General features: G+C 44.9%; 1 protein-coding gene across 1 annotated transcript; it reads left to right on the top strand.

The window, feature by feature from the left end:
* Positions 1 to 37,349: 37,349 nt before the first annotated feature.
* LOC311129843 (myotrophin) lies at positions 37,350 to 62,542 on the top strand. The gene is made up of 4 exons (XM_084162338.1): positions 37,350 to 37,723; positions 44,819 to 44,932; positions 46,944 to 47,027; positions 61,907 to 62,542. The coding sequence occupies exons 1-4, from the start codon at positions 37,655 to 37,657 to the stop codon at positions 61,991 to 61,993; spliced, it is 354 nt and encodes a 117-aa protein (XP_084018464.1). The 5' UTR covers positions 37,350 to 37,654; the 3' UTR covers positions 61,994 to 62,542.
* The last annotated feature ends 9,547 nt before the right edge of the window (positions 62,543 to 72,089 follow it).

The raw sequence follows: 72,089 nt of genomic DNA, 5'->3' as shown, positions 1-72,089 counted from the left end.
CTGGAGTGTGTCAGCAGTTCCTGCAAGAGGAAGGCATTGATGCTATAGACTGGCCCGCCTGTTCCCCAGACCTGAATCCAATTGAGCACATCTGGGACATCATGTCTCGCTCCATCCACCAACGCCACGTTGCACCACAGACTGTCCAGGAGTTGGCGGATGCTTTAGTCTAGGTCTGGGAGGAGATCCCTCAGGAGACCATCCGCCACCTCATCAGGAGCATGCCAAGGCGTTGTAGGGAGGTCATACAGGCACGTGGAGGCCACACACACTACTGAGCCTCATTTTGACTTGTTTTAAGGACATTACATCAAAGTTGGATCAGCCTGTAGTGTGGTTATCCACTTTAATTTTGAGGGTGACTCCAAATCCAGACCTCCATGGGTTGATAAATTTGATTTCCATTGATAATTTTTGTGTGATTTTGTTGTCAGCACATTCAACTATTTAAAGAAGAAAGTATATAATAAGATTATTTCATTCATTCAGATCTAGGATGTGTTGTTTAAGTGTTCCCTTTATTTTTTTGAGCAGTGTATATATATATATATATATATATATATATATATATATATATATATATATATATATATATATACATATACATACATACACATACATATACACATACATACTGTAGAAATACATATACATACAGTTGAAGTCGGAAGTTTACATACACCTTAGCCAAATACATTTAAACTCAGTTTTTCACAATTCCTGACATTTAATCCGAGTAAAAATTCCCTGTTTTAGGTCAGTTAGGATGACCACTTTATTTTAAGAATGTGAAATGTCATAATAATAGTAGAGAGAATGACTTATTTCAGCTTTTATTTCTTTCATCACATTCCCAGTGGGTCAGAAGTTTACATACACTCAATTATTATTTGGTAGCATTGCCTTTAAATTGTTTAACTTGGGTCAAACGTTTCGGGTTGCCTTCCACAAGCTTCCCACAATAAGTTGGGTGAATTTTGGCCCATTCCTCCTGACAGAGCTGGTGTAACTGAGTCAGGTTTGTAGGCCTCCTTGCTCGCACACGCTTTTTCAGTTCTGCCCACAAATGTTCTATAGGATGAGGTCAGGGCTTTGTGATGGCCACTCCAATACCTTGACTTTGTTGTCCTTAAGCCATTTTGCCACATCTTTGGAAGTATGCTTGGGGTCATTGTCCATTTGGAAGACCCATTTGCGACCAAGCTTTAACTTCCTGACTGATGTCTTGAGATGTTGCTTCAATATATCCACATAATTTTCCTTCCTCATGATGCCATCTATTTTGTGAAGTGCACCAGCCCCTCCTGCAGCAAAACACCCCCACAGCATGATGCTGCCACCCCCGTGCTTCATGTTTGGGATGGTTATCTTTGGCTTGCAAGCATCCCCCTTTTTCCTCCAAACATAACGATGGTCATTATGGCCAAACAGTTCTATTTTTGTTTCATCAAACCAGAGGACATTTCTCAAAAAAGTACGATCTTTGTCCCCATGTGCAGTTGCAAACCGTAGCCTGGTTTTTATGGCGGTTTTGGAGCAGTGGCTTCTTCCTTGCTGAGTGGCCTTTCAGGTTATGTCTATATAGGACTTGTTTTACTGTGGATATAGATACTTTTGTACCTGTTTCTTCCAGCATCTTCACAAGGTCCTTTGCTGTTGCTCTGGGATTGATTTGCACTTTTCGCACCAAAGTACGTCCATCTCTAGGAGACAGAACGCGTCTCCTTCCTGAGCAGTATGATGGCTGCGTGGTCCCATGGTGTTTATACTTGCGTGCTATTGTTTGTACAGATGAACGTGGTACCTTAACGTGTTTTGAAATTGCTCCCAAGGATGAACCAGACTTGTGGAGGTCTACAATTCTTTTTCTGAGGTCTTGCCTGATTGCTTTTGATTTTCCCATGATGTCAAGCAAAGAGGTACTGAGTTTGAAGGTAGGCCTTGAAATACATCCACAGATACACCTCCAATTGACTCAAATGATGTAAAGTAGCCTATCAGAAGCCATGACATCATTTTCTGGAATTTTCCAAGCTGTTTAAAGGCAAAGTCAATTTAGTGTATGTAAACATCTGACCCACTGGAATTGTGATACAGTAAATTATAAGTGAAATAATCTGTCTGTAAACAATTGTTGGAAAAATTACTTGTGTCATGCACAAAGTAGATGTCCTAACCGACTTGCCAAAACTATAGTTTGTTAACAAGAAATTAGTGGAGTGGTTGAAAAACAAGTTTTAATGACTCCAACCTAAGTGTATGTAAACTTCCGACTTTAACTGTACATATATATACATATCCTTTAAAAAAATATATATTTCCCTTTATTACTTTCCAACCCCACTACCCCTTCCCTAATTGGAGTAAACTAGTGAACAACAACGCTTAGGCCTCTACTTCCATCTTAAACGTACTATATACATTTTATGGAAACAGTCAATTTTAAAATAATTATATTTTGTTTGTTTTTACTCCTGAACTTCCTCTACCCTCAACCTCTCAGATCATTTTCATGATGTCCTTCCGGTTTGCTTCTATATTCCATATCTTTCTAACTGTGCTCTTTCACAAAAGCTCTCAACTTATAACTAATGCTAATGCTTTACATTAGTAGTTGTTATTAATCCTTCAGCTACATTCAACACCTCCCATCTATCTCTTAACACCATCCATATTGGATTTCTATTTGCCATATATTTTTCAACTGTACTGTGATGTTTCACAAAAGTTCTTAACCCTTTTATTCTCATTGTTTCTACAGATAGTAAATTGAAAATAAACATTTTTGCTAAAAGTATTATTATATTATTGATCAATTGACTATGACTTTTCAGATCACCCAGTAGTGCTATCTGCAGGGTTAGCTCCAGGTAAATATTGCAATCCTTCAGCCATTCCTGGGACCAAAAACATGCTACAAATGGACAGTACCAAAACAAATGATCTAATGATTCTGTCTCTTCGCAGCAAAATCTGCAGAGCTGGGAGGATTGTATCCCCCATATAAATAACATTCGATTGGTAGCAAGAATTTTGTATAATAATTTAAATTGAAAAATTCTAAGTTTTGAATCCGGCGTCGTTTTGCGTATCAGTTCATAAACACTATGCCATGGAATCGGTACGTCAAAAATCTCTTCCCAACTATTTTGCAATCTATATGGGATGGCTGTCAATCCTTTGGTCCTTAAATGAAACTGGTATACTTTTTTATTTATCACAATTTTCTTTAACCAATTATGTTCTTTAATGCAAGGCCGACAGACAAGTTCCTTACTTTTTCCACCTTCCACTTTCCTCTTCCATTTTTGTGGTAATGCTGCAATTATTTGGTTGTAATTTTGGGTAGAGCAGACATTTCCATATGTTTTTGTTAGCTGCATGTGCGACATAACTCCACCAGTCCTACCTATGATATCATTTACGAAGATTATACCTTTTTTAAACATTTTTTCAAAAAATAACATTTTTTTTATCAATTAGTATCTTTGAGTTTAACCACAATATTTTTTGCATTATTTGTTCTGTTGTTTCTGGAGGATTACATTGAAATTGCAACCAACTTTCTATGGCTTGTTTTAGAAATAGTGATATTTGGGAGATTGTTTCCTTTTCAAATAACTGAAAGTGAGAGGTTGTAATCTGAATAAAGGGGAAATGGCCATTCTTGAACATGGGGTGAGACAATCTTACTAATTTGCTAGAGAACCAGTTCGGATTTAAGTATAACTTTTGTATGACTGAAGCTTATAGAGATAGGTCTAATGCTTTAATATTTAATCATTTCTGTCCTCCGAATTCATATTCATTACATAAATAGGCCCGTTTAATTTTGTCTGGCTTGCCGTTACAAATAAAATGGAATCTTTTTTTCTCGTATAATTTAAAAAACTGTTTGCTAGGTGTAGGCAAGACCATAAGCAAATAGGTAAACTGGGATAATACTAAAGGGTTAATCAGGGTGATTTTTCCACAAGTAGACAGGTATTTACCTTTCCATGGTAGCAAGATCTTCTCTATTTATGCTAACTTTCTATTAAAATGTATTGGAGTGAGATCATTTATTTCATTTGGGATATGTATTCCGAGTATATCCACATCACCATCAGAGCATCTTATTGGTAAACTACATGGTCATGTAAAAATATATATTTTTTGTGTTCCAATACGTAATATATTACATTTATCATAATTAGGTTGTAATCCAGAGAGGTTAGAAGCCCAGGTTCTCTTAGCTACAGGATAGGATGGGTCTCGGGTTACATTGAACTCTGTTCTATCCTCCTGGGATGCCAGGCTCACAGTCATTAGCTAGCTATTGTTGAGACGTCCACTCCACTCACCTTGGGTTGAGTGTGTCTCGCTGATTTCCTCAGAGCCTTTTCACTTCCTCCTGAAAACCAAGTGTCTGTCACGGTTCAGACAGACGACCAGAGGACCACAATTGCGTCACACCAGAAAGTTTATTAAACTTAAGGGAAAAGGGAAGTAGGGAGTGAATGAAGGCTCCAGGGGTAACAGGGATCCCGTCCAATGTGCTGGGTCTGTGCCCCCCCCAGTGGCAGCGATGCGTCCTATGAAGCCGGTGGTGGGTGGTCCAGAAGTCCTGGGGGGGGGGAGACACAGACACAACAGGGCGGAATGAAACAAGGCAGCAGTACAGTTCAAGGGAAATCCAAAATACGTAGTAGCAAGGCAGAAGGCTGGTCAGAGTTACCGGGATTGAAGAGTAGTCAGGAGTCGTAATGGCAGAAGCAGGTCTGGATCTCCTGAGGCAGAAGAGTATCCAAAAAACAGGCAGGTCCGGGGTCACAAAACCAGGGTGAGCCAGAAGCGCGAGCAAACAGGTTCCGGGTGTGAGCTTTGCAGACGATCTGACACCGGAGAGCTGAAAGACAGGGCCTTAAATACTGGGAGAGGTAGTGGGAAATGCAGCGCAGCTGGCAGAGTAATTAGAGCAGAGCAGAGCAGGGACAGGTGGAGCTAGTTAGGCTGAGTAGAGAGAGTGGTGAGCAGAGTGGAAGAAAATTAAGGTGGTAACCCGGTGGAGTGAGAGGCCCATGACAGAACCCCCCCCCCAAGGGACGGCCCCAGAAGTCCCAAGAGCAACACCACGCCGGGCGGGAGGAGGGGAGCCGGAGGAGGGCTAGAACTCCTCCGAACGGTCCGAGTGAACGTCCTCATCCTCGGAGGAAGCCGGAGGGCCGTGGTCGGGAGATGGGACAGGTCCCGAGACAGGATCAGGCACAGGACAGGAAGCCGAGCGGGCAGGACGGTTAGGGACCCCTCTGGGGCGGCCCCTACGGATTGCAGGTTGATCAGGATGCCGTTGGTGGAAAGCGGTGATGAGAGTCCTATCCACAATCCGACTAGCTGGCACCCAGGTCCTTTCCTCAGGTCCATAGCCCTCCCAGTCAATGAGGTACTGGAGACCCCTACCCCTCCGTCTGGACCGAAGCAGGCGGCGGACGGTGTAAACCAGACCACCATCGACGAGCCGTGGAGGAGGAGGACCAGGCGCAGCAGGGACCAGCGGACTCTCATGGATGGGCTTAATCTTAGACACATGGAAAGTGGGGTGCACCCTCAGGGAATTAGGCAGTTGGAGCCGGACAGCAGTTGGGCTAATCACTCTTATGATAGGGAATGGGCCAATGAACCGAGGTGCCAGCTTCTGCGACTCCACCCTGAGTGGCAGGTTCTTCGATGACAACCACACCCTTTGACCAACATGGTAGGTGGGAGCAGGAATTCTCCGACGGTTGGCCCCGGTAGTGTAGCTGGCAACGGATCTGAGGAGTGTGGCTCGGGCTTGTGACCAGGTGCGGCGACATCGACGGGCAAAAGCAAGTGCAGATGGGCAAGTAACCTCCTCTTCCTGGCTGGCAAATAGAGGAGGCTGGTATCCATAAACACATTGGAAAGGGGACATACCGATGGCAGAGCAGGTCAGAGAATTGTGTGCGTACTCCACCCATGTCAATTGCTGTGACCAGGAGTGGGGGTTGCGTGAAGTCATGCATCGCAGTGCCTTCTCGAGCTCCTGATTAGCCCGCTCTGACTGCCCATTGGATTGGGGATGGAATCCGGAAGTCAGACTGACTGTGGCTCCCAGCAGGTGACAGAACTCCTTCCAAAAAGCGGAGGAGAATTGTGGACCACGGTCAGAAACTACATCCTTTGGCAGTCCGTGGATCCGGAAGACGTGTTCCAGGACCACCTGGGCGGTCTCCTTGGCGGTTGGGAGCTTGGGGAGGGGAATGAAGTGTGCCATCTTGCTGAAACGGTCAACGATGGTGAGAATGACGGTCATGCCACTTGAAGGGGGCAGCCCCGTGACAAAGTCAAGGGCGATGTGAGACCAGGGACGTCTGGGCACAGGCAGGGGCTGCAGCAATCCGGCTGGGGGCTGGCAGGACGACTTGTGTTGGTTGCAGATGGGGCAGGCTTGGACGAATTCCCGTACATCCTTCCTCAGAGAGGGCCACCAGAACCTCTGGGCGAGCAGGTTGTAAGTGCGGGTGGAGCCAGGGTGACAAGCTAGGCGGGAGTCATGTCCCCACTGAACGACCTGGGACCTCAGGTCTTCGGGGACAAAAAGGCGGTCAGCTGGGCAAGTGCTGGGACCTGGCTGGTTACGGAGAGCCTCCAGCACCTGTTCCTCAACAGCCCAGGTCAGAGCTGCAACGATGCAGGGACTTGGCAGAATCGACACAGGGTCCTTGGAGGGGGTGTCATCCTTCTGGAATTGACGGGAGAGGGCGTCTGGCTTGGTGTTGCGTGATCCAGGCCGGTATGACAGAGTGAAATTAAACCTGGTGAAGAACAGGGCCCAGCGGGACTGCCTGGAGTTCAACCGTTTGGCCGTGCGGATGTACTCCAAGTTCTTATGATCGGTCCAAACGAGAAATGGAATGGTGGACCCCTCCAGCCAGTGACGCCACTCCTCCAAGGCAAGCTTCACAGCCAGCAGCTCACGGTTCCCTATGTCGTAATTGCACTCAGAGGGGGACAACCGACGTGAGAAAAAGGCACAGGGATGGAGCTTCCTATCCTCCGCAGCCCACTGAGAAATCACAGCACCAACTCCCACATCCGAGGCGTCCACCTCCACAATGAATTGCCGGTCCACATCAGGCATCTGGAGGATGGGAGCGGAGGTGAACCTCACCTTGAGGGTACTGAAGGCTTTGTCGGCTGCTGGGGTCCAGGTGAAGGGTTGCTTGGTGCTGGTTAGAGCAGTGAGAGGGGCAGCAACGGTACTGTAGTTCCGGATAAACTTCCTATAGAAGTTAGCAAACCCCAGAAACTGTTGCAGCTTCTTTCTGTTCTCCGGAACTGGCCATGAAGTGACTGCTGATACTTTGGCAGGATCCATTTGGATACTTCCCTCTGCCACTATGTACCCCAGGAAGGCCACTGTCTTGACGTGAAACTCACATTTCTCTGCCTTGGCGTAGAGGGAATTCTCCAGAAGACGATGAAGGACTTGCTGGACATGGCGGGTGTGTTCAGACAGGTTTCTGGAGTAGATTAAGATGTCATCCAGGTAAACGAAGACAAACTTGTTTAACATGTCCCGCAGTACATCATTCACTAGAGCCTGGAACACAGCAGGAGCATTGGTGAGGCCAAAAGGCATAACCAGATACTCGTAGTGGCCTGTTGGTGTATTGAATGCGGTTTTCCATTCATCTCCCTCCCGGATCCGCACTAGGTGGTAAGCGTTTCTGAGATCCAACTTGGTAAAAACAGTGGCTCCCTGGAGCAACTCAAAAGCAGAGGTGAGCAGAGGCAGAGGGTAACGGTTTTTCACTGTGATGTCGTTGAGTCCCCTGTAGTCGATGCAGGGGCGAAGAGATCCGTCCTTCTTCCCCACAAAGAAGAAGCCAGCACCAGCAGGAGATGAAGATGAACGGATTAATCCTGCGGACAGAGAGCCATTGATGTAGTCCTCCATGGACTTTCTTTCAGGAGCAGACAACGAATAAAGACGACCCTTTGGAGGAGCTGTTCCAGGGAGGAGGTCGATGGCACAGTCGTACGGTCGGTGAGGGGGCAGAGATGTGGCTCTTGCTTTGTTAAACACCTCTCTGAGACCATGGTAGCATTCTGGGACATTGGAGAGGTCAGGAGCGGAGTTAGTAGGTACTGGCCGAGGGGGTAGTGCGGCAGCAAGCAGGCAGGTTCGGTGGCAGTCCTCTCCCCACTCCCTGATCACCCCGGTCACCCAGTCGAGCTGAGGGTTGTGCCGGCGGAGCCATGGGTAACCCAGGATGAGGGGTTGGCCTGGAGAGGGGAGCAGGTGAAACTGGATAGTTTCTTGATGGTTTCCGGACAGACCCATCGAGACCGGGGCCGTGACATGAGTGACCGATCCGAGTAAGTGTCCGTCCAGTGCCCGGGCAGGAATAGGAGGTGTCAAACGGAGGTTCTCCAGTCCCAGTTGGCGTGCCAGCTTGATGTCCATTATGTTGGCTTCGGCGCCAGAATCCACCAGAGCAGCCAGGGTGTGAGTTGAGTCAGAAAGGCGGAGGTGAACTTGCAGCAGGGGTTTGCGGTCGGAGGACTGGATGGTCATTGAACTCAACCGGACTCCCCCTATGCCCGGTGAGCTTCGGCCCTTTAAAGGGCAGGTTACCACACGATGTCCATCACCTCCACAATAGAGGCAGAGGTTTGAGGTGAAGCGGCGCTGGCGCTCTGCAGGAGTGAGAGAGGCTCGCCCAATCTCCATAGGCTCAGACTGATCAAGCTGACCTGGGTGAGTGGCAGTAGATGACAGGAGCCCAGTCGGATCTCTCCGAATGCCGGTAGTAGGTGGACCTTGGCGCCCCCTCTCACGACGACGGGTCTGTATCCTTCTGTCGATCCTGACAGTCAGTGCGATGGCTTCATCAAGAGTGGAAGGCAGTTCATGGGAGACCAACTCGTCCTTGATATAGTCAGCCAAACTATGGAAGAACGCGTCCACCAACGATGGTGTGTTCCAAGAACTTCGTCTAGCCAGGGTTCGGAAGTCGATGGAGTGGTCTGCGACTGTACGTCTGCCTTGTCGAATACTGAACAGTTCACGAGACGCCTCTGCGGTGGGTGAATCCAGGTCAAACACCTTCAGCATCTCCTCAGCAAACAGGTCGAAGGTTGCACATGCGGGGGTTTGACGTTCGAACTCTGCTGTTCCCCAGAGTCGAGCTCGGCCCGTCAGGTGAGTGATGGCATACCCAACTTTAGCCCCCTCCGTGGCGAAGGTCCTTGGCTGCAAGGAGAACTGAAGTCGGCAGCTAGTCAGGAATGGCCGGACCTGGGTTGAATCGCCGTTGAACCGCTCGGGGTTTCCAATCTTGGGTTCCGGAGCAGCGGCTGCAATGACCGGGGCAGGTAACTCGGGGGCAGGGCTGGTGGGCAGACTGGCTGGGGTAAGGTTGGTGAGGAGTTGAATGATCATGGCGAGTTGTTGTTGCTGCTGCTGGAACTGCTGCTCATGCTCATCGGTTTCCATGTCGGGGAAAGTGTGCGCTGAGTCCATAATGGTCAGATCGTACTGTCACGGTTCAGACAGACGACCAGAGGACCACAATTGCGTCACACCAGAAAGTTTATTAAACTTAAGGGAAAAGGGAAGTAGGGAGTGAATGAAGGCTCCAGGGGTAACAGGGATCCCGTCCAATGTGCTGGGTCTGTGCCCCCCCCAGTGGCAGCGATGCGTCCTATGAAGCCGGTGGTGGGTGGTCCAGAAGTCCTGGGGGGGGGGAGACACAGACACAACAGGGCGGAATGAAACAAGGCAGCAGTACAGTTCAAGGGAAATCCAAAATACGTAGTAGCAAGGCAGAAGGCTGGTCAGAGTTACCGGGATTGAAGAGTAGTCAGGAGTCGTAATGGCAGAAGCAGGTCTGGATCTCCTGAGGCAGAAGAGTATCCAAAAAACAGGCAGGTCCGGGGTCACAAAACCAGGGTGAGCCAGAAGCGCGAGCAAACAGGTTCCGGGTGTGAGCTTTGCAGACGATCTGACACCGGAGAGCTGAAAGACAGGGCCTTAAATACTGGGAGAGGTAGTGGGAAATGCAGCGCAGCTGGCAGAGTAATTAGAGCAGAGCAGAGCAGGGACAGGTGGAGCTAGTTAGGCTGAGTAGAGAGAGTGGTGAGCAGAGTGGAAGAAAATTAAGGTGGTAACCCGGTGGAGTGAGAGGCCCATGACAGTGTCCTCCAGTTAAGTTGAGAACAATGGCCTTTTAATTTGTGCCATTTTTCACGTCGCTGATTATCTCGTATTTCAAACCTGTTTGAAGCCCCCTGAAAAAGGAAATGAGTCCCAGGCAAAAATACAGAGGAGTTTATTTATTTAATTTGTCATTAATCATGCTGAACTAAATAATAAGGCTTGTGCGGCAATTAATCAATGACGACAAGTTCAGTTGTTTATTGTGCTGAACATTTGCTCTATTTTTTAAATGTATTATTAGGGATGGGTTGGCTTCGGAGTCAAAACGAAGAGGCTTGGTGCGTGTGCGTGTGTGTGCGTATGTGCTTGCGTGTGTGTGTTTGTGCGTGTGTGGAATATAGGATGAGTGTTTTAATTACGATGCAAAGGCCTGCGTGTCTTCCGTCCACCGTAGTCCTCTCTGATTCATGACGGCAACAGAGAGGAGACACAAGATTATTTTCATCTTGTTTCCTCCGACCAGGGAGGGGGGAGAGTCGGTTCATCTGTTGATTCATTTCCTCTCCTGCATTTCCTGCATGCGGGGAGTGAAGACTGTGTAGGACATGCTCCAGTGGGTCTGTTTTTTAATTAAAAGACTGATAACTATGTCCTGCTATGAAAAATGGAGAGAAGAGAGAGAAAGAGAGCGAGAGAGAGAGAGAGAGAGAGAGAGAGAGAGAGAGAGAGAGAGAGAGGGGGGGGGCATTGAGTTTGGTGGAATCTGCAGAATGAAATAACTTTGATTTCAACTCGTCTTGGTCCGTATTCATTTAGCGTCAGAGGGCTCAATAGATACTCTGTTGTTGTAGCTAATTTAATTGATTTGATTGACAGCTACTGCACTCGCTGTGGTCGCTGTGGTTATTTTCAAATGGAATAGACAGAAGAATGAACATGCATATTACAGTATAGACTATATTTCTTTTTTTACTAGTGTCTTTACACTTTATATATGCAGGGAGAAGTGAGAGCCTTCTCTACTACTCTCAGCTGAGATTACAGGACCAATGGGAGACAGGAATGAGGTTAAATGTATATATATATATGTATATCCCAAACATATATCTACTTTACTTTCTCTACTTCCCTCTCTGAGGAGAACCATCATCTCTACTTAGTTTATTCCTGGGGTAGAGAGACAGCATTATGTGGCCTAGCTGCCATTTGCCTGGTCTTAATCAGTGGGCCTCCGCCTGCAGTGACTGTGAAAAATGGTTGTGCCTCTGCAGGTATAGTGATTGGAAACAGGCAGCCATTTTGTGTCCTGTAGTGCTCCTGGGGAAGGAGGACCTGAGGTCGTAGGTCGCTCCTCTCTCTATGAGGAAATTAATAAAACACATTATTATTATTTCTGACTGACTGTGGATGAACTCAATGTAATTCAAGTGGCAGTACCATGGTATTGGAATGTCTCTGTATTTCTCTGTCAGATATTTCAGCAGTACCACAGCTGCTACACCAGCCATGAAATGTAGTGGTTGATTCAGAAAGTCATTCTGGCCCCTTGGTTTATTTCTTTTTTCATCAATGAATTTCCTCTGCCTCTGTAGATGGAGAGAGTGCCCTTTCACTCATCGGAGGAGTGCAGAGGAGCCTCATCAATTATTCCCCCGGAGACGCGGCCAGCCGAACGCAGCCAGCCGATCGCGGCCCTTAATCCAGCTGCTGGAGTCTGTAACTCGACTCAACTCCCTCCTAACTCTCCCTATGTTTGTTGGTCTATTTTATTCATGTCCCCTTTGCTTATCTACTCCAGTGGCAAAGCCATTTGTTTTATCCAAAGCAATTTTGGGTTTTATTGCAGTGTGATTGTGGCACAGCACCGATAAACATGGCGGACGCCGACAGCCGGTACTCCCACTCACCCATCCGGCCAGTCACCCACCCACAGTCAGGGGAGTCCAGACACCAGCTTACCCCTCCGTTGTGGCCTTCCTGTGTTATATACACAGAGAGATTGAACTGTCACATAAATACACAATGCAAACCCTGTAACAGGAAATGATGGGGAAAATAAAGCTTCAGTCCATTACATTCATTGCAAGTGTCCTGTTACCGTCACAGAGGTGTTCTTGCAGTGTAAACATTTGAGTGTTATATTCTCTTCAGTAGCACAATTCACTCTTTTCCTCTCAAGCTTTTCCTCTTTTCTGAAATACAGGGCTCTTTTCCTCTCATACGGAGGATATTGCAGCCATCAATATTGATTTCCATCAGCCCAACTACAGATTATTACATACATTTCCTTTTTAGATGTACTCTGTCGGCTAATCTAACATTATCACCCACCCCCAGAAAGGTTTTATGGTTGGTTCCTGACAGAGATTTTGAGTAGATCAGTAGAAATATTACTGAAGACGCCTGGGTCTCCTTAAAAAGTTTCAAGCCTCTTAAAACATTGCTGGGCTAATGTCTGTTGAGGGAAGAAAAATTGTACGTTAAATATTAATTGAAATCTTAATTTCGCTGTTGAGATGTTACTGATCAAAGATAGGTCATCGTTACTCATTAATTTGGTTATCATTCCCTTCCTATTACAGTTATTGATCCAAATAAATATTTGTGATGATTATTATTCCCTCTGTTGACGCAGTATTAAAAAGTCCCCCCCCCCCCCGCCCCAGATTCAATATGTATATTATATATATAGATTTTTTTTTACATTGCAGCTGTTCACTCTCATGCAGGTGAAAAATGACTTAATCTACAAGGTAGGGTCTTATCTGCCTCCTTGGTGACCTGCTCTCACCCTCCAACCTCAATACACAGAGCAGCCCCCCACCTCCTCCCTACCAACCCTACCTGCTCAATATCACCTAACTCTCACAGGGAGAGCTAGTAAGTTGAACACTGTCAGTATACACTGGAGTTCAGGAGATCTCTGTATGCTCTTTGAGGTTGTATAGGCTAAGTCCTGTTTTATCATTACTATGGTAATGTGATTGAATACAAACAGAGATTGCTAGTAGGCAGTTAAGGAGTGTACAGTCCTTCTTCCCTTCATGGTGGAGGTTGGCCACCATCTACTAATGATGCCAAACCAATAGTGTGCGCTGAGAGTTAGTTTAAATTCCCCACATCCACCCCTTTTATACACGTCTAGCCCTCAGAGAAAAGCTAAATCGTGTGCTAAGTCTAGAGGACTGTGTAATCATGCAGTAAGCATGTCCAATTGTGATCAATGGAACTATTGATAAAGTGTGTTGTGAGGTTGCAATGCCTTGGGACCCTGTGGTTTGACCTCTGCAGTGAACTTGCTGTTGTTCAGGTCTGAAGACTCCTGTCCTCTGCAGCATGGCCCCGGGGCCTCAGGGCTTACTGCTGGGAGCACCCAGGAGAGAGGCGCTCGAGACCCCAACAGATCCATAAACCGAGAAACCGACACACACAGGCACATGCAACAATCATAGAGTATAGAACGTACACACTGCACTGTCCTCTGGAATATAACGGTATAGAAATCAACGTAACTGGAGCAGTGAGACCTCATATCACTCATGAACAAAACAGAGGATGATAATGCTTTGAAGATTGCAGTTCAGCAGTCATGGATTATTACACATTTGTATGCATGATGAAATGACCCGAGGTACTTTTGCAGATTATAAGAATTAAAGTTGGGCTGGGATTTGCATGATAGTAGCAAGAGATTTTAATTTGTATTGCATGAAGAGAAAAAAGGTGAGTACATATGAATTTAATCTGAATATGAATTTAATCTGAATGTTTCTGCTTTTTCAAACCTATTTATTCTTGTGATGTTATTGTGCAGAGTATGATGCCTAGCGTGTTGACAATGGTGTTTTGTATCCTGACCTAGTGGTCCCTCCTGCTAATCAACATATTCACACAGACCTCATCTCACATGAAACAGCGCCCGGAGAGGAGAGAAGTGGCACCCTTGTTTAGTCCCCGGGAGACAAAGAAAGGAAAGTGACAGATGTGTTTCTAGAATTCTGCCTGAGCAGCAGAGGACAAGGTTGATATCAACGGTAAAACTAGTTTTCAGGGTCCAACTGTTTTTTCTGCGATCTGGTTCGTTGTCCCCCGGGTGCCTGTGGCTGACAGTCTGTTCCAGACATGTTTTTGCTCCGCTCTGCACCTGGACAGGGACATACCGCAGGCCAGAGATGGGGGAGAGGAGCTGAGCTGCATCCCTGTGATCCTAATCTGTGAGCTCTTGGGGCCTGCGGCTCGCATTCTGCATTTGGTATGACAGTGTGTCTTTCAGGGACATAGTAAACACTAAACACTTCTTCTTCAGTAACAACCCCAACTCCCTTGTGACAAATCACAAATGCAATTTATTTGCCATCATTTTATTTATGATGATACATGAACATTACAGTCTCAGGTTGATGCTAATCATTGACCTGAATGACTTCAGATCACATCCTAACATCGAGCAGATTATTTTTATATTTATAAGATGAGCTCATCGCTGATGGTGTATAACTGAATTGTATCGGGGTATCGGGTCATACAAACGTTTCCCTCTGCGACTGCACGGTAACAGCACAAACCAAATTAATACGAGGTGGAGGGGGGAGGGGGGAGGGTGTTCACCATTCTAGATTTAATCAATCACGCCCCCCGCAGGAATCAGGGGCGGGAGGAGGAGGGACAGGTGGAGGAGGGGTTGGGATGTGGGATGTTGGCTGGGGAAGGAAGGAATTCCCTTTCAGGGGCTGGTGCGGAGCCTGCTCGTTTTTCACCGCTCTGGGCGCGGCTCATCCATTCATTAGGCAGAGAGACGGGGGTGTTACGGTGGTGGGTCTGCCACGCTGGCGCTGCCTCATTACTCTCCTAAGGCTGGCAGTTGCGTACCATGCTGTGGAATATCTAACACCCCCTCCACCATCCCCAACCCTGCCAGGGAATGATGTGAGCTCAACATGTTGGAGTGTCTGCTGATTATTGCAGTATCATCATAACTCAGCCAAGGACGTTATGTGTGGAGGAGAACGGGATAAGTGACGTAGAGCTAGCGAGGGGTTTCAAATCCCTGCAAAGGGACGTGGGAGGTATTTCTCTGATTGAAATGCTAATAGCCTTGGAAGATAGAAACCTCCTCTCTCTCTCTCTCTCTCTCTCTCTCTCTCTCTCTCTCTCTCTCTCTCTCTCTCTCTCTCTCTTTCTCTCTCACACACTCTCTCTCTCACTCTCTCTCTCTCTCTCTCTCTCTCTCTCTCTCTCTCTCTCTCTCTCTCTCTCTCTCTCTCTCACTCTCTTGCTCTAACTGCCTGTCGTAACCTATGGCTTAAAGATTCTTCTTGCCTCCAAGTGCATCTAGAAAATATTGAAATCCAGTGGACTTTTGATTTAGCTTTGTACCTATTAAGAGCTTATTTTTAGATGAAGGACCGGGGCTTTGTCCCAAATGGCACCCTATTCCGAATGGGGCTCTGCACTAAATAGGGTATAGGGAATAAGGTGCCATTGGGAGGCAACCAGTGCTGTTGAATGTAATCACCCCATATTGATCAGAGAGGACAAAGACCAGGTTATTACTGGTCTATGAGTGTGTCAATGCTCCTGTCTATTTGCCTGTGATGCATTAGTTCCATTTACATGGCTGAAATGTCTCCAGCAGAAACACCTCGCCTTCACCTAATTACTGTCATTTCCCCTTGTTTGACGCCAGCCTCCATTTGGAGCCAGGTAATGGCTTTTAGCACAGCAATTATTCCACTTCCTTGTATCTTCTTATCTTTCACTTTGAATTAGAATAATTTCCCCCGCTTCTGCAGCCACACCACAGAACGACCCGCTGTCATTGTGTTATTTTCGGTTGCATGTGCACGCCTTGAAGTGCCTCATAATAATAAAGTAGGACTATTTCTCCTTCACTTTAGAGACTGCAATACAGGATTGCTTCAATCTCCCTGTATCCGAAGCCACAATATACATTTTATCTGTGTACCATTTATGCTAACACAAATGCCTTACAACATTCTTATCCCATGTTGTTCTCTACTCTCCCCTACGGGCACTTCAGGGCTTGTTTTTCTTTCCAGCATTGCCTGGTGATGGGTGCAGTATGCCTTCTCTGGCAGCCCGTAGAGACCAGACTGTGATGGGTGCAGTATGCCTTCTCTGGCAGCCCGTAGAGACCAGACTGTGATGGGTGCAGTATGCCTTCTCTGGCAGCCCGTAGAGACCAGACTGTGATGGGTGCAGTATGCCTTCTCTGGCAGCCCGTAGAGACCAGACTGTGATGGGTGCAGTATGCCTGCTCTGGCAGCCCGTAGAGACCAGACTGTGATGGGTGCAGTATGCCTGCTCTGGCAGGCCGTAGAGACCAGACTGTGATGGGTGCAGTATGCCTGCTCTGGCAGGCTATAGAGACCAGACTGTGATGGGTGCAGTATGCCTTCTCTGGCAGCCCGTAGAGACCAGACTGTGATGGGTGCAGTATGCCTGCTCTGGCAGGCCGTAGAGACCAGACTGTGATGGGTGCAGTATGCCTGCTCTGGCAGGCCGTAGAGACCAGACTGTGATGGGTGCAGTATGCCTTCTCTGGCAGCCCGTAGAGACCAGACTGTGATGGGTGCAGTATGCCTTCTCTGGCAGCCCGTAGAGACCAGACTGTGATGGGTACAGTATGCCTTCTCTGGCAGCCCGTAGAGACCAGACTGTGATGGGTACAGTATGCCTGCTCTGGCAGCCCGTAGAGACCAGACTGTGATGGGTGCAGATGTTGGAGATGAGGGGCGACGAGGGAAGATGAGGAGGAGGAGGAGCTGCAGCGTGATGCTGGAGGATCATGTGTTGATAGCTGCCATGTCTGTTTGCCTATCAGATGGGAACAGCCGAGGCCCTATCCCTCCCTCGGGGGAAATCTGGGCTGTTTCCATCTCACACATTTCTTCTGGCTCTTGCTCTCTTCCACACACACATGCACACACACACACACACACACACACACACACACAACACACGCACACTGTATCATCCCAGATGCAAGAGACAGATTTACTTATTTCATGATGGGCTTTTTATCCCGCATCATCAAGTGATTTCGAGGAATTTTTATCTCCCACCAAAGCAGTTATGATTTATCTGCTAGGCTCACAGTGATAAATGTTCTTGAGAGTAAAAACATTATTTGTGTAATTGGATCATTCTTCGTCCTGCTCCACATAACTCCTCTGTCTGTTCCTTGGTAGAGTTATGTGTGCTCATGGCAGGTAATATATTTCATTATACGCCAGGCTAGTTTTAAATATAGGAAATAGGTGGGATGGGACCAATCCAGCCTGAGGCCATTTGCTCGGCTGGTCCCTGTAGGTGTATCCAATATTGATTGCCATGGAGCGGAGTGTTATATCCCCACAGAGCAGGATATGTAGGCAGCAGGAGAGACGCTACTGCTTGTTTCCTGGCCAAATTTAGACTGCCAAGCAACACCAGTGATGACAGACTACTGGTGGAGGTGCCATGGATCCACAGTGAGCTGCAGCTTCACACCTTGAGCTGCTAAAGCCCCCACGCTGTCTGCAGAGCGGAGAGGCACAAGTCAAAACAGAGACCAGGCTCTCTTGCTCTTGCTCTTGCTCTCTCTCTCTCTCTCTCTCTCTCTCTCGCTCTCTCTTTCTCTCTCTCTCTTTCTCTCTCTTTCTTTCTCTCTCTCTCTCTCTCTCTCTCTCTCTCTCTCTCTCTCTCTCTCTCTCTCTCTCTCTCTCTCTCTCTCTCTCTCTCTCTCTCTCTCTCTCTCTCTCTCTCTCTCTCTCTCTCTCTCTCTCTCTCTCTCTCTCTCTCTCTCTCTCTCTCTCTCTCTCTCTCTCTCTCTCTCTCTCTCTCTCTCTCTCTCTCTCTCTCTCTCTCTCTCATCATGTCAACACGTGAGCATTGATTAAGGCTGAGAAGATGTGTGCACCCCACCCCCATTTCTCTTGATGACAAGGGGGAGGAGAGAGTAAAGGAAATGCTAGAATGTTCTGTGTTTATCACCTGTTATGCAAGTAGGACTAAGCTTGAATTGTACTACACCAGCTCTGACGCTCGTCGGATGTGGCAGGGCTTGAAAACTATTACAGACTACAAAAGGAAGCACAGCCGCGAGCTGCCGAGTGACACAAGCCTACCAGATGAGCAAAATCACTTCTATGCTCTCTTTGAGGCAAGCAACACTGAAGCATGCATGAGAGCATCAGCTGTTCTGGATGACTATGTGATCACTCTCTCCGTAGCCGATGTGAGAAAGACTTTTAAGCAGGTCAACATTGACAAGGCCGCAGGGCCAGACGGATCACCAGGATGTGTACTCTGAGCATGCGCTGACCAACTGGCAAGTGTCTTCACTGACATTTTCAACATGTCCCTGACTGAGTCTGTAATAATAATGTTTCAAGCAGACCACCATAGTCCCTGTGCCCAAGAACACTAAGATAACCTGCCTAAATGACTACCGACCCGTAGCACTCACGTCTGTAGCCATGAAGTACTTTGAAAGGCTGGTCATGGCTCACATCAACACCATTATCCCAGAAACCCTAGACCCACTCCAATGTGCATACCACCCCAACAGATCCACAGATGATGCAATCTCTATTGCACTCCACACTGCCCTTTCCCACCTGGACAAGAGGAACACCTACGTGAGAATGCTATTCATTGACTACAGCTCAGCGTTCAACACCATAGCGCCATCAAAGCTCATCACTAAGCTAAGGACCCTGGGACTAAACACCTCCCTCTGCAACTGGATCCTGGACTTCCTGACGGGCCGCCCCCAGGTGGTAAGGGTAGGTAACAACACATCTGCCACGCTGATCCTCAACATGGGGGCCTCTCAGGGGTGCATGCTCAGTCCCCTCCTGTACTCCCTGTTCACCCATGACTGCATGGCCAGGCATGACTCCAACACCATCATTAAGTTTGCCAACGACACAACAGTGGTAGGTCTGATCACCGACAACGATGAGACAGCCTATAGGGAGGAGGTCAGAGACCTGGCCGTGTGGTGCCAGGATAACAACCTCTCCCTCAACGTGATCAAGACAAAGGAGATGATTGTGGACTACAGGAAAAAAAAGAGGACTGAGCACGCCCCCATTCTCATCGACGGGGCTATAGTGGAACAGGTTGAAAGCCTCAAGTTCCTTGGTGTCCACATCACCAACAAACTATCATGGTCCAAACACACCAAGAAAGTCGTGAAGAGGGCACGACAAAGCCTATTCCCCCTCAGGAGACTTAAAATATTTGGCATGGGTCCTCAGATCCTCAAAAAGTTCTACAGCTGCACCATCGAGAGCATCCTGACTGGTTGCATCACCGCCTGGTATGGCAACTGCTCGGCCTCCAACCGCAAGGCACTACAGAGGGTAGTGCGTACGGCCCAGTACATCACTGGGGCCAAGCTTCCTGCCATCCAGGACCTCTATACCAGGCGGTGTCAGAGGAAGGCCCTCAAAATTATCAAAGACTCCAGCCACCCTAGTCATAGACTGTTCTCTCTGCTACCACACGGCAAGTGGTACCGGAGCGCCAAGTCTAGGTCCAAAAGGCTTCTTAACAGCTTCTACCCCCAAGCCATAAGACTCCTGAACAGCTAATCATGGCTACCCGGACCAGTGCTCTTTAATTATTTGCTCTTTTTTTATTTTATACTTATCTATTTTTTACTTAACACTTTTTTTAATTTTCTTAAAAACTGTATTGTTGGTTAAGGGCTTGTAAGTAAGCATTTCACTGTTATGTCTACACCTGTTGTATTCGGCACATGTGGCAAATAAAAATTGATTTGATTTGATTTGATAGGTTGTGTTTCCATCTGCTGTGGGATAGGAACACAACATCCAGGATAGGAGAGGACTGTCTCCAAAGAAAGTACAGAGCTCAAAACAGCAAATATGTGTCACTGACATCCTGCTGCCTAAGGAATGAATTTCCATTCAGATTGTGGCCGGAAAAATATGGAAACGATAAGTCTACTTATCTGGGTATTTATTCTGCGGTCTAACTCGTTGAATGATGAAGAAGTTTTGCCCAGTGATGCTCTTGCCTAGATTCACGTCAAAAGTATCCTACTTTGCATTCTGGAAGTACGGTCTGGCTTCATCCGACTTTCACTTTGAGCTCTGATGAATCTGCTAAACAGTTTTTCTCCCCATAAAGGGACGTCTGATTAAATGAAAGGCGTCTGATTCTCGGAGCAGTGGTGGTTTGGCAGCCCAAGTATGATTCATCGTCATAATCTCCTTTGCACAGCGAGCAATTTTTGTAATCAACACATTTCAAGTGAAAAATATGTGAATCATTCTCTCTCATATGTGCCTAATCAAGAGGGGAAAGCAGCAAATTGAACAAGCTAGTTAGGACTGCTTGGCTCATCAGACACCTCAGAGCATGGTGTGAAAATATGGGTATACATAATGTGAAAGTTATTTCTCTACTTACTATAGAACAGTTTTTCAAGGATTGTGATTATTTCTGTGTTTTTTTTCAAGCCTTGATTAGTTGAAATTATGATTATTTGAATATGGTGTGTTAGTGCTGGGCTAGAACAAGTGCGTGCACACTCTTGGGTGTCCCCAGAAAGGAAGGGGTCGAAGCGGGAGGGTCCACTACCGTTGAAATCTGTCCACAAATACAGTGATAAGCAAAGCGATAAGCAGACCACCTGCCTTCCCGCCTTTGGGACAATGACTCCCATTGTTAGGGCACAGACTAGACCATCTTGTCATTATATACAGTATCTCTGGCGTCCCCCAGGAATGGAATGGGATTGTTAAATCACCTGGAACTAATCATCAATGCTGACAGAGGAGCAGCAGTACACAGATACCGAAGCTGACCCAAGAGTAATGCATCAAAGTAAGGAAATAAAACTGTTTGGTCAGCAAGAATAAAACAGACCTAATTTTCTCCATTATTTTTCCACACCTCGTCTCGCAGGGCTGTAAAGCTGGTGCTTCCTGTAGTCTCTGTGGTGTTCACAGTTATTCACCGCCGAGGAGCGAGGAGGACGGGAGGAATACCAACCTCATCAGATACTCACTTGGGGCATGAGTCTGGCTGCATCCCACACAGGTAATTATAATTATGCTAATCAACTGCACCATTAGGCCACACACCACATATACAGACACGCCCACTAACACTCACACAGGGTTGGGTATGTCACTTTCTAAATTCGTTACAGTTAATAGTTACCTGTCCAAAATTGTAATCAGTAACGTTACTTTTGCATTACCCAAACACAGTAACGTAATCTGATTACTTTCCCCTTAAGAGGCATTAGAAGAAGACAAAAAGGATCCATCAAACGCATTTGGTGTGTCATCATAGTGGTCTCTGTCATCATAGTGGTCTCTGTCATCATAGTGGTCTCTGTCATCATAGTGGTCTCTGTCATCATAGTGGTCTCTAACTTGTGGTCAGATTCGCTCAGGTGGAGCAAACTTAAACTTGTGCCTTTTTTCAATGTTGAATTGAATGTTATTCATAAAACAGAAAGGTGTCGTAATGGGTTGTTTTTTCACAAAACATCCTTTCTGAGTTTAAAGTAATCCAAGAAGTAATCATCTCGTTTTTCTAAAGTATCTGTAACGTAACGTAACATAACGTAACTCAGGGTTTCCCAAACTCGGTCCTAGCACTACACAGCTGATTCAAATAATCAAAGCTTGATGATCAGTTGGTTATTTGAATCAGCTGTGCAGTGCTAGGGCAAAAACCAAAACATGCACCCAGGGGGGGCCCCAGGACCGAGTTTTTGTACACATTTTTGGTAATTTTTTGGTAATTTTGAGTTACTCCCCAATCCTGGACTCACACACAAACACACACAGACAAACACACACACAAACACACACACCATCACCCTTATCATCATCCTATGCAACTGATAAAATTGTTAAAAATACTAGGCTATACATCTAGCACACAAGAACATAAGCGGGCAAATCATGGCCACTCTCAAGGAGAACTCTGCAGGTAGCCGCAATCTTCTCTCTCTTGTTCCTGATTCGGTTTCCTAGATTGGATTGGGAAGGAGATTGAAGCCATGAGACTGCTTGGGGGGAGGAAATAGGTGTTGGACCAGGGCCTTATGAGACACAGGACAGGTGATGAATTGAGCACTCTCGAGGTGATCTGAGTGTGCACAGGAAGCAGTGGAGGACCATGTCAGTAAGGCCCCTCTGGATAAGGCAGAAGAGGACAGGACTCAACATCCACCAGAAAGGGAACATACAACTATACAAAGTTCCATTCAGTATCTATGCCTAGTGGTTTATGAGTGTAGTTACAGTACAAGTGAAGAAACAGATTGACAGCAGCTCTTGATGAAGTTTAAATCAATGTATTATATACCTTGATGCAGCAACATTTCCAAAAGCAATCACTCTCCCTGCTGCATAGTGTTGCATGTTGCAGGCCAGGACTGGTATAGCTTACAGCCTACAGCTTAATTTACAACCTACAGCCAATACAACCTACATCCTATGCAGCCTAAAGCCAGCAGTGGCCAGGCCGAGACATTCCCTCCCGCCTGAGCAACAGAGTGAGTGCTAATGAGGCCATCTTCCATTAATTTAATTTAGCATGGCCCATCCACGGGGCTCTACCTCCATCTGCCATGCGGCTCCCAGCTGCTGGGTGATTAACCTGGGAGGAACTCTACAGGATGCTGTGGTGAATACCGCTGCCTGCATGGGCCATTACTGTGGAGGGCTGTCCTGCCACCCGCCACCCGCCCACCATTAGCCTCACTCAGCCAGCTTCAACGGCGGCACAACATTCAGCTGTGGCTCTCCTGTCTCACACAGACACACACACACACAACCACCTACAATGTGCTAATGCGAGCCACATCACACACCACATACGCACAGACACACTCACATCTGGACTTCAGTAACGAACTTCTGTGGTGGATCAGGTGCATTCCTTTATCTCCATTCTAATTGGACGGAGGGATGTGTGTGAAAATGCGCCTTCACTCGCCTCTGATTAATTTATTTTCTCATATCACTCTTACTGTATCTCATGATGATCATTCTTATTGCTTAGGTGCTCTCAGCTCTCGCTGAACTATGCATTGATACATCGCTGATTCAGCATAGAGAGCTGTTCATTTTCCTTACAAGACAGCCCACTGGGCAAAAACTGGTTGAATCAACATTCTTTCCATGTCATTCCAACCAAAAATGTTATGTGATGACGTTGAATCAATGTGGAAAACTGATTGGATTTGCAAAAAATCATCAACGTAAGAGAATTTCATATTTTTTTTCACCCAACTATGAACCTAAATCCAATGACAGGGTGACATTTTTGGTTGATTTCACGTTGAATTCATGTTAGTTGACAACTCAACCAAATGTAAATCAAAACTAGACGTTGAACTGATGTCTTTGCCCAGTGGGTGGGGTCACCTTGGAATGCTACGATTAAACTAAATGCTAAACCAGTAATAAGAGTGATTATTGAACATATGTGTCTGTGAAACATGTGGGAGCATTCCTGTGCCCCCAACGTGAAACCAGTGAACAAACAACCGGAAGCTAAAAACCCAGAAATTGATAAGTGAGCAGTGAAGACAGTCACACACACATACACACGTGTATATCATTCATTTAGACGCCCAACAATAGATGTAGCAACTAAGGATCCTAGCTTTAAAAATGCTAGGGTATACATCTAGCACAAAATGACATAAGTGGACAAATCATGGCCACACTAAAGGCACACTCTGAATCGCAATCTTCTCTCTCTTGTTCCTGATTCGGTTTCCTAGATTGGCTTGGGAAGGAGATTGAAGTCGTGGAACTGTCGATTAGAGGGGGAAGGGAACAGGTTTTGGACCAGGGCCTTATGAGTACGGCCAGGAGTGTCTGGCCACTATTTGAGGCACTGTGCTTTTACCGGTATTTACAGCATTGTCCACTAGTATTGACATAAGCTGTCTCCAATCAATCAATGTCTGGTTGTGCATGTGTGTTTGGTGGGGGGGATTGCCTATTATTTGTTAGGGAATACTATTTGTAGATCAGTGATTCTACACCTCACTTTGCTCAAGCTGAACCTCTCCAACTGACTCGGAAGTTACTGTCGAGTTCTTCCCAGGTTAATCACCCAGTAGCTGGGAGCCGCATAGCAGACGGAGGTGGAACCCTGTGGGCAGGTTGACGTTTTTTGTCATGAGTCTTGTCCTGGAGGCAGAACTGAGCGATTTCCCCTTAGATAGACCAGCTGCAAAGTCAAAATTTGCAATATTGTAAAAATGAACATTTAAGGTTATGGTTAGGCTTAGTTAGGGTTAGCAGTGTGGTTAAAGTTAGGGTTAAGGTTAGGGTTATGTTTAAAATCTGATTTTATGACTTTGTGGCTGTACCAGCTAGTAACTACTCTGCAGAGCTGCCTCCAGAACAAGATTCATGACGAAAAACACTTGTGGATGGGCCATGCTAAATTCAATGAATGGAAGACGGCCCCATTAGCACTACCTCCATGGGCCGTTACTGTGGAGAGCTGCCCTGCCACCTGTTACTGTCTACCCTATTACTATAGTCTTCTTTTTCTCTTGAGATAGGAAAAAGTGTTTTTTGTTATGTTGAACATGTGCTCTTTGTGACAGAATGTTAACATTAGGTGAAATAAAACGTTTTTTGCCCCACCAAGTTACACTATTCAAAAGGCACCTAATTGGTGGAATGACCCAGAGGTACATTTTCCGCAAAGACAGGGGTCACCTTGGAAACCTACGATTAAACTAAATGCTAAGTGATAAGGGTGAATATTGACCATATTTGATGAGTCTTACATGTCTGTGAAACATGTGGGAGCATTCCCGTGCTCCCAATGTGAACCCAGTGAACAACCTGAATCTAAAAACTCAGAAATGGAAAAGTGAGTAGTTGTAGACAGTCTGTCTGAGGTGTTCTGTACCCCTCGGGTGGTTTAGCAGTCAGAAGTGATCTAATGTGTTGTTTAGCCCCTCTCCTTCACTTTGTGTTCCTGAGCCCCTGAAAAGCAAAGTTCAGCGCCCTCGGCAGATGAGCCCTATTGATTCAGAAGGCTGTGAATCGCTCTCTGTTCAGTCCAGTGCATCCTTGCAAAATCACTTGAACTCAACAACAATTCATAGTGTGCTGTTTGCTCTCGCAAGAATCAGAGACAGACTATTTAAGATCTATTATTGTGATTTTTTTTACTGCCTATCAAAGAAGACAGTGAGCTTCCTGAGCTAGAGGCTAGCAGTTACTCCATAGCTCTGTGCACGCTCACCTCTGTCTTCTGTGGTCTCAGGCAAGGCAACTACACAGGGTAGCTAATGTCAACCTACACTCTTAGAAAAATAGGTGCTATCTAGAACCTTAATGGTTTCTTCGACTGTCCCCATAGGAGAACCCTTTGAAGAACCCTTTTTGGTTGCAGGTAGAACCCTTTTGGTTCCAGGTAGAACACTTTTGTAGAACCCTTTCTACAGATGGTTCTACATACAGTGCATTCGGAAAGTATTCAGACCCCTTGACTTTTTCCACATTTTGTTACGTTACAACATTATTCTAAAATGGATTAAATAAAAACATTTCCTCCTCAATCTACAATACTTCATAATGACAAAGCGAAAACAGGTTTTTAGAAAGTGTAGCAAATGTATAAATGAATAAAAAACAGAAATACCTTATTTACATAAGTATTCAGACCCTTTGCTATGAGACTCGAAAATTAGCTAAGGTACATCCAGTTTCCATTGATCATCCTTGAGAAGTTTCTACAACTTGATTGGAGTCCACCTGTGGTAAATTCAATTGATTGGACATGATTTGGAAAGGCACACACCTGTCTATATAAGATCCCACAGTTGACAGTGCATGTCAGAGCAAAAACCGAGCCATGAGGTCGAAGGAATTGTCCGTAGAGCTCCGAGACAGGATTGTGTTGAGGCACAGATCTGGGGAAGGGTACCAAAACATTTCTGCAGCATTGAAGGTCCCCAAGAACACAGTGGCCTCCATCATTCTTAAATGGATGAAGTTTGGAACCACCAAGACTCTTCCTAGAGCTGGCCGCCCGGCCAAACTGAGCACTCGGGGGAGAAGGGCCTTGGTCAAGCAGGTGACTAAGAACCCGATGGTCACTCTGACAGAGCTCCAAAGTTCCTCTGTGGAGATGGGAGAACCTTTTAGAAGGACAAACATCTCTGCAGAACTCCACCAAACAGGCCTTTATGGTAGAGTGGCCAGACGGAAGCCACTCCTCAGTAAAAGGCACATGACAGCCTGCTTGGAGTTTGCCAAAAGGCTCCTAAAGGACTCTCAGACCATGAGAAACAAGATTCTCTGGTCTGATGAAACCAAGATTGAACTCGTTGGCCTGAATGCCAAGCGTCACGTCTGGAGGAAACCTGGCACCATCCCTATGGTGAAACATGGTGGTGGCAGCGTCATGCTGTGGGGATGTTTTTCAGCAGATCGAGGGAAAGATGAACGGAGCAAAGTACAGAGAGATCATTGATGAAAACCAGCTCCAGAGCACTCAGGATCTCAGACTGGGGCAAAGATTCCCCAACAGGACATCAACCCTAAGCACACAGCCAAGACAACGCAGGAGTGGCTTCAGGACATTCAGAGACTTGGGACTTGGAGAAACTCCCCAAATACAGGTGTGCCAAGCTTGTAGCGTCTTACCCAAGAAGACTAGAGGCTGTAATCGCTGCCAAAGTGCTTCAACAACGTACTGAATAACGGGTCTGAATATTTATGTAAATGTTTTTTTTTTTTATACATTTGCAAAAATTTCTAAAAACCTGTTTTTGCTTTGTCATTATGGGGTATTGTGTGTAGATTGATGAGGGGAAAAAACGTATTTAATCCATTTTAGAATAGCTGTAATGTAACAAAATGTGGAAAAAGTCAAGGGGTCTGAATACTTTCCGAATGCACTGTAGAACCCAAAAGGATTCTACCTGGAACCCAAAAGGGTTCTCCTATGGGGACAGCTGAAGAACACTTTTGGAACACTTTTTTCTAAGAGTGTAGCAATACTCATGTCGATGAATTGCTGTCTAATTGGGCGGCTGGAGATCGCATAGATTTTCTGACCAGATTTATCACAAGTTAAGTCTCATAAGCTGTGTAAGATAAGGAAAAATAGTAAAAGGGTAGCTTTGTGGTGAACAATCTGAACTGGGAAATACATGGTAAATTTAGATCTTTAGATCGCCCAACCTTGATTAAGTAAGAAGAGAAACTGTTGTAAAAGTTGACTGTTCTATCTTCCGGTAACATTCCCTCGATCCGTCTTTGAGAGGGAAATCTAAACATATGCAGAGAAATTGTGCTGAAGTGAGCGGAAATGTTTATTCACCTAATCCCATTAATTTTCCCCTTCTGTCTCTAACTCTAAACTTGGAGGCAGAAATTGGATGATTTTCATTGGTACTTGAGTGAGACGCTTTTTCACAAGGCACTGCTAATCTCCCAGACCTCCCTCTGTTTAACTCATCCTGTGACATATTGACAGAGGGATTTCTCCATTCTTTACTGTGTTAGAACAAATCATCTAACATGACTCATCCTGTAAATGGAATATACGTCAATGGAATAATTATTAATCTATTAGACATTCTCATTTATTACCACATTTTCAATCATATAGATATTGGCTAATGTATTTTACTGTGGGCCCAAGTAGTTTGTATGATCAGTATGATCAACACGATTTCCCTCGGTCCATGACTGGTACATTGAACTAGTTATCAACCTTACATTGAGTAGTTTCAGTGGGTTTAGCCTACAGTACATACAAATGTGTGGTACATTAGTAAAACCTCTATTGAACCTCTATGTGTTCTGTCCCCTCCCCCATCCCCACCCTCCACAGTGCTAGATGAAGAAGCTGATGATGCTTACAGGTCAGTAGAAGGTGGTGATTGGCTGCTCTGGGTGATGGGCGTGGCTTTATTACCTGGATGACCGAGGCCAGGAGAGACTGGAGAGACTGAATCCCAAGGGAGGACTGCTAAAGGGGGAGGGAGCGGCTCAGACAATGGGGGGAGATTATGCTGGAAGGAAAGAATGAAAGGAGATAAAGAGAGCGAGAGAGAGCGAGGGCTGCCCGAGAAAACTGGGGCTCGCGGCGCACATCGCTCACACGTCCAGCAGAGAATGGAAGCAGGCTGACTGATTTGTGCCTAATAAAGTTGTCACATCCTATCAACAGCCACATCGACAATGTGCAGCACAAGCCCTCAGTCAGGGCCATTTAGGGGTGACCAGGGGCAGCCAATGACGTGACAGGGCTAGCTGAGTGATGGATGATGGGACGGAACACTGCTTGTTGGGAGCGGAGACGGAAGATAGAAGGTTATAGGGGTTAACTCTGGACAGTGGACATGCACTGTACAGTATATTTACTATGTAGTTGTAGCTGTACAGTATATTTACTATGTAGTTGTACAGTATATTTACTATTTAGTTGTACAGTATATTTGTTATGTGGTTGCAGCTGTACAGTTTATTTACTATTTAGTTGTACAGTATATTTACTATGTAGTTGTAAACATGATATGAGATAGCATTGTTGACTTTATTCCCAATGTTGTAGATGTAGTCAAGTACAGCTAGAACACACTGCTCCTCTAGCAGCGCAGCACCCCAGTTAAGTGATACTGGGTGAATCTTTACATTTACATTTTAGTCATTCAGCAGATGCTCTTATCCAGAGCGACTTACAGGAGCAATTAGGGTTAAGTATATTTACTATGTAGTTGCTCAAGGGCACATCGGCAGATTTTCACCTAGTTGGCTCAGGGATTCGAACCAGCGACCTTTCGGTTACTGGCCCAACGCTCTTAACCACTAAACTACCTGCCACCCACAAAAAACTTTACAAACCGTCGGAATCCACTTCTCTGCACCTTTGAGTGAGAGTAGCTGTTGCTGTGTGCTACACAATTCCGAAGGTTGGAATGCAGTTGGAATTATATTGTGGCGGCTTTGTAGACAGGGTCCCATCCAGGGCCCTTCTTATCTTCTCCCCACCCACACAGCCACGCTCCCATGTGGAGTGGAAGTACAGGAGTATCCAGGGCCTGACCTCAAGAGGCAGAAGCTGGAGTCAGAAAGCAGCCGTCCACCCACAGATCCATATTTCCACTGCCTTTAATAGATGCGGAGAGTCAGACATGGTCAATGGTCAGACATGGTCAGTACAGTGGTTTCACCGTTTTACAATGGCATGCTTTTTATAAACCTGTCAGTAAGTCAGCTTTATATGAAGAGAACATGCTTTTATAACTTCCCAGTGTTGTTCCTGGCAAACTATTTTCAGAGTGAAGCCTTTATTACCTTTTTATTCATTTCATAAAGTTAACGAGATCGCACAGTACATTAAAATGATACTCCATTAAGTTGATTCAAATGTATTATCGGTTATTCCTCAGGTGCTTGGGGAAATGTAGCGTGGATTACATGCGGTGTGAAGCGGATTTGGAGAGGAAGATGGATATAGATTTATATAGATCTGGTTTTAATGGTTTAGAATTGCAACTAAGATGCAGCAGTATTAAGATGATATGCATAAAGGCTCTTTCTATCACAGGAGGTTGGTGGCAACTTAATTGGGGAGGACAGGCTCGTGGTTATAGCTGGAGCGCAATAAGTGGAATGGTATCAAATACATCAAACACATGCTTTCCAGGTGTTAAATGCCGTTCCATTTGCTTCGTTATCGCCATTATTATGAGCTGTCCTCCCCTCAGCAGCCTCCTGTGCTTTCTACAAATTGCTAAACTGCCTCCTAAAGCTAGAATCCTTAGTTGCTAAATCTATTATAAATGAATGATATATACCCATTGATTGTTGAAGAATATAACTTATGCCTTATGAACCCAAAATATAAACTTGTTGTACTTCAATGTTTGTAACAATGTAAATGTAAACAAACACTATATAACCTAAAAACATGATTAAAACTATCATTTTGATATCATGGATGGTCAGTCCTTGTATCCATAGCTCTGTCTATGAATTTGAGAGTGGTTACATTGCTCCAAGCCCATCCCTCAGTTTTTATCAAAACAGAGGCGGGGAATTCACTTTGTTATTGTTCCAATTAAGGATTCTAGCTTTAATATGTAACGAGACTGATAATAGCACTGTTGAACCATGCTGTCATACTGTATAGGTGCTGTTGTGATTCTGCACTCCAGAAACAATGGTTTGGTTGTGCAGAGGGGAAGAGAAAGCATATAAGCCCCAAACTTCTTCTTCTCTCAATATACTCAGTATCTTCCTGTTCCCCTTTATTACTTTTCCAATCTGCATTTTGATTCATTCTACAAACGCGTCAGAGAGAAAACATAACTATGTTGTGCAACTGTCTTATCAAAATTTTCCAAATTGTAAAGCCACTCTTCTTCATCATATATTTCACTCCTCAACATCAGAAACTGAATTTGGTTCATATGCAATATCTTTGGGTATAAATAGTTTGCAATGTTTCAGAGCATACTAGTCTATGTCAATCATGGTCGGCTGATTACTTTTGAGGGTGACTTAATGTAAATGTTCTTTGCGGAATTCTGTGCACTGCAAAAATTGAAATAGTTGAATGTTAAAACGAACACTGATACAGAAGCACAGTGGTTACATAAACAATTATCAAGCGTTTATATAAAATCACTTAAATCCCTTCAATTAATCATAACCTATACAAGTGCAATCTCTGTCAATTAACATTTTCATTAAATCAATGTTCCAAATTGTAAAGTAATGCTGTATAATAATGTATATAATGTATATAATCAAGAAGCACAATGGTGTTGTAGTCTTTGCCAATTTGGAATCTGTCTCTGTCTATGCTAGCTGACAGAGCTGGAGAGGTGGAGATGCTCTTATAGGTATCAGAGCTTGACAGAAAGCTGGAGATGAGTATGCTATGCAGGGCAGACAGAAGAAGAGAGAGGAAATAAAAGAAGAGCAGTAAGAGAGGAGGAGGAGGAGGGAGGAAGATAAGGAGAGTATGTAGGGTGAACTAGATGTTTGATCCTTCTGCGTTGGCAGGTGAACACTCATGCTCGGTGATGAAGAGAAACTGCCCCAATTACCCGATGTTACCCCTGGATGCGCACTGGAAGCATCTCTCCCTCATACCATTCAATATACCATGTGCCACACTTTAATATTGTTCACCTTCATGTTTAATTAGAACCTTCTGCAATGAGAATGGCCTTGCCTGGGAGGAGGAAAAGTTGCTTAGTTGTAGAAAGGTTTTTTGACACGGCCTCTGAAAATGTGATCTTTAATTTAATGAGATGCTTCTCCAACTTTTCTTTATCTTTATGGTGTGATAAAAAACTACTGCCTGATCACTAACAAGACAACTAAAGCGTGTGGACATCAGTTTCACAGATCATTTAAGATATAGCTGAAAATAGGGTATTATTCATTGTTTTGAGAGAGAAAACATATATTTTATTTTTTGCTTTGCTTTGTATTGAAAATGGGTTCATATTTTTGCTGCCTTGGGATTGTTTTACCAAAGTGAAAAATGGAGGCGCCATATACTGTCAAATCTGTAGGGATAACTTGTGTTACACTCCTCAAGATCAATGCAGCATCTAGAGATATGACAGAGGAGTGTATGTCCTACTTTACTCTCCCTTTAGAGTTCCGCCCTAGCATTCATTTTGAATATGGTGCTAATCCATTTACGTTTAATTCTTAGTCCAGCAATCTTCAGACTTTATTGTCTATAATAAGGTGGGATGTCCTGTAAATCATCTGTTTTAAAGTGTGATGTGACTCATTATAATCAGCAGGCGGCCATCTTACCAGCCAATGATAATTACATCAGCACATTGAAATATTCACTACAATCCTCATTAGGTATTGCAGTGGTGACATTTCAAAGGAACACAACAGCACCCAAGAACATCCATTTGAGTTTTAACCAACCATCAACATATCAGCCTGCTGCTAATATCTTTTTTTACATTTTAGCAGATGCTCTTATCCAGAGCAACTTACAGTTAGTGCATTTTTTTTTATACTGGCCCCCGTGGGAATCGAACCCACAACCCTGGCGTTGCAAACGCCATGCTCTACCAACTGAGCTACATCCCTGCCAGCCATTCCCTCCCCTACCCTGGTCAACTGTGCACCATCCCATGGGTCTCCTGGTCATGGCCGGCTACGACAGAGCCTGGATTCGAACCAGGATATATAGTGGCACAGCTAGCACTGCGAAGCAGTGCCTTAGACCACTGCACTATATGAACTTTAGATCACCCAGTGGGGACTAATTTGAGACATGTATGAGAAATCAGCATGCCAAGCAGGGGAATGTAAGGAGTAATGGCCTATGTCCTCATCCCCATGTGGTGAATAGATACTCCAACCCGTACTCTTGAGAGTTTATTACAAACACATAAAGCAGCTTTAATGGCCACCCTGAGCCTCTTAGACAAGCAGTGTGTGTATTGTATATCTACTGGGCTTAGAAGAGTGGGGGGACAGGGGAAGAGGCTGGGCTGCAGGCAGGGTGTTGGAGGAGAGAAGAGGAGAGCTAGAGAATATCATTACCTTCATTTTTATCCCCAGTGTAGAGCTCTATTGAATTTTCTCCAAATGGCGACTTTTATAGTCGCTTTTCGTCTGCTGACCGGGTTAGTTTTTTCTCCAGAGTGCTTATTTGATGTAATAATAGTGCTACAAACAGCCATACATCACAGAGAGAGCGGGAGAGAGGGACATATAAAGCCATTTGATAGCGTGGGTTGGGGGGGGGGGGGGGGGGGGGTCAGGGGGGCGGGACCTCTGGCATTCTCATCCAATGGGTTTTGAGAAGGAGACGAGGAGAGAGGATGCGAGGAGTATGCAATTGAGATCTTCCCATAGCCTTGAACTTCTTGCTCTGACCTTGCCCTTGCCCCTTCACATTGATTGACATGAACCTTTGATAAGATGTTCAATCAGCCGCTATTTCTCCCCATCAGGAGCTTGGTTTAGTCCTGATGTGTTTTATTAACCTGTGGGTTCAGCAGACCTGGTATCTATTAGTGATGTCCCATTCAATAGCAAGAGGGAGGTAATGGAAATGGAAATTGCCATGGAGTGAAGAGCAGATGCCAGGACATGGGGGGTTACTTCCTCTCTCCCACCCAGAGCCAGTCACACTCCTCTGGGCTGACTGAGTGATGAAAGGAGCTGATACACCACATGCCTTACAGCCCCCAAACTAACAAACTTAATGGTCTGGGCCGAGCCTTTCTAGTAAAATAAAGCTCTGTCTTCCTTTTTATTTCATCACTTATGTGAACACCAAATTATTCAGCAATGGCTTAATTAAACACATTTGTTACACACACACACAAATGTGTGGGCTCCCGAGTGGCGCAGCGGTCTAAGGCACTGCATCTCAGTGCTTGAGGCGTCACTACAGACACCCTGGTTAGATTCCAGGCTGTATCACAACCGGCCGTGATTGGGAGTCCCATAGGGCGGCGCACAATTGGCCCAGCGTCGTCCGGGTTTGGCCGGTGTAGGCAGTCATTGTAAATAAGAATTTGTTCTTAAATGACTTGCCTAGTTAAACTTAAAAACACACAGTGGTAACTGTTTTTTGTAACCTTGTGTTACTTACCTACCTACTATGTCTCAACTTTTAGAAGATTGCATGCATTAAAAACCATCTCTGACACTTCACCAGTATAGAATAAAATGATATACCATGGAATATTAGTCACATGTTCCTCTCCCGAAAACCCTGAGATGGAGTCGGATAGTGGAAGTTCAGAAATCGAATCCAACAAAGTGAAGAGGAAGAACCTGCATTGACAGTTGTGGTGATGGCTTCCGAGCCTCACCTCAATGAGGGATATGCCTGAGATGACTCTGGTCCAGTGGGAGTACGTTTCGTGGAGAAAGTAGAGTCATGTCTTTTGGCTGACCCATTTGTGGTATCAGGCTGGGTGGAGGAGAAGCTGGGTGTTGTTAACTCAGTCAAAGGATCCAGAAGTGGACTTATATTGATTTTCTGTGTGTCTTCCGCCCAGAGGGAGTTAACGCACTGTGTCACGCACCTCAGGACAAGAGCTGTGTCTAGCTATGCCCTTCGGAGCAGAGCACCGCTGAAGGTAGTGATTACTAAGGTGGCTTTGAGTGTGGAGATGGATCATCTGAAGTTGAAGATCACTGGCATCTGTGATGCTCGCCATTTGGTGAGATGCAGATCCGATGGCGAGCGTGAGACTGAGGAGACCCTGTCTTTCCTTTTGAGTTTTGATATTGAGTGTTTGCCTGATAAAGTAATGCTAGGATATGTTAGTTATCCCGTGAGAGCATTTGTGGGTGCCAAGGTTATGGTCATGTTGCAGCAGTGTGTAGGAGGGACATTCCGAGGTGTGGGAAGTGTGCAGGAGGGCATGGGACAAAGGAGTGTGTAGTTTCAGAGGAAAAAGTAGTTGCTGGGGATCATGTGCGAGTGAGAAAGGTTGAGGTTCCCAAGGTTTGAGCAGTGCAGAAAGTGACATATGCTGAGGCAGTGAGGAAAGTAGAGGATGATGGGCAAAAAGTAAGGGATCATGAGAGAATACCAGTAAGTAGTAGGGCAGGAATGAGTGACCCGAACAGTTTGTGCTTTAGCGAGGTTGGTTTCTTGGCGTTCATTGCTATGGTAATTAATTGTACAGCACAGATGTAAAGGAACGGAAGTCGCAGAAGATGGGCGGCAGGTAGCTTAGTGGTTAAGAGCGTTGTGCCAGTAACCGAAAGGTCGCTGGTTCTAATCCCTGAGCCAACTAGGTGAAAAATCTGTTGGTGTGCCCTTGAGCAAGGCACTTAACCCTAATTGCTCCTGTAAGTCACTCTGGATAAGAGTGTCTGCTAAATGACAAAAAATATATATATATTAGGTAAAAGTAGTAGCAGCAGCAGAAAACCCAGCAAGCACAGTGGATCTGGGCCGATTCCGGCTGAGAGTCGGGGCAATCTCCCGAGTGGCGCAGTGGTCTAAGGCACTGCATCGCAGTGTTAACTGTGCCACCAGAGATCCTGGTTCGTATCCAGGCTCTGTCGCAGCCGGCCGCGACCGGGAGACCCATGGGGCGGCGCAAAATTTGGCCCAGCGTCGTCCAGGGTAGGGGAGGGAATGGCCGGCAGGGATGTAGCTCAGTTGATAGAGCATGGCGTTTGCAACGCCAGGGTTGTGGGTTTGATTCCCACGGGGGGCCAGTATAAAAAAATAAATTAAAAAAAAAAAAAGATATATTCGCTAATTGTAAGTCGCTCTGGATAAGAGCGTCTGCTAAATGACTAAAATGTAAAAATGTAGAGTCAGACTCGGCTGACATCATGTGATCCGAGTCTGGGCCGCCTTCGGCAGTATTACTTATGGCTAGGATGCGGGGATTGAGCTTGGGCCGATTCCGGTGTGAGTTATCAGGCCCAAATATATTACTTGGGGCTCGGGCCGATTGTGGCTACTCTGGCAGATGATTACACGGGCTGCTTTATATAATTAACGTTTATTTATTTTTCCATATTTTCTCATTGTTTCTGTGATCAAAAAATAAAATAAACATTTAAATTAAATTATTTAAGAGTCTTTCCTGTTTAAGTAGTATTTTAGTATTTTGATACTTTGTGCAAGGCAATTGATCAGCATTAAAAATGTGTGGATGGGGCCTCCCGAGTGGCTCAGCAGTCTAAGCCATTGCATCGCAGTGGAAGCTGCGTTGCTACAGATGCTGCTTCGATACCCGTCTGTGTTGCAGCCAGCCTTCGCCTTCTGAGGCCAGACTTCGCCTCCAGAGGCTGTACGGGAGTTGCAACGATGGGACAAGACTGTAACTACCAATTGAAAAGGGGATACAAAATTAAACTTTGTGAATGAGTATAATATGCATGAGTAATATTTAAAATTACTATATCGCGTAATTTTGTATACATTTAAATTAGCATCTTCTGGGGGGATTCTGGTAAGATGCCGGCGAAGTCGCCTGAATTCCGGTAGACCGAAACGGCTGATGTACTTTGGCCGATTCTGGGCAGTCATTCAATTTGATTCCGGGCCGAGTCCGACACCCGATTCCGGCCTGTTTCAATCAGTTATGTAAATAAATTGTAGAAAGGGGCGGGGTTTATGACTGTGTGGCTGTGGTAATTAGTGACGACCCGAGAACGCAGATCTTCTTCTTCTTCGTGTGATTTTCCGGCGGATGAGACGCTTTTTTTGAGTTTTGCAGCCTTTCTCAGTTCTTTCAACATCTCCTTTAACTTTTATGCAGTAAAATCTTTCACTCCCAATAACTTCCCAGCTATCAATGAGGAATCGGCCCAGAAGAAGAGGGCCTCTTCTGGGCCGATTCCTCATTGATAGCTGGGAAGTTATTGGGAGTGAAAGATTTTACTGCATAAAAGTTAAAGGAGATGTTGAAAGAAGGAGTCCTGTCCTTCCAAGCTAGTGGCCAGGAGTAGGAACGGTTAGAGACAAGTTGTGGGATAAGGGGGTGTTTTGATTTTATAGGTGCAAGGGTTAGTGGGTGGTGCAAAAAAAATGTTTCCCGTTCACATTTCCATATATTTTTGGGGCTCACAAATGTGGAATTCACATTCCGAACTGAGAAAGGCTGCAAAACTCAAAAAAAGCGTCTCATCCGCCGGAAAATCACACGAAGAAGAAGAAGATCTGCGTTCTCGGGTCGTCACTAATTACCACAGCCACACAGTCATAAACCCCGCCCCTTTCTACAATTTATTTACATAACATTTACATTTTAGTCATTTAGCAGACGCTCTTATCCAGAGCGACTTACAGTTAGTGAGTGCATACATTATTAATACTTTTTTTTGTTTCATACTGGCCCCCCGTGGGAATCGAACCCACAACCCTGGCGTTGCAAACGCCATGCTCTACCAACTGAGCTACATCCCTGCTGGCAATTCCCTCCCCTACCCTGGACGACGCTGGGCCAATTGTGCGCCGCCCCATGGGTCTCCTGGTCGCGGCCGGCTACGACAGAGCCTGGATTTATCTTCTTAAAGTGTGATTTTAAACCTAACCTTAACCACACTGCGAACATTATGCCTAACCCTACATTTTAATTTAAAAAAATTGATTGTTCAGATCTAGCCAAGTTTGACTTTGTGGCTCTGTTATCTAGTGGAAAGGAAAGGTTAACTTCCGGGTATGCGGCATCGGAAACGATTCATGAGAGAAAGGCGGACCCCTCCTCTGCTGTCCTTTCTTTGAAACTTTATTTTTTAACAATTGCCTGCAATCTAGAAGTACCAGGTGTTCAATTTAGCAAATTATTTAATTCCTGTAACGCTGCAAATGTTATAGCCGCCTTTCCCTTGACCACCGAGAGATCTGTCAAGCATTGCTTGCCTTGAGAGAAGTTTGATATCCAGCCAGCTAACGTTAGCATTGCTTTGACAGCTGCCTTTTTCAACAGGGAAGCCGCAGTGAACTGTTGAACACAATAAAATGGGGGATAAAGAATTGATGTGGGCCTTGAAAAATGGAGACCTGGACGAGGTTAAGACCCTAATGAAGGTACGATATACTGTAGCTAACTTACTCGCAAATCAGCCAGCTAAGTGCGCTAGCTAGTTAACATTAGCTAGCTATGTTTTGTCTGTATAGCTAGCAAACGTTAGCTAGCCATGGCTTTGCAAGGTTAGCTAGCTAGGTAGCTAACTTTCATAGCTAGCATCGCATGCACACATTAGTTAACTATCCGTTCACCTAACTATCACCAACTCACTGTAGTTAGTTAGCTAGCTAGAAGGTTTGCTTTTACAAACGTTTGTAAAACAATCGCGAGATTGGGTAGATGTGTTGGATAGCTAGCTCAAGCAAACTAACGTTACCATACTACACAGAAATGGCTAGCTATCTACGTTGCATCCCCACTGTGCAACAGCTTGTTGTAATCTGATTCAATCACTGTGTATCGATGTGTTTCTGTTTGCTATTGCCTAATGAATGACTTTCTGCAGACAAGCATATATATGGCCAAGTACCTAGCTACTTATTTAGCTAGATAGTTGGCTCCTGCTTGAGAATCAGTCATGGTTGGTTTTTAGCAAGCAGTCTGTAAGTAGTTATAGCCAAATCAACACGCCCGTGTTGTGACAGCTAGTGTTAAGTGTGCGGATTTCTCAGAACATTGTTGCAAGGCAGATCTATCTAGATGGCTAGCTAGCTAACGTTAGGTAGACTGCTTGCTAACATGAAGTAGGCCTATTTTACATTTTAGTCATTTAGCAGACGCTCTTATCCAGAGCGACTTAGTGAGTGCATACTTGTTATTTTTCATACTGCCCCCCCGTGGGAATCGAACCCACAACCCTGGCGTTGCACGCGCCGTGCTCTACCCTCTGAACTACACGGGGCAAACTACTTGTTTGCTCTCTGCGTTGAATGAGAATGTTCAGGGAAACTGTTTGAATGGTTATGTTATCATTCAGCCTCCACACTGAGACTCACACATTTTCAAGCCACACCTATGCCATTTTTAGAGCAGTGACACATTAGCTATTGGTCTGTAAACTGGTCATCTTTAGTCACGTTTTAACATTTTGGTCCAATTCTAGACATTTAAATAGGCTCTGAAACTTGAATAAATCATATTTGAAGAATACTTCAATGATGTCAGTCGTTTTGAAGGGGTCTTCTTGAAATGGATTTGATCACCAATGTTGCATTCTCTGTAGGCCTACATTCCAGGTGCGTACACTGCATTCGGAAAGTATTCAGACCCCTTGACTTTTTCCACATTGTTACGTTACAGCCTTAATCGAAAATGGATGACACATTTTTTTCTCATCAATCTACACAAAATACCCCATAATGACAAAGCAAAACCGTTTTTTTTTAGACATCTCCGAAGATAATTTTTTCATTTACATAAGTATTCAGACCCTTTACTCAGTACTTTGTTGAAGCACCTTTGGCAGCAACTACAGCCTTGAGTCTTCTTGGCACACCTGTATTTGGGGTGTTTCTTCTCTGCAGATCCTCTCCTAGCTCTGTCGGGTTGGATGGGGAGCGTCACTGCACAACTATTTTCATGCCTCTCCAGAGATGTTCGATCGGGTTCAAGTCCGAGCTCTGGATAGGCCACTCAAGGACATTCATAGACTTTTCCCGAAGCCACTCCTGCGTTGTCTTGGCTGTGTGCTTAGGGTCGTTGTCCTGTTGGAAAGTGAACCTTCGCCCCAGTCTGAGGTCCTGAGGACTCTGGAGCAAGTTTTCATCAAGGATCTCTCTGCACTTTGCTCATTTCATCTTTGCCTTGATCCTGACTAGTCAAATCAAATTGTATTTCTCACATACACGTGTTTAGCAGATGTTATAGCGGGTGTAGCGAAATGCTTGTGTTTCTAGCTCCGACAGTACAGTAATATCTAACACAAAAAAGTAATGAATGGGATTTAAGAATATATACATATATATGGACAAGCAATGACAGAGCGGCATGGACTAAGATACAGAATAATATTATAGAATGCAGTATGTACAAATGAGATGAGTAGTGCAAGATATGTAAACATTATTAAAGTGACTAGTGTTCCATTTCTTAATGTTGCCGGTGATTTCAATAGGCAGCAGCAGCCTCTAATGTGCTAGTGATGGCTATTTAACAGTGATGGCCTTGAGATAGAAGCTGTTTTTCATTCTCTCGGTCCCAGCTTTGATGCACCTGTACTGACCTCGCTTTATGGATGATAGCGGGGTGAACAGGCAGTGGCTCGGGTGGTTGATGTCCTTGATGATCTTTTTGGCCTTCCTGTGACATCGGGTGCTGTATGTGTCTTGGAGGGCGGGTAGTTTGCCCCCGGTAATGCATTCGGCATTACCGTTCCCAGTCCCTACCGCTGAAAAACATCCCCACAGCATGCTGCCACCACCATGCTTCACCGTAGGGATGGAGCCAGGTTTCCTTCAGACGTGACGTTTGGCATTCAGGCCAAAGAGTTCAATCTTGGTTTCATCAGACCAGAGAATCTTGTTTCTCATGGTCTGAGAGTCCTTTAGGGCTGTTGTGCCTTTTACTGAGGAGTGGCTCTAGGAAAAGTCTTGGTGGTTCCAAACGTATTCCATTTAAGAATGATGGTGGCCACTGTGTTCTTGGGGACCTTAAATGCTGCAGACATTTTTTGGTACCCTTCCCCAGATCTGTGCCTCGACAAAAACCTGTCTCTGTGCTCTACGGACCGTTCCTTCGACCTCATGGCTTGGTTTATGCTCTGACATGCACTGTCAACTGTGGGACCTTTTACGGTGGCTTGCAAAAGTATTCACCCCCCTGGGCATTTTTCCTATTTTGTTGCCTTACAACCTGGAATTAAAATTTGATTTTTTTTGGGGGGGGGGTTGTATCATTTGATTTACACAACATGCCTACCACTTTGAAGATGCAAAATATTTTTGTGTGTGAAAAAAATAGAACTTGAGCGTGCGTAACTATTCACCCCCCCCCCCCCCCAAAGTCAATACTTTGTAGAGCCACCTTTTGCAGCAATTACAGCTGCAAGTCTCTTGGGGTATGGCTCTATAAGCTTGGCACATCTAGCCACTGGGATTTTTGCCCATTCTTCAAGGCAAAACTGCTCCAGCTCCTTCAAGTTGGATGGGTTCCGCTGGTGTACAGCAATCCTAAAGTCATACCACAGATTCTCCATTGGATTGAGGTCTGGGCTTTGACTAGGCCATTTCAAAAAACATTTAAATGTTTCCCCTTAAACCACTCGAGTGTTGCTTTATGCTTAGGGTCATTATCCTGCTGGAAGGTGAACCTCCGTCCCAGTGTCAAATCTCTGGAAGACTGAAACAGGTTTCCCTCAAGAATTTCCCTGTGTATATAGCGCCATCCATCATTCCTTCAATTCTGACCAGGTTCCCAGTCCCTGCCGATGGAAAAACATCCCCACAGCATGATGCTGCCACCACCATGCTTCACTGTGGGGATGGTGTTCTCGGGGTGATGAGAGGTGTTGGGTTTGCGCCAGACACAACGTTTTCCTTGATGGCCAAAAAGCTCAATTTTAGTCTCATCTGACCAGAGTACCTTCTTCCATGTTTGGGGAGTCTCCCACATGGCTTTTGGTAAACACCAAACGTGTTGTGTATATATATTTTTTCTTTAAGCAATGACGTTTTTCTGGCCACTCTTCCGTAAAGCCCAGCTCTGTGGAGTGTACGGCTTAAAGTGGTCCTATGGACAGATACTCCAATCTCCGCTGTGGAGCTTTGCAGCTCCTTCAGGGTTATCTTTGGTCTCTTTGTTGCCTCTTTGATTTTTTTTGATTTTTTTTTTTTTTTGTCATTTAGCAGACGCTCTTATCCAGAGCGACTTACAGGAGCAATTAGGGTTAAGTGCCTTGCTCAAGGGCACATCGACAGATTTTTCACCTAGTCGGCTCGGGGATTAGAACCAGCGACCTTTCGGTTACTGGCACTATGCTCTTAACCACTAAGCTACCTGCCGCCCTGATTAATGCCCTCCTTGCCTGTGAGTTTTGGTGGGCGGCCCTCTCTTGGCAGGATTGTTGTGGTGCCATATTCTTTCTATTTTTTAAATAATGGATTTAATGGTGCTCCATTGGATGTTCAAAGATTCAGAAAGAACCCTGATCTGTACTTCTCCACAACTTTGTCCCTGACCTGTTTGGAGAGCTCCTTGGTCTTCATGGTGCTGCTTGCTTGGTGGTGCCGCTTGCTTAGTGGTGTTGCAGACTCTGGGGCCTTTCAGAACTTGTGTGTGTATGAGATCATGTGACACTTAGCTTGCACACAGGTGGACTTTATTTAACTATGTGACTTCTGAAGGTAATTGGTTGCACCAGATCTTATTTAGGAGCTTCATAGCAAAAGGGGTGAATACATATGCACGCACAGCTTTTCCGTGATTTATTTTGTATAATTTTTTTGAAACACGTAATTTTTTTTTCACTTCACCAATTTGGACTATTTTGTGTATGTCCATTACATGAAATCCAAATAAAAATAAATTTTAATTACATGATGTAATGCAACAAAATAGGAAGAATGCCAAGGGGGATGAATACTTTTGCAAGGCACTGTATATAGACAGGTGTGTGTGTGCCTTTCCAAATAATGTCCAATCAATAGAAACATGATGCACTTGAGCTCAATTGAGTCTCATAGCAAAAGGTCTGAATACTAATGTAAATAAGGTATTTCTGTTTTTATTTTTAATTAATTTGCAAACATTTCTAACCCTGTTTTCGCTTTGTCATTATGGGGTATTGTGTGTAGATTGATACAAAATTAATGTAATCCATTTTAGAATAAGGCTGTAACAAAACAAAATGTGGAGAAAGTGTCTGAATACTTTCCGAATGCACAGTACATCAGGAAGGTATCTAAGCATTGGATCTATTTGTAAAGTAAGGGGAAATTATACTGAAACACAGCTTGTGGTTTAAGGTTTAGCCAGTCTGGTGTAGGTTGAACACCTTAAAATAACTCAGGAGGCTAACTCTTGTTCAAAGCCTTACCACACTGATGAATCGTTAGGCCTGCAGAACTCCTGTGTGAAAGCAACATGCCTTTTATGCATTTTGTTTCTACAGTAGGCTAGGAGCTAGACAATCTAATCTTTATAGACCTACCAGTTGATTAGCTAACTTCTGTGAAATAGCCTAGCCCTAACCATTAGGGTGGTCAGTATTTAGGCTGTGCTTTCCTTTCAGCTTTTGGTAATTGAGTCTAATCAAAGTCAGAGGAGGTACGGCTAGTTCAAAAAATTTACTGATTTTGGCAAGCAATAACATTACTAATGCACTGAGGTGCTGCATTACTCATATTGATCTCCAAGGCTGCGTTTACACAGGCAACCCAATTCTTCTGATCTTTTGCCACTAATTTGTCTTTTGACCAATCAGATCAGATGTTTTGCCAGTAATTGACCAAAAGATCAGAATTGGGCTGCCTGTGTAAACCCAGCCCAATAATCCCAGATTACAATTAAATTGCAATAGGATGGAAATGTTTCAGATCTGGGCTATTAAATTGCGGAGATGGATTACTGCACATGTGGATATTACAGACTGCGATCCACTGTGTTTTCCCTTACCCCTCAACCCTAATGAAACCATTTAAATTGGCACCATATCATCCAGCTCCTGGAGGACCGGTGGGGCTCTGTGGGTGATTGGTGCATATATAGCCAGTCATACAGCTAGTGACGCGAGCAGTTTGACTACACATATCACTGTGGTGGAAAGCAGTTATGCTTATGTCATTCATAGTATTCATATTTGAACTGCAAGAAGGGCAACTAGTGTCTGCAACTGCTGTCTCCAGTTTAACCAATAGGAACCCTTCTCACCAGGCTACATTAGCCTAACTCACAGGAGAGTAGAGAGGGCCATGTAAACTGTGATTACAACACATGGATGGACCATAAGCTACATTTACCAGAGCTATGGAGACCTATCAAGCTTCAGGAATCCAATAAATTGCAGCAAGGGCATCCATTGGATCACTGTGCTGTCTAGTCTAAGCTTTTGAGAGCAGGTGAGTGGTGGTAGCATTACCCAAAGCCTGGCTGTGACCGTTTCTGAGCCAGATTGATTATCACGCCCAGCCGGCACAGCTAAAGACTAGCCCAGACCCTGACTCATCCCCTGATAGGCTTGTTGCCTTAGGGCAGTTCCGCAGTAATGGAATTATGCGGAGGGTTCGAATTTTCACTTTAAAATGTGTACCAAACAAAAAACATTGATTTCAAAGTTTAACAAACCATAACTCTATGCACAAGGACTTTCCTGCTTTTAACTATTTCTGCAGAACATTTTACAAAATCACATTTACTGGAAGAACTATGCAAAAACAAAGTTTGGTAACTGAACAAAGCTGAGGGAGATTTTACCGTAATTCTGTTACAGAACTTTGCATTTTAAATCTTTTTTTATTGGTTTATTATATTCACTGTGTAAATTGTTCAAAGTAGTCATTGTGCATAGAGCTGTATGATTTTGTTAAACTTTGAAATCAATTTTTTGTTTGTTTGGCATACGCTTTAAAGTGAAAAATCTGAGTCTTATCAGATCTGCTGGTGACCAACACAGAGACGAAGGATAGCCATGCCCTCTGTCAACCCCAGCACCAGTGTCACTCCATCACACTCTTGCTTCCTATAATAAGATATGTCTCATTCACACACAAGCTCAGAGTAGGTACTGCTTCATGTTCATGGGTACAGCGTAGGTCCTAGCTAAAGTATAGGTGACCTATAGAGCTACTGTCTGGGAATCCATTTCTGTATTCCCCCTCTTTGTCCTGTAGCTAGCCAGGTACCATAGAAAGTCATTCAAAGCTAACAGGGTGGGTTTCTGATGCATAGCAGGATGCTTAGCAGGTGAATACATTTCAGTCCTCTCTTTCCTCAGGCCACAGAGCCAGCTAAAAATAAAGGTGCTATGGTATGACATGGCACTGACAACGCTGTCTCTGTGTGTGTGTTTTGAACTAAGAGGAGGGGGATTTCCATTATATGCGATTGTATTAACTGTGTGAAATAAGTGTTTGTTCCTTTTTAGCAAGCTGGTGACCAAGTCTTGATACAGGAGGGGAAGTTGTGTAGGTGATGATGGTATCTTAACCTTGTGTTTTTAGGATGAGGATGTGAACAGAACCCTGGAGGGAGGCAGGAAGCCCCTGCACTACGCTGCTGACTGTGGCCAGGCTGAGATGCTGGAGTTCCTCCTCTCCAAGGGAGCAGATGTCAACGTAAGAGCTGCTAGTGGGAATACTGCAATCAATATAGGCCTACTATTGTTATACAGTTATTAGAATACTGCTATCAATATAGGCCTACTGCTGTAATACAGTTATTAGAATACTGCTGTTAATATAGGCCTACTGCTGTAATACAGTTATTAGAATACTGCTATCAATATAGGCCTACTGCTGTAATACAGTTATTAGAATACTGCTATCAATATAGGCCTACTGCTGTAATACAGTTATTAGAATACTGCTATCAATATAGGCCTACTGCTGTAATACAGTTATTAGAATACTGCTGTTAATATAGGCCTACTGCTGTAATACAGTTATTAGAATACTGCTGTTAATATAGGCCTACTGCTGTTACACAGTTAGTATTTAACAGCAGTATTCTAATATCAGTCATTCCTCTCTTCATTTGATTATTACTGATATGGAAGAAGGCTATGGTGGTAGGCCTCACTTTCACCTATCTGCTCACGTTAGACAGATCAGTTATTACTGATGACCAAGGATAAGAAGGAAGGAATGATGTATTTTCCCTTCTGTGTTTGCATTAATTTGCTTATTGAATAGACCTAATGGTACCAGAGAGAACAACACTCCCTTATTCTGATTCCACTCATACAATGCTTCTACTATAGTCAATCACATACTGTAGGAACGACTGAGACTGACATGACTTAACTACTGTAGACTCAGCTAGTGTTGTTCAGACGTGGAGAGTGGTGCAGGTCTATGTTTGGACCAATGGGATTCCTCCGTTATGAGGGACCTGTCATTCTCCTGAAGCCATCTCCCAATCTATTCCCTCAGTGTGCAGAGAGCAGCACAGTCTAACTGGCCAGACCACATACTCTGTCAGAATGCTCCCGAGCCTCATCCCATTACCACACTGCAGGGAATCGATCTGCTTTTACATTTAAGTAATTTAGCGGACGCTCTTATCCAGAGCGACTTACAGTTAGTGAGTGCATACATTTTTATTTTTTATACTGGAATCGAACCCACAACCCTGGCGTTGCAAATGCCATGCTCTGCCAACTGAGCTACATCCCTGCCAGACATTCCCTCCCCTACCCTGGACAACGCTGGCCAATTGTGCGCCGCCCCATGGGTCTCCCGGTCGCGGCCGGCTACGACAGAGCCTGGATTCGAACCAGGATCTCTAGTGGCACAGCTAGCACTGCGATGCAGTGCCTTAGACCACTGCGCCACCAATGGAGTAGAGTAGTGATGGTTGTGGCATTTACAAGTTAGGGAAGAAGATTGTATTGTACCGTTTTGTTCTTGTATCTTTTTAGGTAGCCTCGGTGTGCAACTGTTCTTAATAATAATATTAGAAATTTCGTAACCTTATTCAAAGCTATACTTTGGTCTCAATCCCCTCAGGCCCTCAATATTGCCACACAAGCCTGAACGTGCTTATGGGTGTCACTGGCCTCTCACTGACCCAAGACGTTATAGTTAGTTTCACACAGACACGTGTTGACCGTTCAGGCGACACTTGCTAGAACAGGAAGTTCTGACCTTAATGTACCTGTGGTGAATTTGGAGAGCTCGTTAACTAGGCCTAACTCTCACTGCACACAGTCTGTAGAGCCATGTCCTCTCCCAACCTCCATTATCCGCCTCATGGTCTGATCACCACCACACTTCTCATTCACTCCAACTTCACCATTTTGCTTTCTCTCTAATCTGGTTTCACTAACAAGAGTCCCTGTCTCCCTCCCAGTCCCTTCAGATAAGGGGCCCTAGCCAGAGCTCCTGAAACAGGGGAGATAAATACAGTGGCAGAGTAGATTTCCTCTCAGTAATTCATTGACATGATAAGGAGAGAAATAAAAGTGCTCCCTCTCTCTCTGAGTTATTTCCTCTGATAATGAGAGTGATGTGATGTGCCCTTGTGTTGGAGGCAGGGACGACCCTGTGGTCTGCTGATGTATGACACCCATCCACACACAAACCCGCTCTCTCCTTTCGTTCACTCTCTTTCTTTGGTCTCCCACAGGCCCCAGACAAACATGGTATCACTCCGCTGCTCTCTGCCACGTACGAGGGTCACCTCTCCTGCGTCAAGATCCTGTTAGAAAAGGTAATGCCTCACCGCGTGCGCACACGCATGCACAGAGCTGTCTTTACACTGGTCAGTGCCATTGCTGTGTTCGAAGTTCTGTGTGACGTGTAACTGCTGATGAGGTAACTCCTGTATGACAAAAGAATGCAATAAAGGCTCAATGTTCAGTAACTATCTGGCCATGCCTGCCCAAACCCTCTGTTCTGTTCTGTGTGGAGGGAGCTGGAATGTCCCCAGACATCATCACACAACACTGCTGTTGTTTATTTGTAACCCTCCCACTTGCTAGCCCCAGCTCTATATATACACACACCTCGCTCAGCTCTGGACAACACTGAGGTGATGATGATCCAGTGGCTGAATGTGACACCTCCTCTGTCCTGGCATTCACCAACTGCTGTAGTGAGGGGAGTGGTGGTGCAGTGCCAACTCTCTTCCTGGACACCAAGGAGCTGCTTTTACAGTTCTGTAATGCTGCCATTTTGGATTCATAAGAGCAGATAGATTATCTATGCTTTGATAGGTGATCTTTGTCAAATTATTAAAAAACTTACTCATAGTACACAGTCACTACTATCACAGTCAAGTCATAGAGCAGTGATTTAGGCCATATTTGTTTCAGGCAGAACTGTGTACATACAGAATATGATTTGGGCACTGCCTTGTGGAGTAGAGTCACTCACTCACTGTGTGTGGTATTAGTTTTCATTCAGCTGGCGCTTTCCCAGCTGCTATCTGTGATCGTGGAATGCCAGCTCAGTGAGGTACCTGTGGTGCAGCCACATAGAAATTACAGATGTCTCAGTTCTCTAATAGTAAGCTCTGTGGAGTCTCATATCACTTCCCTCTCTGCCTCTCTCTTTCTCTCACTCTCTCTCCCTACCTCCCTCTGAAAACGCGCCAAACTGCTGTGAAATGGATGTAACCCTCTCTCCCTCATTCGTAGCTGCACAGCACAAAGGGTAGAAGCACAATATGAACATTTATTTCGTTACCTCCTGTGATTGTGCTTTTTTTTATGTCCCTGGTCTCTGTATCTGGGGAGCTCCGACATGTCAAACTGCTTTCATAAAACGTGTGATCTGTGGGTGGACATGGGTGTATTGAGTGAGTGTGTCTTGGTGTGCCGCTCAGCATTTGTGTGTGGATGGATTGAGTTTGTGTTTTCTTGTTTCTGACGGTGTGTGTGAGAGAATGGAAACCAACAGGCTAATATTTCCAGTGAGTAAGCATCGGTCTTCTCCCAGCCAGGCTAAATGAGGCAGGGTAAATGAAAGCATACCTCATGATAAGCTGTAGACCACACGATCTACCAAGAACATCTATCTATATCTTTCGTAGCTGTTTATTTACCACCACAAACTGACACTGGCACTAAGACCGCACTCAATGAGCTGTATAAGGCCTTAAGCAAACAAGAAAATGCTCATCCAGAAGCGGCGCTCCTAGTGGCCGGGGACTTTAATGCAGGCAAACTTGCATCCGTTTTACCTAATTTCTGCCAGCATGTCACATGTGCAGGTGTCACATGTGTAACCAGAAGGAAAAAAGAACTATAGACCACCTCTACTCCACACACAGAGACTCATACAAAGCTCACCCTCATTTGGCAAATCTGACCATAATTCTATCCTCCTGATTCCCGCTTACAAGCAAAAACTAAAGCAGGAAGTACCAGTGACTTGCTCAATAAGTGCATCAACGACATCTTCCCCACAGTGACCGTACGTACATATCCCAACCAGAAGCCATGGTTTACAGGTAACATCTGCACCGAGCTAAAGGCTAGAGCTGCCGCTTTGAAGGAGCGGGAGACTAATCTGGACGCTTATAAGAAATCTCACTATGCCATCAAACAGGCAAAGCGTCAATACAGGACTAAGATTGAATCCTACTACACCGGCTCTGACACTCGTCGGATGTGGCAGGGTTTGCAAACTATTACGGACTACAAAGGGAAACCCAGCCGCGAGCTGCCCAGTGACACAAGCCTACCAGATGGGCTAAATGCCATTTATGCTTGCTTCGAGGCAAGCAACACTGAAGCATTCATGAGATCAACAGCTGGTCCGGACGACTGTGTGATCACGCTCTCAGTAGCCGATGTGAGCAAGACCTTTAAACAGGTCAACATTCACAAGGCCGCGGGGCCCGACTGATTACCAGGACGTGTACTCAGAGCATGCGCGGACCAACTGTCTTCACTGACATTTTCAACCTCTGCCTGGCCGAGTCTGTAATATCGACATGTTTCAAGCAGAACACCATAGTCCCTGTGCCCAAGAAAGCGAAGGTAACCTGCCTAAATGACTACCGCCCCGTAGCACTCATGTCGGTAGCCATGAAGTGCTTTGAAAGGCTAGTCATGGCTCACATCAACACCATCATCCTGGAAACCCTAGACCCACTCCAATTCGGATACCGCCCCAACAGATCCACAGCTGATGCAATCTCAATCGCACTCCACACTGCCCTTTCCCACCTGGACAAAAGGAACACCTATGTGAGAATGCTGTTCATTGACTACAGCTCAGTGTTCAACACCATAGTGCCCACAAAGCTCATCACTAAGCTAAGGACCCTGGGAATAAACACCTCCCTCTGCAACTGGATCCTGGACTTCCTGACGGGAAGCCCCCAGGTGGTAAGGGTAGGCAACACATCTGCCACGCTGATCCTAAACACGGGGCTCCTCAGGGGTGCGTGCTTAGTCCCCTCCTGTACTCACTGTTCACCCACGACTGCGTGGCCAAGCACGACTCCAACACCATCAAGTTTGCTGACGACACAAAGGTGGTAGGCCTGATCACCGACAACGATGAGACAGCCTATAGGGAGGAGGTCAGAGACCTGGCCGTGTGGTGCCAGGACAACCTCTCCCTCAACGTGAGCAAGACAAAGGAGATGATTGTGGACTACAAGAAAAGGAGGGCCGAACACGCCCCCATTCGGGGCTTTAGTTGAGCGGGACGTGAGTTTCAAGTTCCTTGGTGTCCACATCACCAACAAACTATCATGGTCCAAACACACCAAGAAAGTCGTGAAGAGGGCACAACAATTCATTTTCCCCCTCAGGAGACTTGGCATGGGTCCCCAGATCCTCAAAATTCTACAGCTGCACCATCAAGAGCATCCTGACCGGTTGCATCACCGCCTGGGTCCTCTGTAGCTCAGCTGGTAGAGCACGGCGCTTGTAAAGCCAAGGTAGTGGGTTCGATCCCCGGGACCACCCATACACAAAAATGTATGCACGCATGACTGTAAGTCGCTTTGGATAAAAGCGTCTGCTAAATGGCTTATTATTATTATTATTATTATTATTATTATATTAACTGCTCAGCCTCCGACCGTAAGGCGCAACAGAGGGTAGCGCGTACGACACAGTACATCACTTGGGCCAAGCTTCCTGCCATCCAGGATCTACATACTAGGTATTGTCAAAGACTGTTCTCTCTGCTACCGCACGGCAAGCGGTACTGGAGCGCCAAGTCTAGGTCCAAAAGTCTCCTTAACATAAGACTGCTGAACAATTAATTAAATGGCCACCGGGACTATTTGCATTGATTACCCCCCCCCCCCCTTTTGTTTTTACACTGCTGCTACTCACTGTTTATCTATGCATAGTCACTTTACCCCTACCTACATCTACAAATTACCTCGACTAACCTGTACCCCCGCACATTGACTCTGTACCGGTACCCCCAGTATATAGCCTCATTGTTATTTTATTACTTTTTTATTTAGTTTTTTACTTTAGTTTATTTAGTAAATATTTTCTTAACTGCATTGTTGGTTAAGGGGTTGTAAGGAAGCATTTTACGCTAAGGTCTACACCTGTTGTATTCGGCGTATGTGACAAATACAATTTGATTTGAGGGGACACATCTTAGGGAGGGGGTACAGTCACGATGCATGCAGAGACCGAGATATGAAATGGATGTAACCAGATCACCTCATAAGGAGGGGACAGTCTCGGCGCCGCGCGTCAGCAATTGAAACCCCCCTCAGGCAGATATAAGAAGGTGGGGTCTGTCATCAGGCGAAAGCAGGCCCGGGTCGCCGCCAGCCAGGATTAGGCCTGACGCGGAGTGCGAGGAGATATGAGTCGGTGCTCCACGCCACAGCAGCCCGATGGCTCATTTCAGCCAGAAGCACCAGCATCACCAGCAGGACTGGAGCTCTGAAGCACTTTCTCTCTGGCTCTCTCTTTACCCACACTGTTATTACACATGAAGAGCAACCGCAGGCCAGCGCTTGAATGTCTACTCATTGATTCATGTCCGCTTGTTTATTCAGCTTTAAGAAACATGCAGAGTAATTGGATACTGTATCGGTAGTCCACTACTACCAGAATAATGTATGATTCATGATAACTCAAGTATTAATTCTGGACAAAATACTTGATCGTTTTCGAAGTGTGCCCTGGAGCGTCATGGGAGCTGACGAAGGCCTGTGTTTGACCCTAACCAGACGGCAGGCTGGGGGAGGGGGAAGAGTTGCTGACTTCACTACAGGCCAGAGACGGCTACAGAAGAACACAAGGCTTGTTAATTATGAATCAACACTGAGAAGCCCTCCCTATCTCCCTAAACAGCTCCCACTATTAACAGTGGACTGTAGACCACGGCCATTGGGTCAGGAGTATGATATTATTCAGGCTAGCCTTATTTAGCCTTCTAGCTGCATTGCACCTGGGGTGTATTCAGTGATGTGAAACGTTCTGAACGTTCTGTGAAACGTTGCAGATAGAATAGGGAATCGTGTCTCTACTCATTCTATTTCTATCTGACAATCATCTGTTCTACGTCATACGTTTCTATCTACAGAAAAACGTTCTGTAACGTTACATCCTCCTGATCAGGCCCCAGTCTACACTGTGTGCTAGGCAAGCCAGGGAGAGTGATTGTGTATGGGCATCGCAGAGTGAAGAATGTGTCGTAATGGATTTGTCACTTGGATGTAGGGTGGGCTGGGTAACAGGAAATTACTTAGTAGAATTGTGCAGACTACCATTTCCTCCCTGTCTAAATGTAGCCCCCTGAGCACCACTATCGGCATGCTTCTAGCTAGGAGGGAGGAAGATGGGGAGAAGTGTTAAGATATGCTCAGACTGTGTCGGGGGGTTCAACGATACTCTTAAGCTTCTCTCCCCATGTTTCACTTTTGGGCCTAACTAGCCAAGATACTTTTTTCATGTGCTCGGCAATAGATGCCGAAAGTGGGTTGTTGCTGTTGTGGACAACTGTGTGTGTGTGTGTGTGTGTGTGTGTGTGTGTGTATACACTACCAGTCAAGTTTGGACACACCTACTCATTCAAGGGTTTTTCTTTATTTTAAAAACATTTTACATTGTAGAATAATAGTGAAGACATCAAAACTATTAAATAACACATATGGAATCATGTAATAACCAAAAAAGTGTTAAACAAATCAAAATTATGTTATATTTGAGATTCTTCAAATAGCCACCCTTTGCCTTGATGACAGCTTTGCACACACCTGGCATTCTCTCAACCAGCTTCATGAGGTAGTCACCTGGAATGCATTTCAATTAACAGGTGTGCCGCCTTAAAAGCTAATTTGTGGAATGTATTTCCTTAATGCGTTTGAGCCAATCAGTTGTTTTGTGACAAGATAGAGGGGGTATACAGAATATAGCCCTATTTGGTAAAAGACCAAGTCCATATTATGGCAAGAACAGCTCAAATAAGCAAAGAACTTCTGAAAGTTTCTTCAAGTGCAGTCGCAAAAACCATCAAGCGCTATGATGAAACTGGCTCTCATGTGGATCACCACAGGAATGGAAGACCCAGAGTTTCCTCTGCTGCTGAGGATAAGTTCATTAGAGTTACCAGCCTTAGGAATTGCAGCCCAAATAAATGCTTCACAGAGTTCAAGTCACAGACACATCTCAACATCAACTGTTCAGAGGGGACTGTGTGAATCAGGCCTTCATGGTCGAATTGCTGCAAAGAAACCACTACTAAAGGACACCAATAAAGAAGAGACCTGCTTGGGCCAAGAAACACGAGCAATGGACATTAGACCGGTGGAAATGTGTCCTTTTTGTTTCAAACCGCTGTGTCTTTGTGAGACTTGGTGTGGGTGAACGGATGATCTCCGCATGTGTAGTTCCCACCGTAAAGCTTGGAAGAGGAGGTGTTATGGTGTGGGGGTGCTTTGCTGGTGACACTGTGATTTATTTAGAATTCAAGGCACACTTAACCAGCATGGCTACAACAGCATTCTGCAGCGATATGCCATCCCATCTGGTTTGGGCCTAGTGGGACTATCATTTGTTTTTCAACAGGACAATGACCCAACACACCTCTAGGCTGTGTAAGGGCTATTTTACCAAGAAGGAGAGTGATGGTGTGCTGTTCAGATGACCTGGTCTCCACAATCCCCCGTCCTCAACCCAATTTGAGATGGTTTGGGATGAGTCGGACGGCCAGGTCAGCATATGCATATTTAGTTTATTTATAATATAATAATATAATATGCCATTTAGCAGACGCTTTTATCCAAAGCGACTTACAGTCATGCGTGCATAATTATTTTTTTTTGTGTATGGGTGGTCCCGGGGATCGAACCCACTACCTTGGCGTTACAAGCGCCGTGCTCTACCAGCTGAGCTACAGAGGACCACTATTAGTAAATATTTAATAAACAAGTGCTCAGCATATGTGGGAACTCCTTCAAGACTGTTGGAAAAGCATTCCAGGTGAAGCTGGTTGAGAGAATGCCAAGAGTGTGCAAAGCTGTCAAGGCAAAGGGTGGTTATTTGAAGAATCTCAAATATATTTTGATTTAACACTTTTTTGGTTACTACATGATTCCATGTGTGATTTCATAGTTTTGATGGCTTCACTATTATTCTACAATGTAATTTTTTTCATTAAATATAAAGAAAAATCCTTGAATGAGTAGGTGTCAACTGGTACTGTATATAGTACTACCTTTTCCAGTCTTACAGTGGTCCCGTGTAGCTCAGTTGGTAGAGCATGGCGCTTGTAACGCCAGGGTGGTGGGTACAATTCCCACGGGGGACCAGTATGAAAATGTACTCACTACTGTAAGTCACTCTGGTAAAGTGCACATGCTAAATGACATACAGTGGGGAAAAAAGTATTTAGTCAGCCACCAATTGTGCAAGTTCTCCCACTTAAAAAGATGAGAGGCCTGTAATTTTCATCATAGGTACACGTCAACTATGACAGACAAATTGAGAAGAAAAAAAATCCAGAAAATCACATTGTAGGATTTTTAATGAATTTTTTGCAAATTATGGTGGAAAATAAGTATTGGGTCACCTACAAACAAGCAAGATTTCTGGCTCTCACGGACCTGTAACTTCTTCTTTAAGAGGCTCCTCTGTCCTCCACTCGTTACCTGTATTAATGGCACCTGTTTGAACTTGTTATCAGTATAAAATACACCTGTCCACAACCTCAAACAGTCACACTCCAAACTCCACTATGGCCAAGACCAACGAGCTGTCAAAGGACACCAGAAACAAAATTGTAGACCTGCACCAGGCTGGGAAGACTGGATCTGCAATAGGTAAGCAGCTTGTGGGAGCAATTATTAGGAAATGGAAGACTTACAAGACCACTGATAATCTCCCTCGATCTGGGGCTCCACGCAAGATCTCACCCCGTGGGGGCAAAATGATCACAAGAACGGTGAGCAAAAATCCCAGAACCACACGGGGGGGACCTAGTGAATGACCTGCAGAGAGCTGGGACCAAAGTAACAAAGCCTACCATCAGTAACACACTACGCCGCCAGGAACTCAAATCCTGCAGTGCCAGACGTGTCCCCCTGCTTAAGCCAGTACATGTCCAGGCCCGTGTGAAGTTTGCTAGAGTGCATTTGGATGATCCAGAAGAGGATTGGGAGAATGTCATATGGTCAGATGAAACCAAAATATAACTTTTTGGTAAAAACTCAACTCGTCGTGTTTGGAGGACAAAGAATGCTGAGTTGCATCCAAAGAACACCATACCTACTGTGAAGCATGGGGGTGGAAACATCATGCTTTGGGGCTGTTTTTCTGCAAAGGGACCAGGACGACTGATCCGTGTAAAGGAAAGAATGAATGGGGCCATGTATCGTGAGATTTTGAATGAAAACCTTCCATCAGCAAGGGCATTGAAGATGAAACGTGGCTGGGTCTTTCAGCATGACAATGATCCCAAACACACCGCCCGGGAAACGAAGGAGTGGCTTCGTAAGAAGAATTTCAAGGTCCTGGAGTGGCCTAGCCAGTCTCCAGATCTCAACCCCATAGAAAATCTTTGGCGGGAATCTTTGGCGGGAATTCCAATTGCATGGAGGAATGGGCCAAAATACCAGCAACAGTGTGTGAAAACCTTGTGAAGACTTACAGAAAACGTTTGACCTGTGTCATTGCCAACAAAGGGTATATAACAAAGTATTGAGAAACTTTTGTTATTGACCAAATACTTATTTTCCACCATAATTTGCAAATAAATTCATTACAAATCCTACAATGTGATTTTCTGGATTTTTTTTCTTCTCATTTTGTCTGTCATAGTTGACGTGTACCTATGATGAAAATTACAGGCCTCTCTCATCTTTTTAAGTGGGAGAACTTGCACAATTGGTGGCTGACTAAATACTATTTTCCCCCACTAAATGTTAAAAGTAACTGTTATAGTACAGCATTTCCCTTTACCCTCTGTCTTACAGCACAGCATTTCACCTTACCCTCACTGTTGTCTTACAGTACAGAATCCCCCCTTGTCCTGTTTCAGCAATCAGCACCCTGCTCGTGTTCTGGTCAAACAGCCGTTCTCTCTTCTCCCACTTCTTTGAGCACAGTGCAGCCAGCAGCAGTCTATTGCTCCATCCCCATACAGATATTGATCTCGCGCTCCTTCTTTCCTCTCCTCCCTCGTTCAAGGCGACGTAAAATATGCCCTGTGAATGGCCCGCGGCGCTTGTCAATGGGCTCCTGTAAGCGTCACATTTTATAACCAGTCCTGAGGGGAGGAGGTGTGAGGGCCTGATAGATTATGCATGGGCAGTCTCTCCTTTCCACTCAATAATGGCATAATGAAGAATTAATGGACACCTTGGCCGAGTAACAACTGTAGACTTGAGGGACGGGGAGGAGGAGGCTTTCTTCCCCCCCACTCTCAGTAGAGTCCAGGGAGACTGAGAAGCGGTGTCGGTATACGACAAAACGAGTTGGTCTTCACGGGACGATACAGCTAGCTAGCTCCAGTTATATGAGTCAGGGAATGCTCATTATATGACACTGGAAGGCTCCTATACAGTGGCTTGCGAAAGTATATAATAATAATAATAATAATATGCCATTTAGCAGACGCTTTTATCCAAAGCGACTTACAGTCATGCGTGCATAAATTTTTTGTGTATTCACCCCCTTGGCATTTTTCCTATTTGGTTCCCTTACAATCTGGAATTAAAATTGATTTTTTTTTTTTTGGGGGGGGGGGGGTTGTATCATTTGATTTACACAACATGCCTACCACTTTGAAGATGCAAAACATTTTAAACAAGAAATAAGACAAAAAAATAGACCTTGAGCGTGCATAACTATTCACCCCCCCAAAGTCAATACTTTGTAGAGCCACCTTTTGCAGCAATTACAGCTGCAAGTCTCTTGTGGTATGTCTCTATAAGCTTGGCACATCTAGCCACTGGGTGTTCCGCTGGTGTACAGCAATCTTTAAGTCATACCACAGATTTTTGAGGTCTGGGCTTTGACTAGGCCATTCCAAGACAATTAAATGTTTCCCCTTAAACCACTCAAGTGTTGCTTTAGCAGTATGCTTAGGGTCATTGTCCTGTTGCAAGGTAAACCTCTGTCCCAGTCTCAAATCTCTGGAAGACTGAAATAGGTTTCCCTCAATAATTTCCCTGTATTTAGCGCCATCCATCATTCCTTCAATTCTGACCAGTTTCGCAGTCCCTGCCGATGAAAAACATACCCACAGCATGATGCTGCCACCACCATGCTTCACTGTGGGGATGGTGTTCTTGGGGTGATGAGTGGTGTTGGGTTTGCACCAGACATAGCGTTTTCCTTGATGGCCAAAAAGCTCAATTTTTGTCTCATCTGACCAGAGTACTCCCATATGTCTTTTGGTGAACACCAAACGTGTTTGCTTATTTTTTTCTTTAAGCAATGGCTATTTCGTAAAGCCCAGCTCTGTGGAGTGTACGGCTTAAAGTGGTCCTATGGACAGATACTCCAATCTCCGCTGTGGAGCTTTGCAGTTCCTTCAGGGTTATCTTTGGTCTCTTTGTTGCCTCTGATTTAATGCCCTCCTTGCCTGGTCCGTGAGTTTTGGTGGCTGGCCCTCTCTTGGCAGGTTTGTTGTGGTGCCATATTCTTTCAATTTTTTAATAATGGATTTAATGGTCCTCCGTGGGATGTTCAAAGTTTCTGATCTTTTTTTATAACCCAACCCTGATCTGTACTTCTCCACAACTTTGTCCCTGACCTGTTTGGAGAGCTCCTTGGTCTTCATGGTGCCGCTTGCTTGGTGGTGCCCCTTGCTTAGTGATGTTACAGACTATGGGGCCTTTCAGAACAGGTGTGTGTGTGTGTGTGTGTGTGTGTATATATATATATATATATATATATATATATATATATATATATATATATATATATATATATATATATATATATATATATATATAATAATATGCCATTTAGCAGACGCTTTTATCCAAAGCGACTTACAGTCATGTGTGCATACATTTTTACGTATGGGTGGTCCCGGGGATCGAACCCACTACCCTGGCGTTACAAGCGCCATGCTCTACCAATTGAGAATATATAGAGATCATGTGACACAGATTGCACACAGGTGGACTTTATTTAACTAATTACAGTGGGGAGAACAAGTATTTGATACACTGCCGATTTTGCAGGTTTTCCTACTTACAAAGCATGTAGAGGTCTGTAATTTTTATCATAAGTACACTTCAACTGTGAGAGACGAAATCTAAAACAAAAATCCAGAAAATCACATTGTATGATTTTTAAGTAATTAATTTGCATTTCATTGCATGACATAAGTATTTGATACATCAGAAAAGCAGAACTTAATATTTGGTACAGAAACCTTTGTTTGCAATTACAGAGATCATACGTTTCCTGTAGGTCTTGACCAGGTTTGCACAAACTGCAGCAGGTCTTTTGGCCCACTCCTCCATACAGACCTTCTCCAGATCCTTCAGGTTTTGGGGCTGTCGCTGGGCAATACGGACTTTCAGCTCCCTCCCTTTCTATTGGTTTCAGGTCTGGAGACTGGCTAGGCCACTCCAGGACCTTGAGATGCTTCTTACGGAGCCACTCCTTAGTTGCCCTGGCTGTGTGTTTCGGGTCGTTGTCATGCTGGAAGACCCAGCCACGTTTCATCTTCAATGCCCTTGCTGATGGAAGGAGGTTTTCACTCAAAATCTCACGATACATGGCCCCATTCATTCTTTCCTTTACACGGATCAGTCGTCCTGGTCCCTTTGCAGAAAAACAGCCCCAAAGCATGATGTTTCCACCCCCATGCTTCACAGTAGGTATGGTGTTCTTTGGATGCAACTCAGCATTCTTTGTCCTCCAAACACGACGAGTTGAGTTTTTACCAAAAAGTTCTATTTTGGTTTCATCTGACCATATGACATTCTCCCAATCCTCTTCTGGATCATCCAAATGCACTCTAGCAAACTTCAGACGGGCCTGGACATGTACTAGCTTAAGCAGGGGGACACGTCTGCCACTGCAGGATTTGAGTCCCTGGCGGCGTAGTGTGTTACTGATGGTAGGCTTTGTTACTTTGGTCCCAGCTCTCTGCAGGTCATTCACTAGGTCCCCCCGTGTGGTTCTGGGATTTTTGCTCACCGTTCTTGTGATCATTTTGACCCCACGGGGTGAGATCTTGCGTGGAGCCCCAGATTGAGGGAGATTATCAGTGGTCTTGTATGTCTTCCATTTCCTAATAATTGCTCCCACAGTTGATTTCTTCAAACCAAGCTGCTTACCTATTGCAGATTCAGTCTTCCCAGCCTGGTGCAGGTCTACAATTTTGTTTCTGGTGTCCTTTGACAGCTCTTTGGTCTTGGCCATAGTGGAGTTTGGAGTGTGACTGTTTGAGGTTGTGGACAGGTGTCTTTTATACTGATAACAAGTTCAAACAGGTGCCATTAATACAGGTAACGAGTGGAGGACAGAGGAGCCTCTTAAAGAAGAAGTTACAGGTCTGTGAGAGCCAGAATTCTTGCTTGTTTGTAGGTGACCAAATACTTATTTTCCACCATAATTTGCAAAAAATTCATTAAAAATCCTACAATGTGATTTTCTGGATTTTTTTTCTTCTCAATTTGTCTGTCATAGTTGACGTGTACCTATGATGAAAATTACAGGCCTCTCATCTTTTTAAGTGGGAGAACTTGCACAATTGGTGGCTGACTAAATACTTTTTTTCCCCACTGTATCTACATAGGCGTACAGAGGCCCATTATCAGCAACCATCAGTCCTGTGTTCCAATGGCACGTTGTGTTTGCTAATCCAAGTTTATCATTTTAAAAGGCTAATTGATCATTAGAAAACCCTTTTGCAATTATATTAGCACATCTGAAAACTTTTGTGCTGATTTGAAAGAAGCAATAAAACTGGCCTTCTTGAGACTAGTTGAGTATCTGGAGCATCAGCAATTGTGGGTTCGATTACAGGCTCAAAATGGCCAGAAACAAATAACTTTCTTCTGAAACTGGTCAGTCTATTCTTGTTCTGAGAAAATGAAGGCTATTCCATGCGAGAAATTGCCAAGAAACTGAAGATCTCGTACTACTCCCTTCACAGAACAGTGCAAACTGGCTCTAACCAGAATAGAAAGATGCCCCGGTGCACAACTGAGCAAGAGGACAAATACATTAGTGTCTAGTTTGAGAAACAGACACCTCACAGGTCCTCAACTGGCAGCTTCATTAAATAGTACCCGCAAAACACCAGTCTCAACGTCAACAGTGAAAAGGCGACTCCGGGATGCTGACCTTCTAGGCAGAGTTGCAAAGAAAAAGCCATATCTCAGACTGGCCAATAAAAAGAAAAGATTAAGATGGGCAAATGAACACACACTGGCCAGAGGAAGATTGGAAAAAAGTGTTATGGACAGACAATTTGAAGTTTGAGGTGTTTGGATCACAAAGAAGAACATTTGTGAGACACAGACCAAATGAAAAGATACTGGAGGAGTGCTTGATGCCATCTGTCAAGCATGGTGGAGGCAATGTGATGGTCTGTGGGTGCTTTGGTGGTGGTAAAGTGGGAGATTTGTACAGGGTAAAAGGGATCTTGAAGAAGGAAGGCTAGCACTCCATTTTGCAACGCCATGCCATACCCTGTGGACAGCGCTTGATTGGATCCAATTTCCTCCTACAACAGGACAATGACCCAAAGCACAGCTCCAAACTATGCAATAACTATTTAGGGAAGAAGCAGTCAGCTGGTATTCTGTCTATAATGGAGTGGCCAGCACAGTCACCGGATCTCAATCATATTGAGCTGTTGTGGGAGCAGCTTGACCGTATGGTACGTAAGAAGTGCCCATCAAGCCAATCCAACTTGTGGGAGGTGCTTCAGGAAGCATCGGATGAAATCACTTCAGATTACGTCAACAAATTTACAACTACAATGACAAAGGTCTGCAAGGCTGTAATTGCTGCAAATGGAGGATTCTTTGACGAAAGCAAAGTTTGAAGGACACAATTATTATTTCAATTAAAAATCATTATTTCTAACCTTGTCAATGACTACATTTCCTATGCATTTTACTACATTTCCTATTCAAACTAATTTCATGTATGTTTTTATGGAAAACAAGGACATTTCTAAATGACCCCAAACTTTTGAACGGTAGTGTACGTATTTAGTTACTTTTCATAAAGTTGCATCAGAACATTGTTAACTGTGTGGCTAGATGCATATAAACTCTCAAATGTAGCTTTTTCCCCAATTAGAGATGCCTATTTAAGAAGGTATCCACCAGTCCTGTTTAATCCCTGTAGCCCTTGCTCCGCTCCGCTGCCCCTTTTGGCACCACACACACAACCTCTCTCATAAACACACACAATTACCCTCTTGCTCTGATACATACATACACACATACATACACACACTCTCTCTCTCTTTCTGCCTGGCACTCAAAGTGGGTCAGGCCGCTCGGCTTTTCCACTCAACAATGGCGTGTTCTCTGCCCGGGCTCCGTAAGCCCCCGCTAAGAGGCTAAAGTTGGCGAGGCTACAGTTTTCCATTAAAGTTGTTGTCGTTGGTCTGGTAGCCACCAGTCGTTGGCTAGTCTTCTAGTGAGTCTAGTCCCCTCAGTCAGTTATTTACAACCCTTGCTGCATTCCCTTCACCCTCAATCACCTTCACTGTCTTTTTCTAAAACGTAGTTGAGGGATGTGTGTGAGAGAGGAAGGGAAACATTGGGTTAGAGGGAATCTGCCAGAGCAAGGCACTGCACATATTTGCTAATCTTGAACCTATAATGAGTAGCAGTTTGGAATGCTAGGTGATTACTTAATCAGTGATTCTGTGCAGTGCCTTGCTCATGCCAGTCCTTTTGGAATGCGCTTGGAGAGGGTGGGAGACTCTACATCATCACAGAGTGGGTTGAGTGGGAAAGGCAGGTTGGCCCATACTCAGAGCAGTACTGAAGGGCTGAACCTGTGGCCTTGGGTAGAGAGCTGGAGGAGGGATGGGGGTGCAGGGTGAACACTGATTCTAACCTTGGCCTGTAGTTCACTTTGAGAGAGTGAGTTCACACTGAGGTTGAGGCCCTTGATGCGCCACTCAGATCATAATGTCTCCCTGCCATGTCTGTCTCTATCCCAGGGAGCCGACAAGGAGCGGAAAGGACCAGACGGCCAGAGCGCCTTCGAAGCAGCCGAGACCGATGCCATCAAGGCTCTCCTCAAGTGAAACGGGAGCCTAGAAAGGACGGACAGACTGATGCAGCAGTGTTCCCCCAGACAGACAAGATGGACACACCCCTTTCACTGACCTCCAACCTCTGTCTTTAGCACTGCTTTGTCTGTTTGCAGGGTTTGGTTTTTGGTTTTTCCCTTTTGATTATTTTTTACGTTATTTCTTCTCGCTTCTTTTCAGTAGCCATTGAATGGATGGACTTGTCAATCATGTCTCCCTTAGGGACCAAACAATGAGGGAAAAGCACCCAGACTTGGACCCTCCCTGAACACACAAGGATGCAATGTAAAAATGAATAGAGCTTAGCACTTAAATATGATCGCTCTCAAGTCCTGTGGTAACTGCACTGCACTCCTTTCACAAAAATGTTGGCAGAAAAAAACAGATAATAATCCACGAGTGTAATTTTTTTTCTTCAGTTTTCAATATTGTAAAACCACTTGGTTATATTAGTTTTACAAACATCAGTTGTGCTTGATAGAGAGAGAACGGTTGTAAAGATTCATTCTATTAAATCTGGAAGATTGCCTCCTCTTTCCCTTGGCTGTGTACTGTAGCTCTTCTCTGTAGACCTGACTGGCTAACTGTCCAGTGCTTCAACTAGGGGGGTTTGTACTGTATGAGGGGGTAGGTCCTCTTTAGGTCACTAATAATTTGGTTACCTACTCTCTACGTAACCCCCTACTGATAACATATCACACTAAATATTAATGACCAGGGTTACTCTAGTAACGTATAATAGCATAAATACCCCCTTGACCAATCACCATGTTGGCTATTACAAAAAATTTATGTAAAAAAAATATTGATTAATCTGTTACTTATTAAAACATCGCTGTGTAGTGATGGCATTATGTCAACATTGACCTTTAGTGCAGGAATTTAGAATTGCACAATGTTTTTCCCTTTTTAGTGAGTTTTGAGCATATTCTGACCTGCAATCCTTTGTTCCCGCAGTCTATGTTTTGTATTAGATGAATTGGGTGGGTGGGCTCTGAACAGGGGTATATAGGGGTTTCGGGTTCAAACTGTGGATGGGGGAAATGATCGTCCTGTCGCTCTCTGGGTTTGATTAACCTTCCGGCTCTGCTGCATGTCAGAACTGCTTCTACTGCTACGCTCTCCAAAATGGATGACTTCCTCTTTTGGTTGCTTTCAAATAATTACAATGCAATGGAAACAAAATACAAAATGCTTTCTCTCTGGCATCGTTGTGAGGAAAAGTCTGTAAAAACTGAAATAAAAAATCAAAAAATGAGTCACTTCTCTTCGTGTGGTAATACATTGATTTTGTTTTCTGCTGTTATTGTCAACTTTTCAGTCAGTCTTCTTACAAATAGAAAAACACACTCATTGACTCTACTCTTAGAACATTGTGCAATTCTGAGCGGTGCACACACTTAACTGTAATCTATATCCGTTCCTTTGTATATGACTATACACGTCTGTGCACACACCTGTGAGGCTGCGATCCATACTAGGTGCTTTGTATACAGCTATGCCCTCCATCTTAATGACTTGAGTATTGCTTGTGTCTTTGACAAACTGTCAGAAGCAGCAAAGCCCTCCTCCAGCTGTGTCTGAGCCTGGAGCACAGTGTGTTGTCCTGAATGAATAACAAGCAGCAGCTATTGATTCCGCATTATACTGTCTGGGCTCTGAGTGGTGAGCGCGTCTCTGGCAGGAAAAAAATAACTTGCTCATATTGTTCACTGACTGCTAGCTACTGCCTCTTTAGAGTGCCCCCAGCCCCAGGTGAACTAGCTAGCTCGCTCACCCCCGTGTAATATACTCCTCTGTATTTTGTTCATATCCATTGGCTTCTCGATAGAAATCAGCCCGTGTTCATGAGCTTGACATGAACATAAACAAAGTCTCCTTTTCAACTCGAATAGGACTGTGTCTTTGAGGAGTTGAATGAGGAAGCTTGATGGTATGGGGGAGTATGACCATTGAATTGCTTCCCTGACGCTTGTAGACATGGGTCACCTACCAGGCACATTCCTCTGTACAGAGGAGAGCCGAAACATTACATTTACATTTTAGTCATTTAGCAGACGCTCTTATCCAGAGCGACTTACAGTTAGTGAGTGCATACATTTTTTATTTTTTTATTTTTTTTAAATACTGGAATCGAACCCACAACCCTGGCGTTGCAAATGCCATGCTCTACCAACTGAGCTACATCCCTGCCGGCCATTCCCTCCCCTACCCTGGACGACGCTGGGCCAATTGTGCGCCGCCCCATGGGTCTCCCGGTCGCGGCCTGCTACGACAGAGCCTGGATTTGAACCAGGATCTCTAGTGGCACAGCTAGCACTGTGATGCAGTGCCTTAGACCACTGCGCCACTCGGGATCCTGATACAACAATGTACAATACAACAATGTACTGTGACTGGGCAGGGCCCAGGTCTTGTTCATACTTCACTAATTGACGCATGGCTTAATGAAGAGCCAGCATTGTACCGTCTGAGATGGCGCAGTGGTCTAAGGCACTGCATCACAGTGCTAGCTGTGCCACTAGAGATCCTGGTTCATATCCAGGCATTGTTGTAGCCGGCCGCGACCGGGAGACCCATGGGGCGGCGCACAATTGGCCCAGGGTAGGGGATGGAATGGCCGGCAGGGATGTAGAGCATGGCGTTTGCAACGCCAGGGTTGTGGGTTTGATTCCCACGGGGGCCCAGTAATAGAAAAATAATGTATACACTCACTAACTGTAAGTTGCTCTGGATAAGAGCGTCTGCTAAATGACAAAAAATAAATAATAATACTAATCTGCTTTCTTCATCCCTGCACATTGCATTTTATGTTCTGTTATGCTCCCTGACAATGGAATGCCGTGAACCAGCTCAGATCAGGGAACCCATCCCGTCCCATTGGCTATCACTTGACACACACCCCATCTAAAACAATGGTATCATTGAAAAGAGCTGCACACTGGAACAGTGCTAACGTATGTGTTTGTGAAATGCATTGAGTATGGCTGAAGTGGGTGGGCTGGCTGGTATCCAGTGGTGCTTCTGTTATAGAGGTTATTCATTCTTCTTCTCTAAGAGCAGTGAGCCCAGCACCAATGGTAAGGCAACATACACTGCTCAAAAAAATAAAGGGAACACTAAAATAACACATCCTAGATCTGAATGAATGAAATAATCTTATTAAATACTTTTTTCTTTACATAGTTGAATGTGCTGACAACAAAATCACACAAATTATCAATGGAAATCAAATTTATCAACCCATGGAGGTCTGGATTTGGAGTCACCCTCAAAATTAAAGTGGAAAACCACACTACAGGCTGATCCAACGTTGATGTAATGTCCTTAAAACAAGTCAAAATGAGGCTCAGTAGTGTGTGTGGCCTCCACGTGCCTGTATGACCTCCCTACAACGCCTGGGCATGCTCCTGATGAGGTGGCGGATGGTCTCCTGAGGGATCTCCTCCCAGACCTGGACTAAAGCATCCGCCAACTCCTGGACAGTCTGTGGTGCAACGTGGCGTTGGTGGATGGAGCGAGACATGATGTCCCAGATGTGCTCAATTGGATTCAGGTCTGGGGAACGGGCGGGCCAGTCCATAGCATCAATGCCTTCCTCTTGCAGGAACTGCTGACACACTCCAGCCACATGAGGTCTAGCATTGTCTTGCATTAGGAGGAACCCATGGCCAACCGCACCAGCATATGGTCTCACAAGGGGTCTGAGGATCTCATCTCGGTACCTAATGGCAGTCAGGCTACCTCTGGCGAGCACATGGAGGGCTGTGCGGCCCCCCAAAGAAATGCCACCCCACACCATGACTGACCCACCGCCAAACCGGTCATGCTGGAGGATGTTGCAGGCAGCAGAACGTTCTCCACGGCGTCTCCAGACTCTGTCACGTCTGTCACGTGCTCAGTGTGAACCTGCTTTCATCTGTGAAGAGCACAGGGCGCCAGTGGAGAATTTGCCAATCTTGGTGTTCTCTGGCAAATGCCAAACGTCCTGCACGGTGTTGGGCTGTAAGCACAACCCCCACCTGTGGACGTCGGGCCCTCATACCACCCTCATGGAGTCTGTTTCTGACCGTTTGAGCAGACACATGCACATTTGTGGCCTGCTGGAGGTCATTTTGCAGGGCTCTGGCAGTGCTCCTCCTTGCACAAAGGCGGAGGTAGCGGTCCTGCTGCTGGGTTGTTGCCCTCCTACGGCCTCCTCCATGTCTCCTGATGTACTGGCCTGTCTCCATGCTCTGGACACTACGCTGACAGACACAGCAAACCTTCTTGCCACAGCTCGCATTGATGTGCCATCCTGGATGAGCTGCACTACCTGTGTGGGTTGTAGACTCCGTCTCATGCTACCACTAGAGTGAAAGCACCGCCATCATTCAAAAGTGGTCCTCTGTAGCTCAGCTGGTAGAGCACGGCGCTTGTAACGCCAAGGTAGTGGGTTCGATCCCCGGGACCACCCATACACAAAAATTTATGCACGCATGACTGTAAGTCGCTTTGGATAAAAGCGTCTGCTAAATGGCATATTATTTATTTATTATTAAAAGTGACCAAAACATCAGCCAGGAAGCATAGGAACTGAGAAGTGGTCTGTGGTCACCACCTGCAAAACCAGTTCTTTATTGGGGGTGTCTTGCTAATTGCTTATAATTTCCACCTGTTGTCTATTCCATTTGCACAACAGCATGTGAAATGTATTGTCAATCAGTTTCCTATGTGGACAGTTTGATTTCACAGAAGTGTGACAATTTTTTTGAGCAGTGTAGTTGGCTGCAACATGTTTCCTGCTCTGCCACTCAAGCTTGACTAGAGTATATGATGGAACCGTGCTACACAAAACATAAACAAAAGCATTCAGTAGGTGAAAGAAAGACTTCACCCATCTTAACCTGCGGCTGATAGACAACAGTCACCATTATGTGTCTTCTTTAGTCTGTAAATACTAAAGACAGCTGGAGTGATGAGAGAGAGAAGAGAGCAGGGGGGAGAGAGAGAGAGAGCGAGACTGCAGACGGTCACTGGGTGAGTGTAGTGGCAGGCCTGTGAAGTGTTTGCGTTAGGATGGAGTGTTCTGTGAATCAGACAGACTCATGCCTCACTTTCCCCTGCCCATGTCTAAAGCCTTCCCCTGTCCATCTCCCTGAGAATAAAGGCGAAATCAATTATTCCAGAGCCGTGAAACATTGAGATAAACTCAGACTGCGACTGCAAGTTTTGTTCAAACCTTGTCTCTTCTCTGATTGGGCGCCTACATGATTCAAATGGTTAGAAATCCATTTGGAAATAAAATGGAGGTCTGTCCGTCCAATCTTGATTGGCAGGGAAATTCTGCTTGGGAATATAAAGCACTTCATTTCCTTTTGTCTTTGCAATGCAGAGGCAGCAAATGTTCTTCATACGTGGCGAGAAAAACCTATGATTTAGGCTGATGATAAATAAGAATTGATTCATCGCCTCCGTATTGTCATTTAGCCTATAAATTGCCTCTCCACAGTCCTGCGGACGTGCTCTCAGGCAGTTCCGGCGCTTTCAACTGAGCTTTATCTGCCTAGACCAGGGAGGGAAATCCTGTTTTATAATCAAACCATAATATTCAAGTCCTCAGTTTACCCCATTTCGCTTGAAAATGGAAGCTGTCCCCAGTAGTCTAGATACTGTGGGTAGTCTAGGGGAGAATCTCAATTCCATACGCGTCCTCTCTCCTCGCCTCCTAAAAACCCATTGGAGGAGAAGGTCAGAGGGGCGAGACCTCTGGCTTTCTCATCCAATGGGTTTTCAGAAGGAGGTGAGGAGAGAGGAGTAAAGACGCGAGGAGTACGGAATTGAGATTCTCCCTAGGAGGTAATCTATTTGATACGCTGCGTATCAGAAGGCTATTCTATATGTGATAGTAAGACTTGGTCAAATAGACATCAAAACCAATGTTTGAACCAGCGCTTCCCATCAGGGAGTTGGTGTAATGTTTCATATATTCATGAAGTGAAAAGAAATACACTACCAGTCAAAAGTTTGGACACACTTACTCATTCAAGGGTTTTTCTTAATATTTTTTACTAATTTTTACATTGTAGAATAATAGTGAAGACATCAAAACTATGAAATAATACAAATGGAATCATGTAGTAACCAAAGAAGTGTAAATAGCCACCCATTGCCTTGATGACAGCTTTGCACACTCTTGGCATTCTCTCAACCAGCTTCATGAGGTAGTCACCTGGAATGCATTTCAATTAACAGGTGTGCCTTGTTAAAAGTTTTGTAGAATTTATTTCCTTTTTAATGCGTTTGAGCCAATCAGTTGTGTTGTGACAAGGTGTGTGTGTGTGTGTGTGTGGGGGGGGGGGGGGGCATCAAGTCGCAAAAACCATCAAGTACTATGATGAAACTGGCTCTCATGAGGACCACCACAGGAATGGAAGACCCAGAGTTTCCTCTGCTGCAGAGGATACGTTCATTAGAGTTACCAGCCTCAGAAATTGCAGCCCAAATAAATGCTTCAAAGAGTTCAAGTCACAGACACATCTCAACGCCAACTGTTCAGAGGCGACTGTGTGAATCAGGCTTTCATGGTCGAATTGCTGCAAAGAAACCACTACTAAAGGACACCAATAAGAAGAAGAGACCTGCTTGGGCTAAGAAACACAAGCAATGGACATTAGACCTGTGGAAATGTGTCCTTTGGTCTAGAGTCCAAATTTGAGATTTTTGGTTCAGACCTCCGTGTCTTTGTGAGACGCTGTGTGGGTGAACGGATGATCTCTGCATGTGTATTTCCCACCGTAAAGCATGGAGGAGGAGGTGTTATGGTGTGGGGGTGCTTTGCTGGTGACACTGTCTTTGATTTATTTAGAATTCTGCAGCGATACGCCATCCCATCTGGTTTGGGCTTAGTGGGACTATCATTCGTTTTTCAACAGGACAATGACCCAACACACCTCCAGGCTGTGTAAGGGCTATTTTACCAAGAAGAAGAGGGATGGAGTGCTGCATCAGATGACCTGGCCTCCACAATCCCCTGACCTCAACCCAATTGAGATGGTTTGAGATGAGTCGGACGGCAGAGTGAAGGAAAAGCAGCCAACAAGTGCTCAGCATAAGTGGAACTCTTTCAAGACTGTTGGAAAAGCATTCCAGGTGAAGCTGGTTGAGAGAATGCCAAGCGTGTGCAAAGCTGTCATCAAGGCAAAGGGTAGCTTTTGAAGAATCTCAAACATAAAATATATTTTGATTTGTTTAACACACTACATGATTCCATATGTGTTGTTTCGTAGTTTTGATGTCTTCACTATTATTCTACAATGTAGAAAATAGTAAAAATAAAGAAAAACCCTTGAATGAGTAGGTGTGTCCAAACTTTTGACTGGTACTGTAGCTATTTTACGTACATGTCAGACGTGATAAAGATCCATGGGTTTCTTTCTGTTCCCTTGAACTCTACTCCCACCACCTGTATGGAAAAGACAACTGCACCAACTGTAGGTTTTTTTCTTCCATAAATGATTATGCAACCACATAGGTGCATTTAGACTTAAATAGATATCATACTTGTGAAATACCAATTCACAAAGAACACTGTTCTGTTCATAATTATTAGAGTTTTTCACCAAAATGCATGGTCTAAACTAGATAATGTAGGGAATAGTAGTAGCAGATTGATTGCTAAGTGTTCTGTCTCACAGACATAATTGCCAGACGCAATAATTAGTGTGTGTGCATGCATGGACACACACACACACACACACACATACCATCCTCCCGCCTCCTGTTTTTTCTATTTCTACAGAGATTCCATGTAGAGAGGAGCTCGTGATTAACCAGCTCAAAATGCTGCCTAATGAAGTAACAAATCCCAGTCTTAATAATGATTTGTCTTTCTATTTATGATTGTCTCGTGACGATCCTCTCCCTCTCTCCCGCGTTTCACCACAATGCACGGTCTACACTACATAATGTAGGGAATAGTAGTAGCAGATTGATTGCTAAGTGTCCTGTATTACAGACAGAATTGCCAGATGCAGTAATTAGTGTGTGCGCGCATGGACACACACATTCACACACACACACACCATCCTCTCTCTTTCAGTTATTTTCCTGCTGCTAACGAGAATCCATGCAGAGTATAATAATACTAATTATTTGTCTTTCCATCAGTTATTGCCTCTGGACGATCCCCTATGTTTGTACTTTTAATTACAATAAATCATTTGTCTTATTTGGGAAAAAAGGAAAATCATGCCTCTGGAAAAAAATGACACCTTTCATATATAAATTGCACTGAAATCCCTCAGGCATTTTAGATGCCAAAACTGTTTGACTTTTAAACTGTTCTGAATACATGTAGAACAGTGCTTTCTCTGTCAGTGTGTGCTTGTGTGTAGAACAGTACTTGTGGATTTGAAATATTGGATAGCATCTTGTAAGTTTGATCCATAAAGAAGTCAGCAGGAGAATGAAATAAATAACGTGCTGGTGGTTGACAGACTGACTTGCCTCCATGTCAAGGCTAATCACCTAAGCACTGAAGGATTTTTTAATGAAGATTCAGTCCAGTGGTCAAAACGCCGCCGTCTCCATGGGCTGGAGTTCAGGATTAAAGGCTGTCAGGGAGGCACAGGGGTTGGCCTGGGCCCCAGCCTACGTCTCCTCTCCTTCTCCTCCTTCTACATCCTGCTCTCTGTCTCTCCATCCGGCCCAGGGGAGCAGGAGTGAGATGTTTGAGCAGGGAGGTAGGGAGGTGGGGAGTAGAGTGGACTGAACTGGACTGGAGAGTTGTCTACAGGTAAAGCCAGGTTAGCTCAGGTATGGCATTTTTATCGTGGAGGGAAGTAGTGGTAGTTACTTCCTATAAATCTCTTATGGGCTATTTACTTATCAATACCACTTTATTTGTACTCGCAGCTAATGCGCACAGAGCCCCAGCCTCAGTTCCGAACCCACCAGGGCCCTGACTCCAAGCTTTCTCAGCTGGATAATCTTTTGTAGAGAAATCAATGGTGGCTGCAACGCTATTAGGAACATTTTAATTTGGAATGAAAGGAGATTTATGATTGCTGTTATGACGGCTGATCACCTCGGGTGCAGCGTGGCTGCCGGCTATGGAGGCGTGGGCTGCTGAACAACATCGGGGCAGGCTGGGTAATATGTTGGAAGGGCTACGGCTGCCTCAGTGTCTATGGTGAAACTCCCCCTCCACTCTCTCCCCAAACGTTCCTCCTGCACAGCTAGAGTTGGAAAGTGATTCACAGAACGCTAGCAGCTTCTTCTGTCTATTTCAGTCTTCTTCGATAGACTATTTTAAAGGCACTGTAAGTGCACTTAGCTGATAACAACTACTGTGAGTACAACAGCTGGTGGCATTTAAACAATAGATAGGCCTAGAGGGAGAGACATGAGACAGAATGTTCCAGGCAAAATCAAATCAACTTTTAATTGTCACATGCTTCGTAAACAACAGGTAGCCAAGCTACCAGTGAAATGCTTACTTGCGGGCCCTTCCCAGCAATGCAGAATACAATACAAAATAAAACTAAATATTATTAATAATAATAATAATAATATAAATATATATATATATATTAACACAAGGAATAAATACACAATGAGCAATGATAGCTTGGCTATATACATGGGGTACCAGTACCGAGTCAATGTGCAGGGGTACGAGGAAATTGAGGTAGATATGTACATATAGGTAGGGGTAAAGTGATTAGGCAACGGGACAGAAAATAAACAGTATCAGCAGCATATGTGGTGAGTGTGGAAGTTTGTGTGTGGCGAATGTGTGCCTGTGTGTACGTGTTATGTGTGAGTGAGTGTGTGTGTGTGTATATGTGTTGGAGTGTTAATGTAAGCATGACTCGGTCAGAGAAATGCTCTCTGTGTCTGTGTTACATCTCCCACCACAGAGCACAGGCACTCTGGACAAGCCCTCCTGTTGCTGTGCAGGGCGGCCTGTGTTCACCCCTCAGCCTTTGTGTTCACCTGAGTTGAATCCACAATGAGCTGTCTCCTATTCAACACACACCCTCCTAATGCTCTCTTAGCATGACCTATCAACAGGTAAACATTAAACCAATGGACCCCTGGACCCTTA

Source organism: Coregonus lavaretus (genome assembly GCF_964263955.1).
Source record: "Coregonus lavaretus genome assembly, chromosome: 5".
NCBI lineage: Eukaryota > Metazoa > Chordata > Actinopteri > Salmoniformes > Salmonidae > Coregonus > Coregonus lavaretus.
The sequence above is the reverse complement of the archived record's forward strand: the minus strand, read 5'-3'. Positions and strand labels throughout refer to the sequence as shown.

What these genes read in the sequence shown, in the direction of transcription:
- LOC311129843 (XM_084162338.1), top strand. Translation starts at nt 37,655, where the DNA reads ATGGGGGATAAAGAATTGATGTGGGCCTTGAAAAATGGAGACCTGGAC. An exon ending in AGGTTAAGACCCTAATGAAG is followed by an intron (nt 37,724 to 44,818) that starts GTACGATATACT and finishes TTGTGTTTTTAG; the next exon opens with GATGAGGATGTGAACAGAAC. An exon ending in TCAAGATCCTGTTAGAAAAG is followed by an intron (nt 47,028 to 61,906) that starts GTAATGCCTCAC and finishes TCTCTATCCCAG; the next exon opens with GGAGCCGACAAGGAGCGGAA.